Source organism: Hippopotamus amphibius, chromosome 9, assembly GCF_030028045.1.
Source record: "Hippopotamus amphibius kiboko isolate mHipAmp2 chromosome 9, mHipAmp2.hap2, whole genome shotgun sequence".
NCBI classification, from domain to species: Eukaryota; Metazoa; Chordata; class Mammalia; order Artiodactyla; family Hippopotamidae; genus Hippopotamus; species Hippopotamus amphibius.
Genome location: NC_080194.1, coordinates 12,640,478 through 12,712,566, shown reverse-complemented (window position 1 = coordinate 12,712,566; position 72,089 = coordinate 12,640,478). Strand labels below are relative to the sequence as shown.

General features: G+C 40.6%; 2 protein-coding genes and 1 long non-coding RNA gene across 4 annotated transcripts in view; 1 reads left to right on the top strand and 2 right to left on the bottom strand.

The window, feature by feature from the left end:
* The window catches only part of CD59 (CD59 molecule (CD59 blood group)), a 21,158-nt gene extending 11,615 nt beyond the window's left edge, over window positions 1-9,543 (bottom strand). Inside the window, exon 1 of one of the 2 annotated variants that reach the window (XM_057749591.1) lies at window positions 9,454-9,543. The gene's annotated coding sequence lies outside the window, so the exon portion shown is untranslated. Of the gene's footprint in view, window positions 1-36; window positions 97-9,453 lie in introns of those variants that run through there. The other variant, XM_057749592.1, reaches the window with a different exon arrangement.
* Window positions 9,544-13,941: 4,398 nt separating this feature from the next.
* On the bottom strand, window positions 13,942-46,308 carry FBXO3 (F-box protein 3). The gene is made up of 11 exons (XM_057748763.1): window positions 46,176-46,308; window positions 41,714-41,803; window positions 39,641-39,804; window positions 30,603-30,717; window positions 28,859-29,063; window positions 27,278-27,323; window positions 23,994-24,078; window positions 23,056-23,178; window positions 21,611-21,726; window positions 20,196-20,386; window positions 13,942-15,084 (listed from the first exon to the last, which is right to left on the bottom strand). The coding sequence occupies exons 1-11, from the start codon at window positions 46,277-46,279 to the stop codon at window positions 14,911-14,913; spliced, it is 1,413 nt and encodes a 470-aa protein (XP_057604746.1). The 5' UTR covers window positions 46,280-46,308; the 3' UTR covers window positions 13,942-14,910.
* On the top strand, window positions 45,398-67,992 carry LOC130860482 (uncharacterized). Its single transcript, XR_009055446.1, has 3 exons — window positions 45,398-45,665; window positions 67,577-67,644; window positions 67,732-67,992. It is a non-coding gene; the product is annotated as an uncharacterized LOC130860482 (long non-coding RNA).
* The last annotated feature ends 4,097 nt before the right edge of the window (window positions 67,993-72,089 follow it).

Genomic DNA, 72,089 nt, shown 5'->3' with positions numbered 1-72,089 from the left:
GGGGTCCAAGCACAGCAGGCCCAGCCCGGCTCTCACCCACAGCAGCCGTGCACCCCTGGGTAAACTCAGTGCCTCTGAGCCTCAGCGCTCACGCCTGAGCCGCAGGACTGCACTATCTTCCCCATCAGGGTCGCGGACTCAAATGACACTGTGAACAAAGTACATAACGGAGCAGCTGCAATTTCAGCTCTGCAGGCCCCACCCCCAGCTGCTGGCTGAGCGCAGCCTGAGCCCAGCAAGGGCCACGTCTCCGGGCCACGCCCCTAAGTGCATCAGACCGAAGGGGTGACTCTGGAGGGCACCAGCCTGTGCAGGTTCAGTGGCAGAACAGGAGGCAAGGGCTCTGGCCGCCCACCTCAGCAAGCGCGACGGGGACACCTCCTGATCCACGCTGGAAAAGTAAGGAGGGGTCCCAGGGAACTCTGACGGCTGGTCCCCATTACATGACTGCCTAGATGTGGGACGGTGAGCATCAGGGGAGGAGAGAGGAGAGCTGGAATGCCTCGGATCCTCCTTTCATCTGAGGAGGAGGCCAAGACACAGTGAGGTGTTTTTTTTTTCTTCAGACTTTATTATTTAAAAAATATTTTTTTTTCCAATGTGGGCCGAATTTTTAAAGTCTTTATTGAATTTGTTACAATATTGCTTCTGTTGAGATGCAAATCAAAACTACAGTGAGGTATCACCTCACACGGGCAAGAATGGGCATCATCAGAAAATCTACAGACAGTAACTGCTGGAGAGGGTGTGGAGAAAAGGGAACTCTCTTGCACTGCTGGTGGGAATGCAAATTGATACAGCCACTATGGAGAACAGTTCCTTGCAAAACTAAAAATAGAGTTGCCATATGACCCAGCAATCCCACTGCTGGGCATACACCCAGAGAACACTATAATTCAAAAAGACACATGCACTCCAATGTTCACTGCAGCACTATTTACAATAGCCAGGACATGGAAGCAACCTAAATGTCCATCAACAGAGGAATGGATAAAGAAGATGTGGTACATATATACAATGGGATATTACTCAGCTGTAAAAAGGCACGAAATTGGGACATTTGTAGAGACATGGATGGACCCAGAGACTGTCATACAGAGTGAAGTGAGTCAGAAAGAGACAAACAAATATCGCATATTAACACATATATGCAGACTACAGAAAAATGGTACAAATCAATCCGTTTGCAAGGCAGAAATAGAGACACAGACGTAGAGAACAAACATATGGACACCAAGTGGGGAAAGTGGGGGTGGGGGGTTGAGGTGGGATGAATTGGGAGATTGGGATTGCCATATACACATTACTAATAAGAAAAAAAAATATCAAATTGTACACTCTAAATATATGCAGTTTATTGTATGTTAACTGTATCTCAATAAAAGTTCTTAAAGAAAAAAAACAATACATCAATAAATAAATCTTAGTAATAATCATCAAAAAAAAAATATTGCTTCTGTTTTATGTTTTGGGTTTTTTTGACCGCGAGGTATGTGGGATCTTAGTTCCCCCACCAGGGATCGAATCCACATCCCCTGCACTGGAAGGTGAAGGTTTAACCACTGGACCACCAGGGAAGTCCCCACAGGGAGGTTTTTAACTTCCTTAGGTCCAAATAATGAGCAGCAGATCTAAAGAGTCTCCCGACCCCACCCCAACTTCCCTGAACCCATCCTCCAGCAAGGAGGCGGTAGCTGCTCCAAACAGGGCTGGCTCCACATTCTATCCTCCTGGGCCTCACCCGCCAGGGCTTCTGCCTGGCAGACAGATGGGGTTCTTGGTGGGTGGGCCCCACCCTGCCCTCCCCTGGGTTGGAAATGGCATCTCTCACACCTTTGAAGATCATGTGATGCTCAGGAGTTGGCTGAGGAGGGCCAGGGGAGAACTGGGAAATGAAAAGGGCAGGGCCTGGTGTTGCCCAAAGACGTCATTGAGTAGGCCACGCCTGGGAGAGAGACGGGCTGCTTTCTGACGTATGGGAAATCAGCAAGAAAGTCTCACTGGGCCTGGCCTTTCTTTACCGGTTGAATAACCCCCGCTTCCCTCAGGCACCTTCAGAAATCTATCACCGCTTACTAACGCCACCCCCCTACCAGGCTGACCCTGCTGGGGCGGTAGCTTCCCTGAGCACCCCTGTGCGGTGAGGGTCCGAGGCTGCCCGAGGCTAGGGGTCACGAGCTCAGACTCTGGGCTGGCAGAGGCCTGGACGTGAGGTCTGGCTCTGCCACGGCTAGAGACTCATTTTCCTCACCCATAACAAGGGGCAAGCACATGGGTGGTTCCCCACGTGCCTGACACAGTCACACGTCCTACCTCACCCTGGACTCCCTCCCTAAGCATCCCCAGAGGGTGCTCTCCATCAGGCGTGTCCAAAAAAAATAAAAAGTAAAAATAAGTGAAAAAAATAATAAATCAGGCATGTCCACACCTCCTGGGCAGACTATCGGCCTCTCTAGGGAGTTCTGTTCCTGTTCCCTGAGACCAAGAGACAGAGGCACTGAGGTCTCTGCAACTTAATAGATCAAGAGGCCCCAGCCCCTCCTGCTGGCACGTGATGCCCCTGCAGTGCCCTCTGCCTGGAGCCAGATGAGTCAATCAGAGCGTCCCACCGCCCCCACCAGCCAGGGACCCAGGCCCAGCACACCCCAGCTCCCTGCCTGGATCCTCACGCGCGGGGGTGTCTGGGTAGAAAGGATGATGTACACACTCAGCTTAGACAGGCCCGGGGCTGGGAAGAAGTGCTGCAAGAGAAGAGGAGAGGAAGGCACCCATCTGAGGTCCCCAAACAGGGAGGCAGGGAGCGTCGGACTCGTCCTAGAAGTTAAGAACAGCTGCTTCATCTGGCAGCCCCACTGGAGGAGGAGGAAGGGAGCTCCCTGTCTGACAGGGGTCGGCGCTGGAAGGGTGTTGGGCTGGCACGCGCCACAGGCTCCCGGAGACTTCCCTCAGGACGGTCCTCGGCATGAATAACACCATATCAATAAACAGGGTGCGGTGCAGAGAACTCCGCCCTTGGTGACTCATATCAGAAAGAACGTGAGCTACTAAGGAAGGCCCATCTCTTAACAAAAGCAGCAGGAAGGGCACAGTGAACTGGCCCAGGGACAGACTGTCTCCTAGACGGGTGAACAAAGCCTTGACTATTTCTGGCCCTGCCACTTACTGCCCTGTGTGACTCAACCTCTGATCATCCCTTCTTCACCCAGGAAACACAGGGATAATGAGGTGTACTGCAGAGCACGGTGCCTGGCCAGAGAAGGACCTCAAAAAGCAGTCAGACGAACTTCCCTGGTGGCACAGTGGTTAAGACTCTGGACTGGATGAGCAGGGGAGATGGCAGCTGCCAGCCATCAGGGTTGGAAGGCGGACGTCAGACGGAGCTTGAAGTCCACAGGACTGGCTGGTGGTCACAGCGCTGTTTCCATGACTTGGCCGTGGGAAGGCAAAGATGGCAAAGAGAGGAAGTGGTCACTGTGCAAATGCCAAGGTTGAGCTGTTCGGGTCAGAAGACCAGGTCTTCATTAACGACTCAAAGACTGGGCTGGCCAAAAAGTTCATTTGGTTTTAGGTAAAAATAAAAGACACATTTTTCATGTTCACCAAGAGTTTTATTGAACAATGTAGTCCCTAACCGAATGAACTTTTTGGCCAATCCAATATGAATTTCCAAGAGCAGTAGGTTGTTATGAAATCGTGGGGGTGGAGGGTGGGGTGGGGAACAGAAAACAGCTGGTTGTTGTAAAGCTATTTAAATGCCCCCAAAATGCTGACAGCAGTTAACAGTAACAGGATTATTTATAATCTCTTACTTCTCTTCCTGACCTTTTACTTTTTGCCATACTTACCAAATGTTCTATAATGAGGCAAGCATTATTTTTATAACTAGAAACAGGAGAATCCACACATTATCAAGCTTTCCCTTTTAGTAGTCATAGATCGCCTATCTTCTGGCACGTCTCTTTCAGAATTAAAAAAGAGAACTGAACTTCATGGCTTGAAACGCTTCCCCTTAGTCTAAAACATCCTCCATTTTAAATTTTAAAATGATGCCCCTAAGTTAAGTGTTGATCAGATGGTGCACGAACCAAGAGAACAGCCGTGACTTTTCCAATCCATTCAACCAAACACTGAGAGGTAAGATGCATCCAGAAGACCTCATCACTCTCTTCTAAACATATCAGGACTCACTTAGACAGTGGATTTAATCACTGGACACAGCCCAAAGTCATTCTGAAAAAGGTCTACAGAATAAGATGGGTGAGCCTATTGGAAAACACCATTTTGGAGTCACAGAACACGTTTGGCGCCAGCCTTAGCAAGTTTATTTTCCTAGGTGGCTCTGAAGTTGACTCTAAAGGAAATTCCTTCAGGGGCACACCAAATAGGCTTTTACCAGAGGAATAAGTAATAGTCAAGGATATCTAAGCATTGTTTAAAACAGTAAAAATTTGGTAACAAACATGTTCAACAAAAGATGAGTGAATTATGGTACAATTCCTTGGTGGGGAACTGCACAGCCAATGAAGAGTAACAGACATGGAAGGCTACTCCCAATGCATTAAGAAAAAAAGCCAGTTTAAAAATAGCTATAATTACTATTACTTTTTCTTAAAAAAATAGAATATATATATATATATATATATATACACATACATACACACACACACATATAAAAAATTGCTTGGAACACCGTATCCACTTTTCTGAACATTTTGGAACATGTGATAAACAGCATGGTAGAATTATGAGCAGATTATTTATGCTTAAATATATTTTCTTAACAATGAACATTTTTATAGAAAGAGCTCTCAACATGAGTGAAGAATATTTTAATGTACTTATGTGTCATTTCACTTGCAGCTTAAGTTTTTAGTTTTCTACTACTCCACCTGATTAAGTGTGAAACATATACGCCACCTTTCAAAATTTGCTACGTTGAGGTAAAAAATATTTCATGTATATGTCTGAAAACAGTTATTTTAGTCACGCCCTATATTTGTAAAAAAAAAAAATGAGGATGAGGCTTGGGTGATTTTCTAGTAGTCCTGAAAGAGAGACCTATATTCTAATCCCACTTTGCTGTCAATTTATATAACCTTAAAGCAGTCAACTCCTTTACTTCAGTCCCTAAGTTGTGAAGTGGTAATAATGATTTTATAGAATAATAAAATATAAAAATAAGACTTAAGGGTTTTAAAGCTCCATATGGGCTAAAATGTTACATGGCACGTCAAGGAACAAACCGACAAATGCACACACAATTCTGGGGTTACTCTGTCCTGGACTTACACCTGACCTGGAGATGATATTTTTACTACTAGGTGCCACATTTCTGAATTTCTTCCAGTTTATCAGGACAGCAAAATAAACACATAAAAAAGCTAGTAGAAATGGTTGGGAGAAACCAGGGCTGTTCTATTTGGAAAAGTATAGTCATAGACAGTTACCATCTTCAAATATGGTAACGCCCACCAAGGAAGAGAGGAAGAGGTTATTCTGTGTGATTTCCAAAGACAGCATTGGGATCAACTAGGCAGGCATTCTGGGCTTCCTAAGAACAACTGCTTGTTATCACCCTACCCCCGCCTCCCTTCCTTTCATGTACCTGGCACTAGGCAAAGTGTGAGCACATACCGAAATCAATTCCCTTGGTGAAATGTGAAAAAAACCCTCCCCATCACTTGGAAATGTTCACACACAGCGCAGAGATCACATATCAGAGACGAAGCAGAAAGCTGCCAGCAGAAAGCAGCAAGGGGTTAAAACAAAAGATCTCTGAAGTACTAGAGATTCTCATCCTACAATAAGAACCAACCTGATCATTATTTATTCATCCCCATCCACCTGAGACGTAAGGGGAAGCTTAAAGTTGCAAGGTGATTTACAAATACAGGCATCCCTAATCAAGTGCCTGAAAATGTTTTGGGTAGCCAATTTATGGATAGTGCAAGCCTATATTCCATTATTTTAAATAGGAAAGCAAAGACATGTCGTTGTCCATCCAAGAATCCCAGCCAATCCCCCCCAAATCAATCTATCTATCTATCTAAACAATCCAAATAAATGTGAACATAAAACATCTATGTTTTATGTGGGTATATTTACAAAGTAAGTTGTCTCGACACCTACCCCTCAGTCATCTCCACAATGATTGTTTATGAGCCCACTGTGAGCTGAGCAGGTGCCATGCTAGGCATTGGGCTACAGTGACTGCGGAACCAGGCAAAGCCCCACTCTCAAGAACCTTACAATCTAGTGGAGGTGGACACCAACTAATGCTAAAGACTAGGAAGAAAATAAAATAGGGTGACAGTAGTGGTTCTCTAGCTTCAGTGGGCATCAGAATCACCTGCAGGGCTGTCAAACACAGATGGCTGGGCCCTGCCCCTAAAAGTTCTGATTCTGTAGGTCTTGGGTGGGGCTCAGGAATTAGCATTTCTAACTGGGGACCACACTGAGAACTGAAGATTTGAAGAGTGAGATGGACTTTGCCCACCCAAGGGGATTTTGAAGACAGAGCAAGGGGGTCACAGCCGAAGCATACAGGTGGCCTCTGGAAGTGAAGAATGGTCCTCAACTGACACTCAGCCAGGAAATGGCACCTCAGTCCTACAATCACAAGGACTGTATTGTGCCAACAGCTTGAATGATCAAGGGGACAGATTCTCTCACAGAGCCACCAAAAAGGAACACAGCCCTGCTGACACCTTGATTTGAGCCCAGCGAGGCCCAGGTCAGACTTCTGATGGATGGAACTGTAAGATTAATAAACTTGTGTTGTGTTAAGCCACTAGGTTTGTGGTGATTTGTTTCAAGAGTAATAGAAAATGAATACACCAATCTCAAAACTAGTACGTGGCGGAGCAGCATTTAAACCCAGGTCTGCACTCTTAACCACAGTTACACTCTCTGGTGGGGAAACTTCTCGTGAATTCAGCTTCTGAAATAAGTTGGTTAAACAGAGGCCACCAGAGAGGAGATTTTACATCGGCAATGTTGCCACAAGATTCACAGATGCCCAAGAGTATAGTTCCTGTTCCTGGGAGGCTGAAGCCTTAGAGGCTGATAAACTTTAAGGCTAGACGTAGTCTCAAAAATTAAACCCAACGTTCCTATTTTACCGGAAATTAATGGAGGCCCGGGGGATGAAATGACCAGTCCCAAGGCAACAGGTTCGTTGCAAAGCCACTTTGGGTGGATCTTGTTTTTATTTACCAGGGGCCAGTAACTCACAAGTAGCTTAACATTACCTGAGGCTAGCAGTGTCAGGGGCTTGGGACCTTTGCCTCCTTATCACCTTGGACACACACAGCCAGGCAAGCTGAGACGCCTGCACAGAGATCACTCAGCTCAGAGAAGTAATTACATCAGTAAGTAGAGACAAGCAGAAAGCCACCATCACAATGAACAGCCCCTCCCAGCTACTTTGAGGTCACGCGGTCAGTGACAACCAACTCAGAACTCACTAAATCACACAAACCTGCAGTTCCCTCCACAAGAAAGGGCTTTCCTTGCAATTTGTTCCAAGACCTCAAGTCTCTAGTTCTCCAAAGAGGGCCCTCATCAGACAGCCTCCTCACAGCCCTGCCCTTTGAGATTGTACATGCAGAGCCAACTGTGTAGTGAAGATATTTCACAAAGATATGGGGCATACGTAATAACATGTCCTGTGCTTTGGAAAATCTCAGGCACCTCTGGGCTTGGTTTTGTTTGTGGCAGTCTGGGTGAGGTTCTTTTGGAGCTGGCCCAGGATTTTTAATGCATTTCTTTTCAAGAGCTTGTACCTGCAGCTGTCAATGCTGAATTCTATTAGACACCCACTCTCCTCACTCTAACCTCCATTTTTATTTGGACTATTATCTTACAAGCTACTCTACTAAGGTGTTTTCCTTACAGCTTTCCGTTTGAAACTACAGAAGCCACAGCTTCACATATTTGGTCCGCAGTCAGGCACCTCCCTCAATTAGCATTCTGAGCTCTGTGTGCTATCCTTAGATAACTGGGGGTAAGTTGCCCCCAGTGGGGAACATCGGTACCTGAAATGTTAACAGTCACATTTGTTCTCCACTTATCAGGTGCCATGCAGAGCCTTTCCCACGAATTATCTCATTTAGTCCTTATAACACCCTAAGAAGTAAGGCCTGTTATTTTACCAATAGGAACATGAGGTTAAAAAGCATTACCAGGATTATCCAGCCAGTAAAGAGCAGAGTCAAGACTCAAACCCTGGCCTGGGGTCAAGCCCAGGCCCTTGACCACTACACAGTGACACAAGCACCTCATCACCTCTCTGTAAGCAAACCATGTGTCAAATTGTACTCATTTAAAATGGGTTTCAGAGCCATCATCCCCGAGAGATGAAGCTGGACAAGGCAGAGCAAGGTGATAGGAAAGCTGTTTCCCTGATCTGTAATTCTCAGAATTGTGCACAAAGTAATCTTGGGATTATCTCACCTGTATCTGAGGTCTCTCCCTCCTTTTCAAGAAACGTGTCATCACACGCTACCTTGATATGGTGTGGGCTATGTCTCTAGGTCTGTAAAATGTATGGGCTGGTTTGTTTAGAATGAAATAGAATTACTGCAGTTGAGAGTGGTGGGCAGGTCTCAGCTGGGGCCCCCGATGTCTTTAAAAACTTGGCCAAGTACAGGAGTTTTAGAAGAATCAGCTGGAGGCACTTTCAAAGGAAGGAAGGAAGGAAAACACTGGTCAAAAGGAAAACTGGAGGAAGCCAGTCGACAAGGTGACAACCAGGCCAAACCGCTTTTTCCCAAAGAGGCCCGAGTCTCAGGAGTCACACAACCACGGCCAGGGTGAATCACAAACTCCAGCTCTTCTCCGTGTGGGTACGGGACTGAAGGGGAGAAGCCACACACATACGTCACGATCGATGGAGAAAACCACTACTTAAAAGTCAGCCGTTAGACTCTATGAAGGGTGCGGCCCAAGCCGGCCTAAGAAAACCAAAATGGGACTTAAAACGTCTAAGTCACAACCCCACCCTGCCCTGCTGTTTATATTCAAAATTTCAACCTCCAGGGGAACAGAAGAACGCCCAGGACCCTCAGGGACAGCGTTAACCTCCTTCCAAGGTGCGATTTCTTTCCCCTAAACCGCAGGAGCTTCCCTTCGGATTCAAAGTTCCCAACAAATACTCCCGGGGGAAGGGAGGGCAGGGCCGGGGTGTTCGGAAAGCGCGGCCGCTCCCCCCCTCCTCGTCGGCTGTATACGAAGGGGGCCGGGAAGCTTAACGTGCGCCAGGGGCCTGCGGCGCGGGGATGCTGCGGGCCGGGCGCGGAGGCCGGCGCCAGCTGGACACAGCCCGCTCGGACCCTCCCACCCCACCCCCCATCCCCGCCCCCGGTCCCGCGCTCCAGGGGCCCCGGGCCCGGCTACCCCCGCGCGCCGGGCCGCGAGAGCGGCTGCGCTCAACCTCCCGACCTCCCGCCTTACCTAACGGGGCCCGCCGTCCGCTTCAGCACCGCGAAGCCTGCGAGGGCCGCCCAGCCCCTCTTTATTGCTTGGGCTGGGGCGGGCTCCGCCCCCTCGCTGCGGCCCCACCCCGCCCAGGCTGCGACGTAGCCCTGCGCGCCGCAGCGGGTCCGCCCAAGGTCAGCAGACCTGGCTCAAGGGCGCGCTCCAGGGGCGGGTGCGGGAAGAGACGTGCGGCCAGGGCTGGCTGTTAAAACCTGTGGGGGAAAACCCTGAAGACGGAGAGTTGATGACGCTCTTCCTCCGATTTGTTATCGAAAACAAAAACAATGTGAGACTCTAAGTTCCATAATAACAATATGCAGTTCATAATTTTCCTCCTTTGTTTAAAAAAATACAAACATGTTTTTCAAAATGTTTGTGTGCCCGTGCCAAGCTCCCCATTGGCCCGGCTGTCGGGTTATCCAGCCCGGCTCCTTTCTGCTCTCCGGCGCTGGTAGGCTCCAAGTATCCTTCAGCCATAGTCACATCCGTGTCCTGTGACTTGTTTGGAACCCAGAGGAAACTCTGTTGTGGTGGTTTGTTGTTTTTCGTTTGTTTGTTTGTTTTGTGTATTTGCTGTGCTGTGCAGCTTATGGGCTCTTATTTCCCTAACCAAGGGACAAAGGATGGAACCCTGGCCCCTGGCAGTGAGAGCACAGAGTCCTAACCACTGGCCCGCTGGAGAATTGGAGGATTCCTCGCTGTTGTGGTTTTAGAAGCTTATATTATTCGGTCATGTAGTTCTGTTTTTAGTTTTTTGAGAAACCTCCATACTGTTTTGCATAGTGGCTGCATCAATTTACATTCGCACCTACAGCTGAGGAGGGTTCCCTTTTCTCCACACCCTTTCCAGCATTTATTGTTTCTAGAGTTTTTAATGGCCATTCCGACCCATGTGAGGTGACACCTCATTGTAGTTTGGATTTCCATTTCTCTGATAATTAGTGATGTTGAGCATCTTTTCATGTGTTTGTTGGCTGTCTGTATGTCTTCTTTGGAGAAATGTTTTTCGGTCTTCCTCCATTTTTTGATTGGGTTGCTTATTTTTTTGATATTGAACTGTATGAGCTGCTTGTATATTTTGGAGATTAATCCTTTATCGGTTGCTTCATTTGCAAGTATTTTCTCCCATTCCGAGGGTTGTCTTTTTGTCTTGTTTATGGTCTCCTTTGCTGTGCAAAGCTTTTGAATTTAATTAGGTTCCATTTGTTTATTATTTTTCATTACTCTAGGAGGTGGGTCAAAAAATATGTTGCTGTGATTTATGTCAAAGAGTGTTCTGCCTGTGTTTTCCTCTAAGAGTTTTATAGTGTCTAGTCTTACATTTAGGTCTGTAATCCATTTTGAGCTTTTGTGTATGGTGTTAGGGAGTGCTTTAATTTCATTCTTTTGCAGGTAGCTGTCCAGTTTTCCCAGCACCACTTGTATAGGAATGCAAGAGATTTCTGTGTATTCATTTTGTATCCTGCAACTTTACCAAATTCATTGATTACCTCTAGTAGTTGGTGGCATCTTTAGGATTTTCTATGTGTAGTGTCATGTCACCTGCAAACAGTGACAGTTTTACTTCTTTTCCAATTTGGATTCCTTTCATTTCTTTTTCTTCTCTTATTTGCAAAACAGAAATAGAGACATAGACATAGAGAAGAAATGTACAGATACCAAGAGGGAAAGGGGTGGGGAGGGAGGAATTGGGAGATGGGGATTGACACATATACATTATTGATGCTATGTATAACATAGACAACTAATGGGAACATGCTGTATATAGCACAGGGAACTCTACCTTATGCCCTATGGTAACCTAAATGGGAGGGAAGTCCAAAAGGGAGGGGATATCTGTGTATATACGGCTGATTCATTTTGTTGTGCAGTGGAGGCTAGCACAGCATTGTAAAGCAACCATACTCCAATAATAATTAATTTTAAAAAAAAAGCTCGTATTAGCCAGTCTGGGACTAGAACCACCATTTAGAATGCTATTTTTATGTGAAGATATAATCTGAAATTTCCCTTTATCACTTTGTCACCACCCACTGCAGAACAGGCTTAAAGAGCACCATACAAAGGAGAGTGGGAAAAGCAGGGCAAAAGTACAAGTCTTTCTCCAAGAGGTTGACCTCTACTGGGGACTATGAGACTCTCTGAGGATCAGGGTAAGAAGGTATTGCTTCTCAGGACTGCTTATGTTGAATCGGGAGGGGAGGAACACATGACAGGAAGTTCAAGCAGGGGAAATCATATGGCAATTGATCATGACATGTGCCTTATACCATGATCCTCTGATGGCTTTGGAATGTCAGGGAATGAATTTCGTTTGGTGGTGGCTTAATCTTGGGTTTTCTCTATACAAACAGGAGTCTTAGATCAGAAGGATTTGCTTTGATATTTAAAGTGTGTCTGCTTAAAGCAGCTAATACATGTATTTCCTATGAAAGCTTGTTTACAAAGCTCTTCTACATGCATTTTCTATGCATCCTATAAGCTCTTCCCTCCTTGAAACTCTCTTGGATTCTGAGATGACAGTCTCTCCTGCTTTTGTGTCCAGTTCCTTGAACTCTTAGTCTTGAGATTCTCTTCCATTACCCACTCATAATGTGGTGTTGCCAGGGTTGGACTGAGAACCATGGCTGTTTTCCCTGGGAGACTATAGTGCACCCACTTTGTTTTACCTTGGGAATACAGTTGGCCCTCCATATCTGTAGGTTTGGCATTGGTGGATTCAACCAACTGCAGAATCCGCATTTACCAAGGCCTGCCTGTATTACACCATTTTACAAAGGACTTGAGCATTCACTGATTATGGTATCTATAGAGGTGCTGGAACCAATGCCCTGCAGATACCAAGGGATGACTGTATATATGTTTGCAGATGATTTGCAAATCTTTATTCTCCAGTCCTGACCACTCCTTGGATCTTCATACCCAACTGATTACTGGACAACTCCATCTATGTGTCCCACAGACACCCTGAACTCAAAACATGTCCAAATCTGAATTCATCTCCAATGTTCCACTGCTTTTCCTGCATTTTTTTTTTGTCAGTGAAGCCCTGTACCTGGAATCAACTTCAGTTTCTTCCACTCCCACACATGTAACCACCAACTCCTGCCTATTTTATCATTTAGCTACTTTGATTTCATCTTCTTTTCACTCTACTCCTACTGCCCTAATTCAGGCCTGTGGCTGTCTTACTTGGGTCATTACACTTTCTCCATACAAGGTTTCCAGACTGCCCATGTTAATACCTGCCATCTCTTGCCCCCTCTCTACTTATCCTCCTGCTGGACACCTGGCTAGTTTACCTCTCCAGCCTTGTATTTGTTTGACTTTTTACTTTCCATTTAATTTTCCTCTTTTCTCATCATCCTCCCTGGAATACAATATGACTGCAGTTGCCATCTTGCAGTCATGAGATGACCTTAAAGATTAAAGTCGGCTACAAATGGCAGAACAGGAAGATGGAAGAAATCTGGAATGTTCACACCACTGGGCCACTTTACTAGCCCTTAGCTAGTTACCTCTGACTTTTCACAAGAGGGGAAAAAAAAAAAAAACCTAAGCTATTTAAGCTACTGTTTATTTATGTATAGGCCACATCCTGATATATCAAGCTTCAGATAAATGCGTAAAAGCTGGTGGTGTTCCGAAGGGACCTCAGAGCCAGAAATGGGCTTCACTCCGCCAAAAGCATGGTCTGACCAACTGTTAGATCCCTTTTCTGTGTGAATATACATTCTCGCCAATGAAATAAAACATTTGAGGTTGTTATCAGCTAATCAATCACACCTTAGTGTGAACTAGAGACCATTCATTCAACGTATTAAGAGAATATGAACTCTGATGAGAGGATAAGCAAGCCTGAAGCATTCTGAGGAGCAAGGATTAGATGGGGTGACAGGAAGATCTGGGACATTATGAGTACTCTGGGAACTCAGAGAATAGAGAAAGCGAAAAGAGAAAGATGCAAAGAATGGCAAGGTATCCTGGGGCCGGCTTTAACTTCCAACATTAACTAGTTTTAATTAAATTACTGCTTTATTGGGAAAGTTTATTTTTCAAAAAAACCAATGGGTTGATTAAAAAAAAAACAACTATAGGCATAGAAAGATTTGGTAGCCTAATACTCTATTTAAAAAGAAAAAAAAGGCCAGAAAAATTACTTACTCCACTTCAGAACATTTTGACATGTGCCAATATGAAAGGCTAAGTTTGCCTTCATGGTCCCTGATGGCAGCCAGTTAATCCTGTATATACTTCCCTCTTCCTACAGTTTTCCCTACAAAAGAACTGTTCCTGGGGGAACTGCAAGGTGGAGTACAGGACAGTGTATAATCAAAGCCAGGAAATGACTGTGAATGGGCCTCTGGCAATAAGCCATCAGGTTCTGATCTCATCTTCCATTTTAAGAGCAAACGCTTATTAATGTTAGTTTATGGGAAATAGGCAATTACACAAAATACAGGATCGGAATCAAAATTTGTTTTCAAAATGTGAGTTTTTGACACCTGGAGGATTTCATTCCAAACTCTCAATTATATAATTACAAAAAAATCCACATTTCAGGAAAACATAATCTTAACATAAAATCCATGTCACTTATCACAAAGTTAGACAGTCAAGTATATAAAGGGGAAACAAAACAGAAGCAGTATTTACAAATTTAGACTACATGAGACATTGTGAAGAATTTTTTGTTAATAAACAACACAATACATACTTTCACACACTACACTTCAAAAATGATGCATCTGTGAACAATATGGTAAGGGTCATAGTGTTGAAGACTTTAAATTAAATTCAAGGTTGGCAGAGTTGAAGACTAAATTCAAGGTCAAAGTCATACTGGTAAGACTTTAAATTCTAGGTTGTTGTGATGAAAACTCTAAGGCTAGGTTGTCTAAGAAAGGACAAACAATTAGCATTCAAGCTATTTAGTCAATTAGTTCCCTGTGAGTACAAAATATATAGGCATCACTAAATGGACTAGCCTAATTACAAATTCTGTTCATTTCTAAATAACTTACAAGTCTTTTCACAGAAGCGTTCAGTCACATAGCTTCTCTCTATCCCTGTGTAGCTGTTTCTGCTTCATTTTAAATCCTTATTCAAAACAATTCCCTCCCATTTCCATATTTTTATAAGTATAAAATATTTTTTAACAAAGAAACGTCTGTTCCTCAGCTAGAGAACTATTCTCCCATTGACTTCTAGACGAGGAAAAGAGATTCCCATTTCCTTCTCTATCTCAAAAACGCTAAGCAAACCCAAACACTCCAGTTCCGAAAGTAGCGCTGCCTAGAACCCAGGGCCTGGCACAATATTTCATGCTAGTTTTCCTGCTATAAGCTGAGAACAATTTAGTTATTTACATTATTGAGAAATCTATTTAACAGGCTGGATTCTCATCCCAGGGCTCCCATCAGCAGAGGCTTGCTAAAAAAGGCGAGAGCAGCGGCGTCTTCGGATGGGAACATCAAAGACTCTTCTCCGTCTCTCCTCTTCGTCGTCATCAGATTCATCCGTATCTGCCGAGTCATCATCTTCTTCTTCCTCCTCCTCCTCCTCTTCTTCCTCCTCCATCTCTTCATATTCATCAGGACCCATTTCCTTGAAAGAGAAAACAATCTTTTGATAAGAACTTCCATCAGTTTTTTTACTCTCATTTAATACAAATTCTCATTTACCTAGACTCTAAACCGGGCACGCCAAATATGAATTTTTATGGACGTCTCATAGAATGCTTATAGACTTTTTTCTAGAATTTTATAGACTTTTATACATTTTCATAATGCACATGCTGGCACAAGATTCTCGAGCATAGATTCTATGACAAGTTTTAAAATGTTCAATGTGGTTTTAATGGTAAATATATTTCATCAATACAGCACTTATTTTTTACATGGTGGTTGGTAATTCACACAAGGTAGCAAACAGACCACTCCTAACAACCCAAAATAAAATTTTCCTGAATTTATTAATGTAGTGAGTGACAATCTTTTATTAACCTACGTGCTTACAGAAAAGAGGATATGAAAGTATTACTAAGCTATGACCTCTACTGGTAAGTTTTACGTACTGTCAATGAGAGGTCTAATAGATTTCTATTGAGCTCCTAGCATAAAAAGACAACCACCATCTGTAGCCTCTACTTTTAAAGTAACTCACTGAAGGCTCTCAGAATAAGAGAGCAGTGATGTTGAATAGCCAGTATCTGAACATCTCTTGGAAACTTCGATTCCTTTTAAGCAGTGTCTCTAATCGCGTCTTGACTGATACTCTGCTGTTGTTTTTCTTTCTCATACACTTGAAGCTACGGCATGGGACAGAATTCTGAACAGCGAGGATGACCTAGCTGGTAATATGGGAAGTAGTGGGAAACCTGGGATGTGATGGCAGCAAGAGTCCGTCCACCAAGGCTTTCATGGCATTGCATATGCAGCACCCCACTACCCCACGATCACGTCTCTTCACCACTCTCCCCTGCTCACTGCCCTCCAGCTACACTGGCCTCCGTTCAGTTCTTCAGACATACCAAGCACATGAGTGCTTCAGCACCTCTGCATTTGCTGTTCTTCTGCTTGGAACATCCTTCGACCACACATCCACCCGGCTCCCTCCACTTCTTTCAAGTCTGAACTCAAAGGTCACCAAAGCCTTCCCTGACACATCTTTATATGAGAACAACCCAACAGCACACTTCTTAACCCCCTTACTCTTATTTTTCTCCAGAGCACTTATTACTACTTGACATAAGTGAGGCATGTGCATTTGCTACACTTTGTCTCTTCCAACTAGAATGTAAATTCCAAGCCAGAGATTTTTTTTTAATCTCCTCAACTTTCTTCTTCTTTTATTTTTTATTTTTATTGAGACATAATTGACATACAACATTATATTAGTTTCATATGTACAACATAATGATTCCATATTTGTATACATTACAAAATGATCACCACAATAAATCTAGTTAACATCCGTCACCATACACAGTTACAGAGCTTTTTTCTTATGATGAGAACTTCTAGGATTTACTCTATTAGCAACTTCCAAATATGCAATACAGTGTTATTAACCAGTCGCCATGCTGTACATTACACCCCTGGAGGCAGAGATTTTGACTATATTGTTCACTGCATTTTCCCCAGCACCTAGTAGGTACTCAATAGATATCTGTTGAGCGAGCAAATTAATTAATGTGGGAGAAAGGAAATGTCCTTTAGAATTTGTCAAAGGAATTGTCACTTAGGATTTATTATAACACTAACAACAACAGAGATAATATACATAAATGTAACATATTTCATCACTTTTATCTTTTGATTTTTTAATCTGAGAAATAAAGACTTTAAAATTCAGTAGAAGGTCCAAAAGGGGGAGAGGATTAAAGTTTAGAAAATTCTGAAATATTAAATCCAGGTAGTATGATTATTAATTATCTTAAGAAAAAAAACAGAAAAACTGTTAAATCAATGTAGCTAAAGAGGGAGACAGCTGATGATCTCAGACAAAAGGGTACATACACAAACAGCAGACGGAAAGAGAAACACAGACAAGAATGGAAATAAATAAGCAGCAGGAGCCTCTAAAGTGTCCAAAAACAAACAACAAACTACCTAGACCAAGAAAAGGCTTAAGACTAACCAAAAAAATATTTTATAGCATCATTCAAGTATAAAGCAAAAGGAAGTACTGAGTATGATAATATACGGTTAGAGGACAAATAAGGGGAACAATTCAACTTCCATATCAAGAAAACTAATTTTTAAACAGGAAAGGTACAATACAAACATAACACAACACAAATACAATCCCCACTGCCTCTTTCACGTTGATTAGAAATAAGTCCAGAATTCTCATTTCATTTTATTGAGTTCTCATCCTTGAGAAAGAGAAAACATTTTCCACAAGGCAGATCAAGATTTTATATACTTCTTTGTAGCTGAGAGGGAACTAAAACTCTAAATAAGTAACAACATAGTTAAGAGAGGGTTGAACATGTAATGAGTTTATTATTGTAATGTGAAATTATAAATTTAAAAATTTAAAACTTTAAAAAAGAAGTAATATTATAGAACTGCTCAGTTTTAATTTCTAACATGATAAATGTCATATAACCACATAAGCAAGAGTTCTTTGGAATCCTCAATAAGTTTTAAGAGCTTAAGGGGATCATGAGACTGAAAAGACTGAGAACTACTGTCCTTAAGTAAGGACTACTCTGTCCCCACCCTAAAAAACGTAAAAAACAAGCCTCAACAGGATCAACTGATCCAATAGTAACTTAACTGTGCAAGCTGCCTGTGCAAACAAATGTCAACACTCTTTACACTTTAGCTCAGGAATACATAGCAACTTTAGGGCAAGGAATATTGCCACAGATAGAGATTTCATAACAATAAGAGAAGCACTTCATTAAAAACACATAACAATCCTAAACATATCTGCATATAATTAAAATACATGAAGCAAATTAAAAAGAGAATAAAAATTCACAATTAAAAAAACAGACAAAACTGTAATTAGAGTTGGAGATTACAACAATCATCTCTCAGAGAACAAACACACACACAAAAGATCAGTAAATATATAGAGGACTTGAAAAATCGTCAACCAATTTGACTTGCCGTTTATAGAATAATATCCCCCCAAATATCAGAATATACATTCTTTTCAAGTACACAAGGATCATTTACCAAGACTGACCATAATGCTGCACCATGAAACATTTAAACAGACTGAACTTATACACAGCGAGTTCTCTAACCATAGCAAAACTAGAACTCAAAACCCAAAAGGTAACTGGAAAAGCTCCAAATGTTTGGAAATTAATACATTTCTAGAAAAGACATAGATCAAAATTAAATTACAAGGGAAATCTGAGAATATTTTTAATTAAATGTTAATGAAAACAACACCTCAAAGTTTGTTAAATGCAGCTAAAATAGGGCTCAGAACGTCTAAAATCAATAATCTAAACTTCTACCTTAAGAAGTAAAAAAAAAAAGCAAATTAAACCCAAAGTAAGTGGGAGAGAAATAAAGATAACTACAGAGATCAATGAAATAGAAAATGAGCAAATACAGAAAAACAGTGAAACCACAAATTGTTCCTTTAAATTGATCGATAAAAGTGATAACCCCGTAGCTAACGTGATGAACAAAAGAGATGTAAATTACCAATATTAAGTACAAAACACTACATATAACTATCGCTCTTACAGCCATTAAAAGGATATCAAGGGGATATTGCAAACAACTTTATGGAAATAAATTCAACATTCAGACCAAATGGACAAATTCCTTGAAAGACACAAATTATCAAATTGTGAAACAAGAAACAGAAAATATGAATGTTAAAGAAATACAATTTGTATTTCAAAATGTTCCCACAAAGAGAACTCCAGCCCCAGATGACTTCACTGCTAAATGGTATCAGATGTTTAAGGATAAGATGATACCAATCTCATACAGAAATGGGGCTAGTCAAAAATGGAAGACTGTTACAGGAATTAGCACATTCACAGTACTGGAAATATACCACTGGGAGGGAAGCTAAATTCCACTTCCAAACCCAGACTACAGATTCTTTTCACCAGAAATACCACAAGTATAACGGCCTAAAGTCTCATCATCATCCTTCTCTTTCCAAACTGGAGTTGGGAATGTATCCATTCTAAGTCAGATTAATAGCATGTCTATCTTTCCAGACTCTTCTTCCCCGCCCCAGACTTATTTTAAACCCACCCATCAGGGTCATTCCAGGAGCTAGAGGGCTTTTTTTTTTTTTTTAACATTTGACACCTATGATGTGATTACATTCTGGTATGCAATTCATATTTTATTCCTATTGTATAACTGGAGCTTCATAATTTTCTTTAATCATTTTATAGCCTGTAAGACTGGGGTAACTGCTATACCTGTCATAACCCTAGAAATGATCCCAAAGAGAGACTACTAAAAGTACAAGTCTACCCATTAAATCTTCTTTGTAATGATTTTACAGGATATTTGTATTTTTTTAAAAATTGAGAGTTTCAGCAAAAACATTATAAGAAATTGTTTCCTCACTCTTAATGAAATAAAATAAAGGTGGTTCTAACTGGTCTGGTGTGGTGATTCTCATTAGGCAACAAAACTGTTTTTGGAAACTAGAAAAGACACTGAACCTTTAAAACCAGTAACTACTTTATATGATACTGTAATAGCAGACACTATACATTCATTCAAACCCACAGAATATGCAACACCAAGAGTGAACCCTAATGTAGACTTTGGGTGATAATGATGGGCTAATGTAGGTTCATCAGTTGTAACAAAGGTACCGCTCTGGTGGGAGATATTGATAACGGGGGAGTCTATGCAAGTGTGGAAGCAGGGGGTATATGGGAAATCTCTGTACCTTCTACTCAATTTTCCTGTGAATCTGAAACTGCTTTAAAAAAATAAAGTCTATTTAAAACAAACAAACAAACAAAAACATAACAATAGAGTTACCCCGACTGAAGAATATGGAGCCTACTTTACTTACTGTCCACCCTCCCCCCTACAACATATTCACACATTCCCTTCCTCCCTCCCCCCAAAGATACTTCCCTCAAAATCTCTAGGGTTCTCTGAAATACCATTTACAAACTATCTTCTGGGTAATCAACAAAGACCCTCTGTGGAGTTCATTCTACAAAGTCATGTAAATCAGCACCAGAGGAAAATTTAACCTACCAATCGAGCTATAGACACCCTGAATGTCGGACATGCCATATGGAATCGGGGAATGGCGACATTAAAGATCTTGTCTTTAAAGTAAAGAAAATGGAAGGTATAATATCCTTCCATATAGCCTGATGTTGTAGAGAATGTGGTACAACTTGTGTATTCATATACCCGGCCTGGGCTGATGATTGGAAATTCACCTGTAGAGAAAACAGTCACAATAAATTAAAGTATAAAATTTAGTTGTTCATTATAGCAAGTAAGATATGTCCTCTTTAAACTATATTAAAGTAAATGCATAATTAGAAAAAAATCTAAAAGGAAATATAACAAAATGTTAACAGTGATGGGATTATGAGTATTTTGGCATTGTTTGGTACTCTGCTGATTCTCTATGGTATGTTGGGGGGTGGGGGGTGATATCCAGTAGAACGAAAATTTCAAAAGCAGAGGCACTGAAGACACAGTCTTTAAGATATGGGTAATAAAAAGGATCACAGACTCTGGTTCAAACAGAGATAAGGATAATCTAAATGTTTAAAAGTAGCAAGAGACTAAAACATAAAACTCTGAATATGCATCTTAAGCATTTAGCCCAGACAAAATGGCAGTCACAAGGGAGAGGTCTCACACCAACAGACAAAATAAAAGAAAAAGAATTACAGCTTTAATAAAATTCTTTAGCACTAGACCCTTAATAAATCCAGGGAAAATTCCTTAAAAAGGCACGCAGAATATGAATCTATTTTGTGGCAATTAAAACAACTTTAAACTGAATTCTACATATGCTTAGGACCAATAATGGAAGTGCATAGCTTAAATAATATTATTTTCCTGAGGTACACATACAAAATGTGAAGAATCTGAGGGCTCAGAAACTTATGATAATCATAATTTTTTTAAAAGCCAAACATAATCAGAGGCTAGAGATGATTGAAATCGACAAATAAAATCTATGCTATTAATTTTAACATTTCTCCTGAAATTTCAAAAAGATGACCAATATGAAATTTATTTTCTCTTTCTTCCTATAACTTGCAACCCTAGAGAATATGATAAAGAATAATTACCCAGCTAAAGAAATAAAGACATTAAGAAGGAAAAGCAAGAAACTTATGTGACCTACAGAATGGAAATTCAATCCCTGAATAATTGAGTTTGCTATAATTTTAGAAAAGTTCATGTTTAAGGTACTAAACCGATAAAATAATGACCTTTACACATAACATTTATGAAGCAAAATACTGTAGTTAGGAGAAAAATCCAGAATCTATTATATCTTTCACACTGAAACACAGCTATTAAAAAGATGCATTCCTATCCACTAACTACATCATGCATTTGCCAAGCTATGTATCACATACATACTCTCCAAGATGTCTTAGAAGCAACTGATGTATAAAGCCAAATCTTGGGTTACATACCAACTACTCCAGGTCCTTGAACTTCTTCCACATCACCTTTAGCATTTGTTATTCTCCAGTAGCGACTGTCTAACTGACAAGCCTTCTCAGGAAGTGCATCTTTTGACATTTCAATCCTGGAGAAGAGAATGGAGTGGTAGAGACACGTTGGTTTTTCTGTTTAAGAGCTAGAGTATTTGAGCTAAGCCTATGAAAGGGATTTCCAAAGGAAATTAAGAAACCCAACCCAAACTTTGTGTAAATCATCTATTCCCGTAAGTTCTCAAAGATTCTGGCCTGATTAGCTGGACTCCCCCACAGAAATGCTTTCATTCCGTTTACACACTTGACTTTCAAGCAGTATTAACAATAGAAAGGGCAACAGAAAAATTTAAAACAACAATCTTTTGCTGTTCAAATAAAGACCAATGTGGGAAACACTTTCTAGAATATAGTGCCAAGAAAAACTTCTGTTCTAAAACACAGAATCTTTTTTTCACTACAAGGCTATGCAGCCCATTTCACTTTTCTCCATTAGCTTCTAAAAAGCTCAGAGCAAAATGTCACTATGTCGTGCATCTGCTATTAAGTTACTGGGGTTACACCTTGACTCCGTTTTCCAATACTATTATTTCCCTCCTTTTTCTGAGAATCTGCTGACTCATTTTCATTTAGAATACCCTATAAGCACGTGGAGGTATTATTATTTTAAGCATATCTCAATCCTAGGCAGGATCTAAATTAAACAATTAAGACAACATTCATCTGAATATGTGTAACTAGACATATCAAAGGCTGCACATAATACCGAAATCCTAGAATACTTCCTGGTTAAGTATACATTACTATTATTTCTAGCATGTATTTATGCATGTATATGTATTTTTAAAATATATATACCATAAAGTATTTAAAAATACATCTAAAAACAAAGCATTCTTAATCCCTTAGGGCAATGAGTTATCTTTACCTCATAGTGCAGAGTACTTTTAATTACAGTGATTTTAATATTTGTTTTTTATTTAACCAAATCCAGGGCTTGCTCAGCACTATGTCTAACATACAGGCTGTCCTCAATAAATATTTATTACACTTTTAATTAAACATAGACAGGCAAGATAAAACTTAAATGTATGGTTTTATCTTGGGCAATTTCATAGCTTTTAGAACGCATTATAACTCTAATACTGAACTTTCACGATGATTACAACTTAGTGGTCCACCTCTCAAAGTACCTGGCCCAATAACTTATATTTGAAGAAATAACTTAAAGTTTGATGTAAACTCAAAGTGCTTTATAAACATTATATTGTAGAGAGCTTGTCTGTTATCCACCTACCTCCACACTTTCGCAAGAAGCTGCCTTCCAAAGGTGTTTTTATACCATGTCAAGTGGGGCGATAACAACACATCCACACGATATACCCCACACGTCACTGAAAGTTGACCCCATTTAAAATCCTCACCTGATTCGGTATGTGAAGAAATAGTGCGGAGGATGTACAGAGCTAAGTTCTGGCAGAAACGATGTGGAAACTGAAACTGTGATATCCCCAGTCGTTGCTACACACTCTGGATCATGAACATATCTAGGTAGTTTTAAAAAATTAAACATTTTTTAATCAACAAACATCAATTCTGTAAGACAAAAAATTTAAAGACACAATGCACAATAGTTTATATTTTACTTTAGAATAAAACAATTTAAATCATATTTGGGACCCTAAAGGTATAGTTATTAGCCTTAAAAGAAAACAAACTAGAAAACCTTGAAAACTTAAGAGTCGGTAATGACAGCAGTCAAGGTTCAACTATCAGTGAATGGATTAGTAACTAACTTGGAAACTAAAAAGAGCTTATCTCAGTTTCAGAGCTAAGGAAACTTTTGGGACATCTGAAAACCCAGCTATGCCCTATACACAGTGACTGTGACAATAAAAATGTTAGTATTTTTATTTCAGAGCTCTCTAATGTGTAATTCATCTATCATTTCTGCCAACCAGGCTACTGTGAACCAATATTACCTCTAATACCATCTAAAATACCTGAATGTTCCATTTAGAGATAATAAATAATATTTTCCAGGAGTTAATAGTTACTGACTTGCTATTCACAATAAATCTGTTATTGGCAATGGCCCCACCCCTCCCCCCCCAACGACATAACTATTATAAAGCCACAGCTTCTAAATCAAAATCAGTTTTTTCTCTTGATTCTTCAAGATAAAAAAAATAATGGGTGTTTGATTGTTTGGATGTTTTAGCTTTAAAGTAAGAATAAAATACAGAGATTTAAGATGAGAGATTGTTATTAACCTTTTTGGGAAACTTCATGTTATGATCTGTAACTGATGGTTTTTTCTGATTTATAATCATTCCAATCCAAAAAGCCCCAAGTGAAATACCTGAAAATTTGGTCTCTGATGATAGGGAAGCCACCTGATACAACATTGTTGACATAAGAAGTAAACCAGTCAGTAAAAGTAGCACCTATAAACAAGGAAGGGGGCAAAAAAAGAGAAAAGGACAAAGAGTTTTTTAAATCTATACAGGAAACAAGGGAAAAAATTATAATTTCTCTATGCTTAAGAGTCATACTTAGTGTTATCAAAACTAAAAACATTTATAGATATCATTCTACTAATCCTTTATTAGGTAAATTTCGATCCTCAATTCTATCACTCTTATTCCCACTACCTTGCTAGGGAATCTTCCTCCAACTACCTTCAAACTACTTTTTACACTTAAAACTAAGTAGTTGACTTTTAAACTAATTTGTTCTGGTACAAGAATGAAAAGCCCTCTATCTATAATTTCTAGAACATATAGAACAAAGGCGATACAGCTATGTCTAGGAAGAAACTACAGAAAAAAATATCAGCACCTATCCTCAGATGATCATGGTACATCCCTGGTCCAGGCACATCCTGACTCATGCACAAAATTCTGGCCGAAGCCAGGCTCAGTCTGGACATCTAACCGGGGTATAGCAATGTGGAGTTCTGGGCATCAGGCCAATCCCAAAGTTGGCTAGTTGCATTACTACAGATTCAAATGCACAGTGGTCCGCCACATTCTCAGTGACCAGCTTCAAGCAGAGAAGAGTGACTGGGATCGTCCAGTCCAGACCATATATCTGTGACCTAGTGACTGGATCAATAACAAGTATTTACATGAATTATGTTTCCTCTTCTAGGTAATATAACATAACTTTCTCAGATCCCCATCATTTACTGTTAATACATCGCAGTGCCTAGCACATATCAGTCCCTTCATCCATGTTGTTCAATGAATTTCTTCATAATCTTCTTTCTATTAACCTAGTTCCTGCACTCTGCCACACTGAAAGTCAGATGCTAATTTACAGTATGTATTTACTTATAATTCTATTTAGGGAATGAATGAAGATACAATTTAAGTTTGAGTCTGAGACTTCCCTAGTGGCACAGTGGTTAAGAATCCTCCTGCCAATGCAAGGGACACAGGTTCAAGCCCTGGTCCAGGAAGTTCCCACATGCCGTGGAGCAACTAAGTCTGTGCACCACAACTACTGAGCCTGTGCTCTAGAGCCTGAGAGCCACAACTACTGAGCCTGTGTGCTGCAACTACTGAAGTCCGCATGCTCTAGGGCCCACGTGCCACAACTACTGAAGACTGCAGGCCTACAGCCCACGCTCTGCAACAAGAGAAGCCACTGCAATGAGAAGCCCACGCACCGCAATGAAGAGCAGCCCCTGCTTGCCACAACTAGAGAAAGCCCGCGCACAGCAACGAAGATCCAATGCAGCCAGAAAAAAAAAAAGAAGAAGCTTGAGTCTGAGAGTATATAGCTTTAAAATTTTAGAGGTATCAATTGAAAGAAGGTAAACTACAATAGTTTACTCTTTCCTCAATGTCTATTAATGGCCCACTCTCACCCATTATTTATTAAATGCTACTTTATTCACTGATCATCTATCCACTTTGAACTAGATACTAAGGGGCCACATGAATGTTATTAAAATTCACAGAAGGTACAAGTTTCTGTTTTGAGAATAGTTTCCCTGTAGAGTTTAAAAAATCATTTTGTAAATTTCATGAAACAAAATGTTATGTAAGAAAAAATAAATTTCTTATGATTTACATTAAAAAAGAAATTGGCATGGTGCATTTTAACATGCCTTAATTTATTACAACACATACCAGTGTGTTCTTTAAAATAAGGATAAAATTTTCCACGCAGCCTTCACCACTAAACTTATCTGCACATAGACTCCAGTTTTCTTAAATATGTATTAATAATGCACTGAACATCAGGAAATTCCATCCTATGTTTTACCAAAAATTCCAAGAAAGTCAAACTTAGTTAAATTAAGATGTAATTTATATGTTCTACAGTCATTTACCTTTTAAAGTAAGCCCATATCTTGCAGTTCCTTTGATAGAAGTATTGGGGTTTTATCCAAGTAGCGTAAAGGCACATCAGCTGCTTTCTCATCTTTCCTCCCAGAACTAACTTCTCACCTCATTTCTTCCAGTGCATCTCTCATTCTAGGAGAAACTCCAACTCCCAGAAGAGTATTCTCAGACCTTAGTACTCTGCTGCAGTGGGGGGATCTTCCACACCATGTCAGACCAGCAGCAAACTAGGAGTAGGAAACTCACAGGGCCTAGCTGGCAGCTTACTTTAGAGCTCAGGCAGCCTTTAGTGCATAAACTGAGCAGCACTACTGGACTGGAGCCAGGATGATCATCTTCTCAAAGTATGTGCCACCCAGAGAAGCCAAAGAGGGTAACAAGCAGGGGCATGTAACCCCCACAGGATGCTTAACTTAGATACCACAGACCAGAGGCATCACGGTGAGCTCAAGGCTAGGAACTAAGTTTAAAAGTGTTTTATAGCTGACTACACAGGGGTGAGAACGTCTCCATATTGTAAAGTATGCCACAAACCTAGCATATGCCATAGGCTGAACACAGAGAGACTTATACTCCATTCAAGGTTCCAATTAGGAGAGAAACTTAAATACAGATGCCTTGGCCTGCAAAGTCCCTTTACTATTAATATATAAGGATGTTTACTATGTGCTAGAAATGCCTTTAAAAAGCAGAGTGCATAGTGAGCAAAATCTAAGCAAAACAAGAACGATGAACAGTGAGGGGCGAGCTGCTCTGCACACAAGCTGAATAATTCTCAAAATCCTATGAGAAATACCCTCTTAAGGCCAAGAAAAACCGGGTGTGCCAAGCAGTTTACAAGGCCCAGTTTATACTGGTCTCTGAAGTCTGCTGGGCTGAGTTCTCTGGTGTGACTTACCAGTATTTTACTGTAATTGGCACCAGAAGAGAAAAAGTATAGTTAATTTATGTATCTATATCTCTAATTAGGTATGAATATGATCAATGGAAAATGCATGTGTGTATAAGGGAACTATATACACATTCATAGCAATTCTATACATTTCACTGTTCTACAGCAGAATCCTAAGTGCACAAGGCTGTATATAGCATGGCTTTTTTCCAAATAGAAACCCAAGGTAAATAAAGTACAAGGGCTATTCCACTGAGAACCTAGGTATAGTACTTTATGAACCAGCAAGCTTTAAGAAATACAAATATAAAATTGTCAGTTAATCAAGTAACAGAAAAGTTTTTACCAACTTAATTTTTTTTGACCAGAAAGAAGGGAAAAATAAGACTTTTCTCTTACCTATGATAAACATGTCAATAGCAGCTGGATTCCGAGCCATTTGGTCCTGGGTGAGAAAAAGAATACTGTAAAATCAAGGAAAATACACTTTACTTAATTCCCCATTGTTTGCTATCTGTATCCTTCCCTGGGGACAAGGCAAAACAGGTAAAAATAACTTAAGTGCTCTCACTAATACTCAGACATTCCTCACACTTTTCAGTTCCTGATCTTATGATTTTATATTTAGGCTCTTCCTATCAAGTCCTTAGAAGAATACCAGGCACTTCTCAACAACAGTTAAAATGCTTATATACCACTATCACTGTTATAATGAAGTAATAAATTATTCTTCAAGAAAACAATTAGGGACTTCCCAGGTGGCGCGGTGGTAAAGAATCCGCCTGCCAATGCAGGGGACATGGGTTCGAGCCCTGCTCTGGGAAGATTCCACATGCCACGGAGCAACTAAGCCCGTGCACCACAACTATTGAGCCTGTGCTCTAGAGCCCGTGAGCCACAGCTATTGAGCCCATGTGCCACAACTACTGAAGCCCATGCGCCTAGGGCCTGTGCTCCACAACAAGAGAAGCTACTACAATGAGGAGCCTGTGCACCACAATGAAGAGTGGCCCCCGCTCGCAGCAACTAGAGAAAGCCTGTGTGCAGCAACGAAGACCCAACGCAGCCAATAAATAAATAAAATAAATAAATAAATTTATTAAAACACACACACACACACACACAATTAGGATGTTAAAACCGTGAGAAGATACATGCCTATGAACCCAGAAGACAGGGCTTTGGATTCAGTCAAGGGACCTGAACAATTCTAGCTGAGTTGCTTCTCTCAGTAAATGGAGAGACCAAGTCATTATTCTACAACCTTACAGAGCTGTCAAGTCAAAAATGACATAAAAGATGTGAAAATGCTTAGAAAAAAAATTAAAAGGTATGCAAGCTCTTTAAATAATTTAAATGTTATTATGGAGTCACATGCCCAGATAACTATGAAAAAGGTTTTCTATTTAAATCCCTCTTTTAAGTTAAAAGTTCACATCTAGGCAAAAATGAAAGCAGAAGGTCTGCAACTGAGGAATGACTGAGAACTAAAGAAATAAGAATGAAACCAAATGCCATATTTTCTGTGCTTACATTAAAATCATAAGAAAAGCATTCTTTAAAAAGATCTACATTTTTCAATAACTCAAATACCTACAGAAGAGTTTAGAAAGTTTCTATTGCACTCAGAAATTGAATCAAATGATGTCCAAAAGCTAAATTTTTAAAGTTAGAAATTTATATTACAATTAATCATTTCAACAAAAAGCTCATTAGTTTTTCTTAAACTTAAATGCCTTAACACGAATCACAGCTTCCGCTCTGTACATATAATTGTTTGCATTGTTTGTCCATTGGTGAAATTTTCTTTTAGCATTCCATGCCATTATATCAGAATGTTAGCCCTCTAGTTAGATAGGTCTATAATCGAATTGCATAATGCTCTATACTCATTCTACAATCCTGAAAATTCCTAATGCACATTTTATACATTCATCAGAACACATCTTAAAGCCACATTTAAACACACTTCCTACTTACTGGACATTGGTAGAAGACTTCATTTTTGTTTCGGCCCTCTGCAGCTTCCACTGCTATGTACTGACTCAAACCAGTATGTATGCAAAAAGTTAAAGGGAGACAGTATTTCAGCCCCTGTCTCTGCTGGAAGCCTCCAGCAGCCGTGTCGACGTCTAACAAATCCTCAGAACGATAGTGATTAGACAGCGCCATGCTTCCCAACAACCTGAGAACACAGACTCAAAAATTTAGTCAAGTGCAATCTTTTTGACAAATAATAATTTCACATTGATAACTTTATAAGAACTGATTAACATGTCAATTCTAAACTGAGAATACCCAAAACACTACAATTTCTATATATATTAAATTCAAACTCTTGAGTGGAAAGAATCTGATTTAAATTAAAAGCCTACATGTCTAAACTGCCTAAATGTCAACCTTTTAAAAAGAAAAATGGTTTTCGTTTTCAAAAATCTATCTTGCCATAATCTGCCAGTATTTTGCTATATATGTATGTATGACTAATTTAATGTTTAAAGGGGTATATTACCTCTGCTACTTTTATCTTGATACAACCTTTAGCTTACCCTATTCTATCAGGCAGTATAAATGGAAAGCAGCTTAATCCTTGTCCACATTTTCATAAACTTGGGATGTACGGGGTCTAAACTCATCTCATAGTATATGTATGAGAACAACACAGGTGTCGGCCCTCGATGAGCGTCTCATCCTAAGTCTCACTGTTTGGGCTGAGGGTAGATAAAAATCCCTGTTTTGAAATCACGACCTGTTTGTCATGTCAATTCAGAACAACTCTTAGTAAAGTTCTCTCCTGTCCGTTCATGAAATATGACAATTTTACATTTTATCAAGTTTCAGTTTGATGGGAAAACAGAATAGAAAAAAAAGCCAGTGATTTAGGCTTATCTAGTCCTAGCTGCCCAATATTTGACTTCTGAATACTACCTTGTAACCTCAGTATGATCACCTCCTAGATTCCCTGTACTCACTCAACTCTGATCTGAAATGGTAACAGTGCCTCATATGATTCTTCACACACACAAAAATACCAAGCTGTAATAAGAATAACGCAATTTCTCCCTAAATTCCTATTAGCACGTCACAAGTGCAATGTCTCTGAAATACCTTAATTTCATAAGGGAACAAAAGGGATAGAACCATTCATATCATGTGGCTTTTAAAACTGTGAGTGAATTTGACAGCTACTGCATGGTCTGCTTTTAGCAAAAGGTTCCACAGTGAATACTTCATATCTTTTAGAAGTAAGATTAAAATAGGCCATTCAATCATAGACTATGCTTGAGTAGGACAAAACCATATTTTTAGTTAAGTGTATGTAGCTCTGAACAAATTACTTTTTACATGTATGATTCACAGAATTTATATCAAGCTCTCCAAAATACTTCACTTGGCCTGTAAAACAGTATAACATTTCAAGGATTCAGAGCAGCTTTAAATTACACTCACATACACATGTACTCTCATGTCCTGTAACCCCCACCTCCAACCACACTTGATTTTAACTATAAAGATGTGTTGATAGAAATGATGTTTTTGAGACATTATCTATTTTGGTAAAATCAAATTCAAGCTATAGATTTTGTCTTTTGGATTGTTACAAGCAACAAGAGGAAATTCTTACACTCCTTTGATCTGTTAAGAGTAACTACAAATACAATTTGTTTATATTCTAGAAATTAACTTGTATCATTAAAAATAACCCAAGTAGTGAACATCTTACCCAGGAACCACTAACTTCTGCCCATTGTGGATACGATACGAACATCGATAATCATTAGGAAGCTTGCAGCCGATCTGAGCTTCCACAGCATCTAGGTCTTCCTCTCGAGCACCCTCTGCAGATACACAAAAAAAGCAAATTATGAAGAAACTATAAGCCTTAAATCTAAGAAGAAGTGCAATCTATCTGCTAGCCCATTTAACAATCTTAGCATGAGTGAATTCTGTCCAAGATGTACTTGCTGAAATATAGGGAAATGAATTGAAAATTCAGAGAAACATTACATCACTTTAGATTGGCTCTGACATTTGAAGCATTGAGCAAGGAAAGTGCTCAGTTTCCTTTCCATGGGGAAAACACTGGCACTAAGTAAAATATGGAATTGCAAGAACCATTGAAATCCACAATAATTTTTTCACAGTGCAATGCAAACTTTAGATCATATCTCATTTTTCTTAATCTAATCAAATTTCTCTATTTAAAAAACTCTCCAGAGTAGCATTGACATATATACACTACCAAATGTAAAACAGCTAGTGGGAAGCTGCTGAATAACACAGGGAGATCAACTTGATGATGGGTAATGACTTAGAGGGCTGGGATAGGGAAGGTGGGAAGGAGTCATGGGAGGGAGGGGATATGGGGATATATGTATAAATACAGCTGATTCACTTTGTTGTACAGCAGAAACTGGCACAACAGTGTAAAGCAATTATATTCCAATAAAGAACTTAAATAAATAAAATAAAATAAAATACTCTCCAGAAGTTCTCTAAATGGACGTTGCTCAAGAGTTTTAACCTTCTCTCTTAATGGGAAATACAGTGAGGAGGCCATTACCTTGAATTTAATTTTCATGTTTGTAAGCTCGCCATATATTCTAGCTTTTAAAAAGCAGTAATTACATATACTAAGGGAAGAGATTCACTCCCAGCAATGGCCCACCAGGCTGCTGGACTAAAGGTTTTGCTGAGAACTAGAAAAACTGGACAACAAAATTGCTTTCAAGGCTTCTGGAGAACCCCAAAGACAGTGAGAACTGGCAGGGTTGGGTGGGGGTAGATTGGTCCAGCGGAACAGGGAAACTGAGAGTTTAGCTGGGCCTTTGGAGCCACCTTATCTTTGAGGCAACTGCCACTTCTGAAAGCAAACATGAAGCTGAGAGGTTGAGAAGCTGAGCAAAGCTTTCAACAGTACCATAGGCTTGAGAAAATTTTCCAAAGTTGATGAAAACATCAAACCATAGATTTAAGAAGCACTATAAACCCCATGGAGAATAATTACAAAGAAAAATCATCATCTAGACACATTACTGGAAAACTGCTGAAAATCAAAGACAAAGAGAAATCTTAAAAGCAGCCAGAGGAGGGGAAAAGCCACGGTCATCTTCAGAAGAGCAACAGTAAGACAGCTTCTTAACAGAACAACAGAAGCTGGAAGAATGGTATCTTCAAGTGCTGACTAGAATTCTATACCCAGTGAATATATACTTCAAAAGTAAAGATGAAATAAATATATTTTTGACAAAAAAAATCTTAAAATATTCAGCATTAGCAGTCCTTCACTAAAAACAACAACAACAACAGCAACAAACTAAAAGGAATTCTTCATGCAGAAGAAAACTTATCCCAGATGGAAGCATGAAGATTCAGGAAGAAATAAAGTGCAACCAGAAAAGGTAAATATGGAGGTAAATCTAAAATAATATCAAACATGTAAAATAATGATGTTTTCAAGGATACAAAATATGTTGAAAACTAAAATCACAAAACTATAATACAAAAGACAGCAGGGGGATAATTGAAATTAAAGTATTATAAGGCTCTTTCATTGTTCAGGAAGTGGCAAAAATACTAATTTACAATATACTTTAAGTCAGAGATACATGTTTTAATCTCTAGGCCAGCCACTAAAAATGCTAGGTAAATAAGAAAGGAAAGGGACTATGGAATAAAAGATAATCAAGAAGAATGCAAAAAAGGAACACCAGCTCAGGTGGCACTGATAAAAAACAGAAACATGATATATTTACACTCTAATATATTAGTAATTATATTAAATATAAACAGACTAAATAATCTAATTAAAAGACAGACTAACAGACCAGATGAAAAACAAAACACAATCATATGCAAGAGGCACATCTTAAAGATGTAGATATAGAAAAGAAAGCTAAAATAGCTCTACTAAAATCATACAAAACAGACTTTAAGGCAAATAGCACTATTCGAGGTAATGGAGGACTTTTTGTAACGGCAAAAGGTTAAATTCACTACACAGGTATTATAACTATAATTTTGTGCATCTAATAACACAGCTTCAAAATGTATTTTTTTAAATGACAGAATTAAAATGGAAAAAAAAATATATATATATAAAATCATAATGGGTGTATTAGTTTTCTACTGCCACAATATTAGCAGCTTAAAACAATACTCATTTATATTTCAGTTTCTGTAGGTCAGAATTCTGGGCATGACTGAATTGGATCTTCTGCTCAGGTCCCACAAGGCTGAAATCATGGTATTAACTGGGGCTGCAAGCTCATCTTATGCATCTTTTGCTTGGGGTTCTCTTCCAAACTCACTGGTTGTTGGCAGAATTCAGTTCTTTGCAGTTGTAGGACTGTGGATCTTTGCTCTTAGAAGCCACCTGCCATTCCTTATCACCCAGTCCTCTCCATAACATGGCAGTTTGGTTATTCATGGTCAATAGGAGAGACACCCAGGCTTTGAATCTCTCTGACCTCTAGAAGGGTCCTGCCTAATTATATATATAGTACTAAATGGCAACAATGACAGAATATACATTCTTTTCAAGTATACATGGAACATTTGCCAAGATAAATTATATGCTGGACCACAAACCAAATCACAATAGATTTCAAAGGACTGAACTCATATGGAGTATGTTATCCAATTATAGTGGAATTAAAATATAAATTACATTAAAAAGATTGCTAAAAAGCCCCCAATTTTTAGAAATCAAGTGATACATTTCTATATAATCCATGGGTCAAAGAAGAAATCACAAAATACTTTGAACTGCATGTTAACGAAAATACAGCATAATAAAACTTGTGGGATGAAGTTAAAGCTATGTTTAAAGGGAAATTTATACCCCTAAATGCATTTGAAGAAAACAAGAAAGGCTGAAAAATCCATGATCTAAGTAATCATCTCAAGTCAGGAAAAAAGTAACAGTAAACTCCAAGAGAAGTAATCACAGAAATTAATGAAATAAGAAATAAGATATTAATATACAGAGGACTGACAAAGGCAAAAGCCAGTTCTTTGAAAAGACTAATAAAATTGATTAGCCCCTACCTAGCAAAACTGATCAAAAATAACAGAGAGAAAGCACCAATAATATAAGAAATGGAAAGGTGAAATCACTACAGATCCAACAAGCATTACAAAGATAAGAGGATATTATGAAAAACTTTATGGCAATAAATCGGAAAATGTAGATGAAGTAGACAACTTCCTAGAAAAACACAACTTATCAAAACTGACATGGGACTAAGTAGAAAATCTGAGGAGTCTTAACCTGATAAAGAAATTGAATCCTTAATTTAAAACCTTCCCACAGTGAAAACTCCAGGATTGAATGGTTTCACTGGTATACTCTACTAATCATTTAAACAAGAAATAAGACCAAGCTTACATAAACTCTTCCAGGGAACAGAAAAAGAGGCAACACTTCCCGACTCATTTACAAGGCCAGCATCATCTTGATACCAATACCTGACAAGAACATTGCAAGAAAGGAAAATTACAGGCCAAACTCTCTCATGAGCATAGATGTAAAAACCTCAAATACTAGCAAATCAAATCCAACAATACATAAAAAAGATAATACATTTCAACCAAAGTCAGTTTATTCCAAGAATGCAAAATTGGTTTAACATTCAGAAAACCAATCAATGTAATTCTGAGCATTAACAGAATGAAGTAGAAAAATCATATGATAATGACAAGGCTGGAAAGTCATTTGATAAAATTCAATTATCCATTTAAAACACGAAAACAAAAAACCCTTTTCCCAAAGTAGGATCAGAAGGGACTTTCTTCAACATGCTAAAGAGTATTCACTAAAAACCTAGAGCAAACATCACCTGCAAAGGAGAAATGTTGAAAGCTTTCCCTCCGCAGTCAGAAACATAAGGATACTCACTATTATAATTTCTATCCAACACTGCACTGAAGGCCCTAGCCAGTTCAATAAAGCAAGAAAAATAAAGAAATGACATATAGGGATTAGAAAGCTAGAGATAAAACTATCATTCTACATCCTCAAAGAAATGCAAATTAAAATCACTACTACACACCCACTAGAAATGCTAAAATAAAAAGAATGACAACATTAAAGTGTTAGTAGGAACGTAAAGTGGTAAAACCACTTTGGAAAATTAACAGTATCTTTTGAAGTTTAATATAAGCACACTATACACCCAACAAATGCAATCCTAGATATTTACCTGATAGAAATATGTTCATATGTACATCAAAAATGATTTACAGCATTATTTGTAACAGTCAAAGACTAGAAACAACCCAAGTATCCATCGACAGTGGAATGACTGTATAAACTGTGGTCTAATCATATAATGGATTATTTATACTGTAAGAAAACGAACAAAATACTGTTACACACAACACTGCTGAATCTCACAAATGAAACAGAAATAATTCATATGAAGAACATACTTAATCATGCCAATTATATGAAGTTCAAAAAGAGAGAAAACTACTCAGTGGCATTAGCAATCAGGATAGTGGTTACCCCTGAGAAACACGGAGGGTTCTAGGTACACATAATTATTCTACTTCTTGACCCAAAGGGTGTTACAATGGGCATGTTCACATTGTGACAACTGACTGAGTTGTACACTTATGATCTGTGCACATTTTTATAGGGTGGTTAACATCACTAGTGATAGCCTGTGGATATCACATACCCCAGTTATGTGATGAGACACTTCACCTCAGTGGTAACCTGAAAACACATTACTCCAATCTAATCCTGAGTAAGCCTTTAGACAAAGTCAGTTTGAGGGACATTTGGAAAAATACCTGAGCAGTACTCCTTCAAACTGTCAAGGTTGGGAAAGACAAGGAAAGACTGGGAAACTTCCACAGACCAGAGGACACTAAGGAGACATGACAACTAAATGCAATGTGATATTCCGGATTGGATGCAGGAATCAAAAAAGGATTCCATTGATGGAAAATCTGGTGAATTCTGAATATAGTCTAGAATTTAGTTAGTTGTAATGTGCCAGTGAAGACTTTAGTTTGACAAATGTCCCATGATGGGTTGGTACCTGAAGGGAAACTGAAACTGGGTGAGGGGTGTACAGGAACTCTCTGTACTATCTTTGCAACCATCTTGTAATCTAAAAGTACTATAAAATGAAAGTTTATTTTTTAAAAAGTCAGTACAAAAGAAACAAGCTGGGGAGCTGCTTGAACCAGAAGTTGAATGAGAAAACAAACAACTAATATTTATATAGTGAGTGCTACATATTGGACATTTAACATGTAACATTAAGAAACCAAGAATTTCTTGAAAAGACATAGCAAGACAGAAAAAAATTAAAATAACAACAAGCAAACATCACAAAAGATAAATATAAGGAAATATATTTAGAGGGGCACCCTACTATAATAGAATTTGGGAGCCAGACCGACCAGGGTCAAATCTCAGCTCTACCAATTACAGCCGGCTTTCTGTATCCACGGATGTTTGAACTCAAGGATACAAAGGGTCAACTATGGGACTTGAGCATCTGCAGATTTTGATATCCTCGGTAGGTCCTGAAACCAATCTCCTGTGGATACCAAGGGATGACTAGACTGACTGTGATCTCTGGCAAGTTATTTCACCTCTTTAATCCAGTTTCCTCATCTACAAAATAGAAGATAATACCACCTACCTGAGAGAATCACAGTGAGGATTAAACAAGCTTCACGTGCTTAATAAAGTGCTTTCACATGCATTCAATAAGTGTTCATTTACTTTCCTTGCCCCCAGCCTACCTGTATGTGAAGCAGTGAAAAGATTACTAGGAGCCAAGAAACCTATATTAGAGTGCTGTTACTCACTAGCTATGGGACCCTGCACAAGTCACCTAAACTCTCTGAGCCAGTTCCTTCATCTGTAAAATGAAAGGGCTGGTATAAATCAGGGGTCCACAAACTACAGCCTGCAGTTCAAATCCTGGCCTGCTGTCTATTTCTGTAAATAAAGTTTTCTTGGAACGTTGCCATACCCATTCATTGTTGTATTGTCTATGGCTGCTTGCCTGCAATAGCAGAGTTAAATAGTTGTGACAGAGGCCATCTGTCCCTCAAAGCCTAAAATATTTACTATCTTGTCATTTAAAGAAAAAGTTCGCTAATCCCTGGTCTAAATGATCTCTAAAAGTCCCTTTCGGGCTTCCCTCATGGCACAGTGGTTAAGAATCCACCTGCCAATGCAGGGCAACAGGTTCGAACCTGGTCTGGGAAGATCCTACATGCCTCAGAGCAACTAAGCCCATGTGCCGCAACTACTGAGCCTGTGCTCTAGAGCCCGCAAGTCACAACTATTGAGCCCACATGCCACAACTACTGGAGCCTGCATGTCTAGAGCCTGGCCTCTGCAACAACAGAAGCCATCGCACTGAGAAGCCCACGCACTGCAGTGAAGAGTAGCCCCCGCCTGCCACAACTAGAGAAAGCCCTCACGCAGCAATGAAGACCCAATGCAGCCAATTAATAAAAAAAAATAAATAAATTTTATTAAAAACAAAACAAAAAAACAAACAAAAAAATAAAAGTCCCTTCTGACTCTAAAATTTTAAGCCAACACTTAAGGTTAATATGAAAGTCAAAGATGCATGATATATACTATTAGATAGACTGTAGAACATACACCAATGTACTATAATTTCAAGATACTTCATAAAAATTTTCCCAAGCCCAATGCCTATTTGCTTTCCAAGTTTCCTTCCTATCTGTGATCTCTATACCATTGAAACTGAGTCTGGAACTATGGCTCCCGAGATAAGTAGCTAGGTTCCTGGCTCGGTCCTAAAACTCACAGGTCTACATTAACAGAATCCCCAGCTTTGTAGATATCAGCGCCTTTGTCCTATTTCAACTCATGGCAAAGACCTCAGAACTGGCACCTGGGAGTAAAACAGGTGCTGTCAAGGAATTCTCTGACAACCTCGCCTCCAACCACTAAGTACAGAGCAGTGAGCCTGGGAATACCAATTGAGTGCCTTCCTCTCAAAAAAAATTAAAAAATAAAAAAAAAGAAAGAAAAAGAAAAAAGGAAGAAGCTGCTTTGTATCCTTAGTTTCTTCCTTTCCTGGTAGCTCTGTGCCTCAAAGGAGAACCATATCTATATCCTCATGTTCCAAATATCCTAATATTAGACTAGCTCGCTAAGAGTCCTAAGACATTCTAAACAGAATAGGATGGGTCCTCTCTCTCTTCAACAGCTGTTCAGACCACAGCTCTGGAGTCAGCCCCATATTCAAATCCTGGCTCTGCCTTTGCGTTGTGATGGCAAACACGAAGGGGAAGCCTTCACGTACACTGGTGTACAATGGTGTGTGTTCTACCAATCGGTCTAATGTCATAGATCATGTATCTTTGATTTTCATATCAACCTTAAGTGTTGGCTTAAAACTTCAGAGCTGGAAGGGACTTTAGTTTATTTTTGTTTTGTTTTTAATAAAATTTATTTATTATTTATTAATTGGCTGCATTGGGTCTTAGTCTTAGTTTTACTTAGCCTTTTATGCCTCAGGTAACTAACCTATAAAATGAGAATAGTAACTACCTACCTCATAGGATTTTAGCAACTTAAGTGGAATAATATACAGTACTTAGCTTAGTACCTAGCTTTGTGCTGAATAAATAATAGCTATTGCAAACCTTTACCTAGTTTACTCATCATTACCAAATACCTATTTTCTGAATTATTTTCTTCTTAAAATTATTTAACCCCACATACCAAGTAGATAATATTTTTCTTTTCTTCCAAGAAAAAAAGCTATTAAAAATATTAATCAAGGGTACTTTCCTTCAAAGCTCTACTCTCTCTGCCAAATCATTCTTTCTTCTACCTCCTAGCAATTCAGTTTTAAGTACCTGGTCATGCAATCATGACTTGTATGAAATTCATATTTGCATGGAAAGGTATAGCAGAAATATGAAATGTAAAAGGAATACTGTTTCAAAAGAGACCTTAGTTCAAAAGGAATACATTTGAGAAGAAGTGATCCCAATTTCAGCTTAGCAAAGCCAAACCACATAAAATGCCTTTTAGTGGAGAAATTTGAAAAAAACTTGGAGGCTAAAGCAGATAAGTAGCAATATATCTGCAATCCATTTATGTATTTCTTGGGCATAAATTTAAAAATCAAAAGTAATGGGAAACAGCTTGTTAATATTTCTTCCCCAAACTGGACAATAATAGTATAGTAGAGAGAGCAGATTCTGGGCTCAAATATACCTCAGTTCAAATCTTAGCTTTCATTATTCTGTAAATGTCAAAACAAGGATGAAAGTTTTCCTTACTCTATTATGCTGCTCTTACATGCTTAAAGGCCCGGTCCGTAATATTTGGTCTTTCCAAATACTAGACTGTCAAACACTTGTACTGAAAATAGGGAAGAGGGTGATAAAGCAGGCAATTTTTCAATTTAAAAAAAAGGTCTTTTAAAAGAAATTACAAGTTATCCTTAAGCAATAACATTACTAGTTTCTTTATGTAAAACAAATGTAAGGATAAAAAGAGTTCAGCTTTCCCTTCTAATAAAGAATCATGTGGGTACTGAGGTACGCAAAAATAGGGCAAGCATTACAGCCAGGGTCCTTTTAGAAAATTAGGCTTTCTATTTCCTTGACTAAATGTGAATGGTGAATTACAGATAATGTTGGATTAGCACAGAGTAGCATAGATGAGAGAAATCCAAAGTTATTTAACCTATTTATACTATGTAACTAAAAGGGGGAAGGGAGACCCTGTATTCCCAATACCTTTCAGAGATAAAACCATCCGAGGACATCTGGGTTCCAAATATTTCTTGAGATCATCCCAGGCCTTTTTAATAGCAGCATAATGGTCAATATATCTTCCTACATCAGAGTATGTATCAATGAAGAGGGATTTCCAACACTGGTTCTTCTGTGTTTTCTCTTCCCTAAATAGATTTAAAAAATAAAATTAAAATTCTTTTGAAATGAAATTAGCATATATTTTAGACACTTACCAACATACTTTATTGGGAATTTGTGGTAATGTCTGTCTTCATTTATTTTAGCTACAAATGAAGACTAGATAACAAAAAGTGACACACATCAAAAATTTAATAAGTTATTGCTGGCATGGTAGGATTATGAGTCACCTATTTTCTTACTTTCTACTTATTTTTTTCTAAGTTTTCTAATCCTTAACAAGATACAATGTGAATCGTATATGGGTTATGAATTTCAACTTACTCCTAAAAACATACCAATTATAGAATTTTTAAACATGTATTTAGTTTTTCTATTTTGATACAATAATATTAATCTAATTTATCTACATTGGATTAGCCAGAGAATCATATAGCATATCAAAGGAATCACACGATTCATCATTTCTATTTGGTACAATTCCACAAACATTTAGTCTCTACTTAACCACTGAAGACATTAAAAATAAGGCATATTTTTTGCCTTCAAAAAATGTATAATCTAACTAGGGAGAAAGAATGAAATATAAATTTAAGAGTCAGAGTGGTACAGGATAAGGCAGCCAGAAAGGGCCTTAAGGTAACATACTAATGAGCTTGGACCTCATCCTGTAGGGAATGGAAAGCCACTGAAGAGTTTTAACAGGGGAATTAAAAGAGCAGAACTGTGGTTTTGGTTTGGGAGAGGTGTACACTAGAGAACAGAGATGGGTTGGGAGGGTTTTGCAGCAGTCCTGGGGAGAGATGACGAACTGAACTAAAACTGTGGTGGCTAGAGGAAATGAGAAGAGAGAGTCAAGAAGTACACAGGGGCTAAAAATCAGAAGAGCTTGGTAACTGAATGAATGTAGGGAGAGAAGGAGAGAAGAGATATAAAATGATTCCCACTTCTGGCTTGGATGCCGGGATGGATGGTACTGCTATGAAGATACAAATGCAGGAGGACCAGGTTTAGGAATGGGGAAAAGAACAATTCAGGGTGTTGTATATACGTGTGTGTGTTTTTCAGGGTGGTGGTGGGGGGGTGGAAGAGAAGTATCTTTTTATTAATCTAATTAATATATATATTATTAAAACCAAAACATACCAAAGAACTTATGATGAAAAACTAGGCAGTCTCCTATTCTAAGTCCAACCTCTCAAAGGAAAGTTATATCTTTAGTTATATCTGGAAGTTATCTCTATAATTCTAAATTTTTATGCCTCTAGTTCTTGATTTATCAACTTTATATCTATCTACTGATACTCCACAGTAAAAGATCAGGATACAGCAATACTTAAAATTCTCTCTTCCCCATTCTTCCCCTCCGAATGTTTGGAGACTCTGTTATTAATTTTTAGTACTACTGAGTAGCTTGCAGTTTTAAATAATATATTTAAACCTCTTTCTTGCTTTACCAACTTCAGTCACTACCTGACTCCCCTCAACCTAAGAAAAAGACATTAGCAATCCTACCCTCTCTTTCACCTTTCCCAACTCCCACCTTCTGTCAGCCACACTTTTATTCTATCATATTTATTAAAATTTACTGAATTCAGTGAACACTGTGAGTCATCCGATGGAAAGGCCCAGCAGACGCTTGTCTAAACAAATTTGGAGCTCAGTGGGAACGTCAGGGTGGACACTCAGGTCTGGGAGTTAGAAGCATATGAGTAGTCTCTACAAACTGCAAGAGTGCATGCAGGAGACTTCACAGAGAGAGAAGAGCAGTGAGACAAGGACAGCAGGTTGGAGAACACCTGCATTTATTGGCAGGCACAAGAAGAGCCAGCAAAGGAGTTAAAGAGACAAGGGTTAGAGAAGAGAATCAGGATTGACTAGCATTAATGGAAGCAAAGGCCAAATTTCAAGAATACATGTTTCCCAAATACTCACTCAGATATCAGCCAGTATTTTTTGCAATGTCTTCTCCACAGCGGATCATGACTTGATAGCTGGCTAAGTCTTCGACTGACATAGCAACAACTGGCAGTAACCAAATTCACGGTTAGTATAAAAGAAAACCAGAAAACAATTTAAAAATAAAGATGAAAATATTCAATGTTAAGTTTCGTTTTATTCCTTTTGCTTTCCTTCCACTATCTAGCTTTATAACTGCAAAACAATCTTTTCTAAAACCTGTTTGACATGTTAGCTAGTACAATTACCTTGTGAATAGTGAACTCAACTATCTGAGTTCACAAATAAACCATAAAATGTTTACAACTGTAATTTTCATACGAAAGTCTATAAAACATATAAACCATTTGAGTTAATTTCAAATCCGTTTCCTATACATACTATTGGGGCAGTAATCATTTCTACATATAGAAATGTTATTCAGGTGTAAACTAAGTGCTTTTTCTTTTTAAGATCTGTGAGACACCTGATATTAAATACACAGGCCTTTTGTTTGTTCTAAATTTTTCTTAACGGAAAGAAATATTATAGCCAAAACCACTTTTTAATTATAGCAACTACTTGGAAAAGCCCAGTATAAAAGGTGTCAGAGTCACAACAGTTCTGATTCAACATCCATAGCTATTCAAGTTAGTATCAGTTGCTCAAAAATATGGCGTTAGAAACAAATAATTTTCTTATTATACAAAGATTTCTAATACAATAGCGCTCGAATCCTGTAAATCCTATCCTACTAATTAATTTGCAAAAAGAATGAACTTAAGATTTTTTTTAATTAATTTATTTTATTGGCTATGTTGGGTCTTTTTTGCTGTGTGCGGGCTTTCTTTTTAGTTGCGGTGAGTGGGGGCTGGTCTTCCTTGTGGTGTGTGATGCACGGGCTCCTCATTGCCGTGGCTTCTCTTCTTGCAGAGCACGGGCTCTAGCTTCAGTAGTTGCAGCACACGGGCTCTAAAGCGCAGGCTCAATAGTTCTGGCACATCGGCTTAGTTGCTCCGCGGCAGGTGGGATCTTCCTGGAGCAGGGATTGAACCTGTGTCCCCTGCATTGGCAGGTGGATTCTCAACCACTGCGCCACCTAGGAAGCCCTGAACTTAAGATTTTAAAAAACGGATTTCTATCCTTTCAGAAGAGAAATCACAAGTCATAGAAAATAGGTATTAAAAGATTTCACTTGGGCAATAGCTAATCTATTAAGGAAATCTTAAATCACATGGGATTTGTCAAGGCCATGAGTGGAGCATATTAAAAAGCAATTGATGGTAATTGATTAGCCTTTGTTCTTTTTTCAGATTTTACAGAAACATTATTCTCATCCTTTTCTGCCAAGCTCAGGAGATGCCCAAACTAACACTTGCAAACATTGGAATCCTTCCAGTTTTGTGAATTCAGAGTTCACTCCCTCTTTTTCAGGTCCTTTTCCCCTCACTGTCCCAAGAGTTAAACAACATAAAATAATCTCTGGAATATGCACCAAAGGTGACTTCTGATTCACATTAAGGATGAAAACTACTGTTCTAGAGCTTCTGACTCAGTTGGCTTGGGGTTAGATCTGTACCTCAGGCACATGTATATTTAAAAAGTGCCCCGTGTAATTCTGATACACAGTGAGATTCAAACCATGCAGTTTATATTACATAATGATCCCAATGGACTAATTCAATCCAACCCAATCCAGTTCAGCAAATATGAATCCAAACCTTCAGAACTTAGTATTGGGCAGGACATTTGACAAATTTGGGCTATATACTACCGGAAAGAAGTTGCAGTACACTGGAAACTTTTCTGTGGATAAAATTCGATGGCATTTGTGTCAGCTTGCCTGGGCTAAGGGATACCCAGATAGCTGGTTAAACATTATTTCTTGGTGTGTCTGTTAGATGTTGCCAGAAAAGATTAGCATTCAAATTGGTGGACTAAGTTAGCCAGCTGGCCCTCCCCAATGTAGGTGGGCACCATCCAATCCCTTAAGGGCCTGAATTGAACAAAAAGGCAGAGAAAGGTTAAATTTGCTCTCTGCCTGACTGCTAAGTTGAGACACTGATCTTTTCCTGCCCTTGGCACTCCTGGTTCTCAGGCCTTCAGAAACCCAGACTGGAATCTACATCATCAGCTCTCCAGCTCTTAGCCCTTCAAACTATACTACCAGCTTTCTTGGGTCTGCAGCTTGCATGTGCCAGACTGTAGGACTTCTCAGCCTCCATAATTCATGAGCAAATATAATAAACCACACACACATTATTGGTTCTGCTTCTCTCAAAAACCCTGAGTAATACAGTATTCAACTCAGTTCACTTCCACAAACATTTATGGAGGGATCATGTCACTTCTGTTTAAAATGTTGATTACTACCAAGCATTTAAAACAAAATTGGATCTCTTCACCTTGTTTTACAAGGTCCTGCATGATCTCACCAGTCTGTTTTCAAGCCTCTCTGCCTGTGAATCACTCCCTAACTCCTGCAACACCAGTCTTCCAGCTCCTCCAACACGCTATGCTATTGTCCAATCAGCTTCTGAAAACACTGTTCCTTCTGCCAGGACTGCTCTATGCTGTCTGTCATATATGGCAGCTCCTTCCAGTTTGAATCAATTCCTTAACAGACCAACTGGTTAATTTCCTTCACAGCACACAGCAGCTCTTGTAATGATGCATTTGTTTGTTTCCCATTTTGCCAGCTAGACTGCAAGCTTATGAGAGGGGCCTTATCTGTCTTGTTCACTATTGTTTCCTCAACATTTAATAGGTTGGCACACAGCAGGCACTCAAAAAAAATGCTGAATAAATGGTGACTGGAAACATAAACCAGACAGTCTTTACATTTAAGAAATGCATAATCTACCTGATATGGTAAATAAACTCTTCAGAGGAAGGAGAAAGGTACCGATCGGACTCAGGAGAGGGGGTCTTAACGGAACCCCATCTTACCAGGTTGAGAAGGGGGGGGCATGGCATTTCAGGCAGGGTCAAGAGTTTAAGCCACAGAACAAAAAAACACAAGTGGTATGCTTGCAGAGGTCTATTTGGCTAGAGTGGACTATGTCAAATAACAAAGGCCTTAAACACTCCCATAAGTTTAGGTTATAATCTGTAAACAACAAGAGGCATTATAGGTTTTTAAGGAGGATGACAGCCAGATCTGTCATAGAAAAATCACTCTGGGAGCAATGTAGCCCACAGATCAAAAAGTGTGTGTGTATGTGTTAGATTTCTAAAAGGCTACAGCAACAGAATATTTCAGATGAAAATAATTTGCAACTGGAACAGCCTTTTCCAAAGAAAAGATAAACTTTATTAAAAGCCTGAGTAGAGAAAAATTTGTTTTCTGGAAAAATAAAAGTGTTACAGGTACTAATACAGATAGCAGCCAGAAACTGGAAGTATCCATCTGTCACCACTTAGCTAGACCAACCAACAGCTACCAGTAACTTCAGGAAGGCTGTATTTCTAAAAAATTCCTTGACAACACAGGGTACAATCATCAAACGACTAGAATCCAATGGTTAATACAAAAAAACAACAACAACAACAACAACAACCCAAAAGACCCAAAAAAGCAAAACAAAACGAATCTCGCCTACCTATCCTTAAGAGGGCGACTTTGCCTCCTCTGCAAATATACATGGTGGCACAAGAAAGACAGAGCCATGCCACCAGCTGTCAAGAGTGTAAACAGCGCCATTTCTTCCACCATCCCAAACAGTCCCAAGCGCTGAAGGAACTGGTGGGAATTTCACCACCCCTAACCAGCAACCGGCGTTTATTTTTGGAATAGATGCTGGTACCGTGAGAAACCCAAAGCATAGAGGAGGGAAGATGGTCACCTGTATCGCACCACCGGAAGTCAGTACCCAAACACAAAATCCAACATGCAACCGCGGGGAGGAAGGCTGGATGCGAAACAACCATCTCGCACAGAGGTCCGAAGGTGAGCCCTGCCAGGTGTTGTTACGCTGCCGCGTGAGTCGCACCAGGGGTCAGGGGGTCGCCTGGCTCCTCTCGGGCGTCCCACCTGCCCACTTCGGCGTCCGATTCCGCTGCCTCCCGGCCCGCACAGAGGCTGTTCCAAAGCGGCCAGGGCCGCCCTGGCCCCGCAGAGACGCCGGGGGCCGGGAGATGCGGGGCGCTGGGGTCCGCCGGGAGGCGGCGGGGCGCCATCGGCCCCCCTTCCAGCTGGGCCTCGCCGAGGCCTGGGAGAGACGGCCCTGGTCGCCCCTCAGGCCTGGGCCCTGGACAGAAGCCCGCAAGGCGGGGCCCTTGCCGCCCCGGCCTCTCCCCGGCCCCCGGGTGGCTCTGCGGGACCGGGGGTCCCTGCCGTCACCTTCTGGCTGACACAGGGGTCCGGGTCCTGTCGGCGAGCCGGGCCTCCGTCCCTCTTGCCTTCCCGCCTCCTCCCCCACCCGTGCCCCCACCCCTGCCATGCGCGTCGTCCCATTACTTGATTAGGTCCCGGTAGTCCAAGAAGGACAAGATGAGGAGCAGGGGATCTGTGGGCAGCGACTCTAGGGTCAGGGGCGCCGACTCGGGTTCCGTGGCCGCCATCTTGCCTGGCCCGGTGCAGGCCTGGCCCCGCCCCGGCCCCGCCCCCGCCGGCCCCGCCCCCTCCGCCGGCGCCCGCGCCGCTACCCAGCCGCTCGGACAGGTTTGTTATGTAACCGACAGCCCCGCCCATGGGGAGGCCGATGGGCGGCTCCCTGAAGGGCTCCGCCCACCGCCCTGCGGGTCTAGGGCCGGAGCGGCGGCTTCGCTGTGTGTCTGCGATACCTGCTCAGCCTGCCTGCGCGGGCTCTGCACGCTGCCCACATGCTCACTCTTAGATTTACCGGGCTTTCTCCTCCCATTTTGGTCCGTAAACTTGCCCATCCCTTTTAGCCTTTATTACTAAATCTGCTTGGGTCACTCCAGCCGCTTATGCGAAATTTTACATCCGGTATCCTCGAAGCGTGGCCCCAGATCTCACAGCAAGTTCTCTCTCTGCCTTTGGCCCCCAAATCCATCGCTTCTCTTCCTTTTCAGACCTAGAAATCCTTCGTTTCTCCTTTCAGCCTCCCCCGCCCGGCGTGTGCCTTGTACACAGCGGGAGCCTTGTCCACTCTGTAGTGGACAGAGTTGGGAATCAATTAGAGGCTCTTCTTCCAAACTAGGGAAATGATCTTGGAAAAACGGTGCACAAGGTCTTGAATCTAAGGGTCAGCCACTCTCTATTTGGTCGTCACGGTTATTTTTCAGCCTATTAGGGAAATGCAAAGCGTGGATTAAATGGATACGCACACGTACACACCCCCATATATATATGTGTGTGTGTGTGTGTGTATATATATATATATATATATATATATTTTTTTTTTTTTTTTTTTTTTTGCCAAGATTTAATCTTGGAGAGTTAAATACTCCGGGTGTGAAAGGATGTGTTGAGGCCCCTCTGGGCCTGATTGAGGCACGTGATGGCCACTCCAGCTTAGACAAGATGGTATTAAAAATGGGAGTGAGAGACATGTCACGGATTGTGAGCTAAGGAACACATCACTTACCAGATTTCTTCTTTTCTGTTTCTTTCCAAAGGCAATATGGTGTAAGGAGCTTTGGGGAGTCCAGTCAGATCTGAACTTCACACATCTGTTATTTACTAGACGTGAGATAGTGCACTAGTTAACTATGCCTAATTTCTATGAGCCTGTTTACTCTAAAAACCACCTGTTCCCTAAAATGGTTTATGGATGCCAATAAAGGTTTGTGTAAAGTGCCTGGCTAGATCTTCAATAAATGTTAACTACCCAAACCTGTATATACATCCATCACTAAGTTTTCCAAACTCTTCCACATCCTGGAGAAAGTTTCCTCCTAACTATTTGGAAAAGTGGAAATGATTCCACCCCTGCCATCCCACCTACCCCAACAATAAAACACTCCATTTCCTCAGCTCACCATACCACTAACATTTTATACTTATGGTTTTGTCTAATACTTATAACTCCTCTCATCCCCCACCCCCACTGTATTAATTATGTTTTTTGTTTTCTGTGTCTTATGATGTTTTGACATCCTAAAAATCTTGCTGGCTGTGGAGAGGGCTAGCTAGTTCTTAAAATAGCAAACAACTTACTTGGACACACCACTTGTATGCAAGCCAACCACCCCTTTTATCTAACTCTCACACATGGAGCCACTATCTCCCCTGCCCTAAATCATCCCAGGGCCAGGTACCAGGCAACGAGAGAACACCCCTATGGCCCAAATCCGACCATTTATTGTTCAAATTAGCCAATCCCAAGCTGTTTACTCTGCCCTGTCCAGTGCAAACTCCAGAAGGCTCTGGCTTAAATTCGCCTCTTACTCTTGCTTCTGCCTCCTGACCCAAACCTGATGCTTCCACTGGGACCCTTCATGGTGTGGTGTGCCCCTTTCTCTAAGGAAATGTGATCAAACTCTTTCAATGGCATTAACCTTGCCATGTCATCACTCAGTCACCTCTATAAACTAAAATCCCGCAGGTACAAATGAGAGCCGCCCAGCAAAAAACAAAATAAATACACACACACGCAAAAGAACAACAACAACCCTCTGCTTACATCTATTTCCAAACTGTGGACATATTTAGAGCATTTATTGAACTGGATTCAGGTCAGTTGTTCCCTGTTTGTCTGTCTCACCAGGCTGTAAACTCTGTCTTTTTCATCCTTGTAACCACAGGGTCCCTAGCATGGCATTCAACAATTAGAAAGTTTAAATTCAGGCTGAATGGATGAAGACAGAACTGTCATTTCGGTTTACAAGGGAAAGATACCCGTTGATACTATAAGTAAATGCTTTATAAAGTCATTTGATCCTCATTCATGTTTATCTGTATTTCTCCCTCAAACGGGCTACTTTACTTGTTTTAAATCCAAACGCTGGTAGGAGTTTCAGGACTGCTTCTGCCGTCCTATCGCATTTTCCTTGCCTTTGGACTTAGTCCAGTTATGACCTTTAAGAAGACCAGATGTGTGAAGTTCATCTGTCATGCCAGGATTAAGGTGAAGCGAAAGACATGCTCACCTGGGGCACAAAATGTAAGGGAGAGCCAAAAAACCCCTTCAATAATCAAGATCGATTATTTAAAAAAATTAAATTCATGCAAGAAAACCCATGATAAGCAAAATAACAAAATCTTTTTTTTAAATCAGAATCTGTCCAGCACTAACATTAGGTTCTTTTATTTTTTTATTTATTTTTACTTTTTAAAATAAATTTATTTATTTATTTTTTGGCTGTGTTGGGTCTTCGTTGCTGCTTGCAGGCTTTCTCTAGTTTCAGCGAGTCGGGGCTGCTCTTCGTTATGGTGCGCGGGCTCCTCATTGTGGTGGCTTCTCTGGTTGTGGAGCACGGGCTCTAGGTGCGTGGGCTTTGATAGTTGCGGTGCGTGGGCTTCAGTAGTTCTGGCACACAGGCTCAGTAGATGTGGCTAATGGGCTCTAGAGCACAGGCTCAGTAGTTGTGGCGCATGGGCTTAGTTGCCCCGCGGCATGTGGGATCTTCCTGGAGCAGGGACTGAACCCGTGTTCCCTGAATTGGCAGGTGGATTCTTAACCAGTGCGCCACCAGGGAAGTCCCCCAGATAACAAAATCTTAAACAAATATGGGCTCCCACAGGTCTGTGCAAGCCATATTGGAGCCTAAGGCAAAAGAAAAAATGTACACTTAAATACGTTTTTATGTCTTTGCAAATGGTTATTTCTTTTTCCTAGAAGGCCAGAAGGGGGTGCTCAGGCAGAGGACTTGCTTCTCCCATATGGCAGGGCTCAGAGCTCCTGCCGGTCGCTGGGGAGTGCCATCAGGTTGCTGACCCCTGCTGTGCCAGCCTATACCTCCCTGAGGAAGTGGTCTTAGCCCAGGATCCATTGTTCTCCCCATCGTGGTAGGAAGTAGGTAGAGGAGGTTGGAGGAGCAGTGCAGGTGTGCAAGACCCAGGACGGCCCTTTCCAGGGCCCCCCGATCGTGGCTGGAAAGATGAGGAAGAGGGAGCCACGACTTGGCTATTTGGGTCCCCTGGACTAAGGTTGAGGAGGGTGAGGGCTCCAGAGCCTTTGTGCCTGAGTGGGAGAAAGAGTCCCTCCGAGTCCACTAATTGTTTTGGAAGCGCGTCTCTAAAGGGCATGGAAGGTTTTCACCAAAATAGCATTCGTTTGCCATTAATGTTCCTATAGTAGATCAGAAAGCACAAGGTTCTGAAGGAAGAGTTCATGTGTGACATAAAAAAAGATTTCTCTGTTCTCTCAGGAGTAGAGATAGATAATGCCTGAGAAATAAATGTACTTACATGTTCTCTTGAGAAGCCCAGTGTCATCTTGGTCAGTGCCAAGTAGTTCTTAGTGCACAATGCCCTACCTCCTTGCACATAATTACACCTCAGCTTCAAGGTTCCCATTGGCTGTCTTGGTAAATCCCTCAGACATTCATTCCTACCTTATCTCATGCAAGGGTCTGGGCTCAGGACTGTTATGGGATCAAGACACCATGCTGTTCCTTCTTTGTTGCAATTACCCTTTAGAAGGTGAGAGAGACACCTGTTTGCCTGGGGAGAGACCCCAGAGTCTCATTTTCTCCCTTGTTTTCATGGTTTAGCAACTAGCTGCATCCGCAGATCTGAGTTTGCCGGGAGGCAGGGCAGGCAGTTACCAGATAACGAGCTTTAGAGGCTCATTACCTTTAGAGGCTCATTACCGGGATGTTACCATGGTGTAAATGGTGGCCTAGTTGTGCCAGGGGCGGGGCGGGGGGACCCCCATATGTAAAACACCACAGTTTAGGGTCCCTCTCTATTGACCACTCTCTGGGGTGTGTATAGTCTTCTCCTGTCGAGCCCAGATGCACCTCCCAGTGGGACAATGAAAACTGTAAATGGGGATGAGGAGGGAGACGGGAGTGGGTGTGGGGGTGGGGAGTTTGTGTGGATTCTCCTTCTCTGCTTGCAGACCTGCCCCAGCATTTTGTACTTATATTGCATGGCGGGGGTGGCGTTCGTCCTGGGCCCACCAACAGTAGCTGCACAAAGGTGAGACTCTGCTTTGCCTCATGCTAAGTGTTTTGGGAAATGGCCTTGACCAGTTGGGCCTCTCAGGGGCAGGAAACATTCTCTGGAGATTCTCAGGGGTTCCTGTCAGGTCTTAGGACTGGCCTGGGGCTGGACCATGCAAGCCTTGGTGTCAGCTCTCCTAGTTGTGGTGAGGCAGCCCCGACATCTGGGAGCCCAGGAGATGAGGGAGTGGGAGGACCAGGATGGAACTGCCAGACACCGGCTCCCCCAGTCAAGTGCGTCATCCAGAAGAAAAACTGGGCTGAAAGGCTGCTGGTGATTGGTCAAAAGGAGGCCTGCCTCTGCAAGGCCCAGGAAAATTCAAGAGTAGGCTTCTGCTCCATGGCTGAAAGCAGGGAGAAGAATAAAATTACAGGGTGGTAGGGAGATTAGGGGCTGCCACTGCAGCTCAGAAAGGCATCCAGCCTGATGGGTTGATGCAAAAATCTGGAATGGATTTCTCTGTCCCTGTAGAACAAAAACACAGACAAACCCATGACTAATGAGAAGCCTAGAATGAATGTAAGATTTAAATGCATAGTTCCAGCAGTCATACAAATGAGGTTCTGGGACTTGGTCCCCTGCTCCTCCCTTAGGCAAGACTTTAAATATTCCTAAATTTGCTAAGCATATGTCTGTTGTTTTGTTTTGTCTGGAACATGCTTCTTGTTTTCTTGCAGCCTGTATAATTAATATGAACTTTCTGGATGCTTGGTGAATGGACCTGCCTATTGCACACATTTAAAGTATCCGCTATTGGTGGCCTCTAAAATGGTGAATGCTGAGGGTGTGGCCAAGAATTGCTTGTAATCCCAAAGTTTACCAAGATTGCATCATTGAAGCAATAGCTTCTCCCAGGGACAGAGAAAATGCTGTATTCTCGTACAAGATGTTGTACAGGCCAGGGTACCAGATAACGCCATCCACCAATTCAATAACCTTTAGGGCTGGGGAAGCCACTAGTATTTGGAGTCTTACTGTGTTCTTTTGAGGCTTATGCAGTTCAGTTTGTCCACTGTTGTTCCTGTATTGCCTGACAGACATCATAAGAATGGCTGAACCAGTGACACTTGGTGTGAAGGCTTGGATGGGCCATTGCTTTTTTTTGGGGGGGGGAGGGGTTGGGGGGGGAGGGGATACTCTCCAGAAAGAAGGGAAAAGTCAGTCTCTGTCTATTCTCATCTCTATGCCCTGGGAGGCTGATCTCTATGAACTCCTTCACCTGGGTTCCCTTGTCATCTGGCTTCTGGTGGGGTTCAGCCAATGGGAAGCATTGGTCAGCAACTGGGGAAGGGGGAGAAAAGAGAAATTAGGATACTTAATCTCCCCCAGCTGGAGTTTTGACCTCAGCTGTGTTTCTCTGTGTAGATAAAACTTTTTTGTGCTCTCCTGGAAGTCTTCAGCTTGTCCAGCTATGGTACCAGTGTTCCCTCCCATTGCTTTTTCAGGCTTGGAAAGAGCTCCCCTCTGCTACTAATCCCTGGACACCTCACCATCCCTTATGGGTTCCCTCATCCTGCTCATACCTCTTAAAAGGACCTCCTTACTGAATTCTGTTCAGTAATGTCCCTTTGAAAGTTTTGTCTGTTTCGTTGTAAGACCCTGACTGATATCATTTGCCTTCACCGACCCAGGCAAGCAGTACTGTAAGAAACTGCCCAGTACGTCATCAGTGGGTTGAACTCAGGCTAAAACAGTGAGAACTGCTGCTTGGGGCCAAACATTCCACTATAGTGATGACCCAAGCACTGAGTGCACTGCATGCATTCCATCGTGTCCCATCTTGGAAAAGTTGATCAAAGATGGTGGGCTCAGAAACTCTTGGAGGTGATGGATATGTTTATTGCCTTGATTGTGGTGATGGTATCACAGGAGTATGTATATGTCCACACTCTTCAAAGTGTTTACAGTAACTATGTGAAACTTTTGGTATATATCAACTATACCTCAATAAAGCTGTAAAAGAAAAAAAAAAGAAGAAATGATTCTGCCACTCATGGGACCTTCTTGGGGGCTTCCTGTGTGGCTACCAGCCATAGGCATGGAGGCCCAACCTCTGATTGGCCTATTTGGGAAACAACACTTTCCATACCTAGGAATTTCTCTATGGCCTTTATATACCAGATAAGCAACCACACTTGGGGAGGGGGCACCTGTGGCAAGAAGCCTGGAAAGTGATTGTCATCAGTAGAGCAAACCTGGTGCTGGAGGCCTCCTCTCCTATCTCTTTTAGACCTGTGGAACCACAGATATCAGTGTTCAGTCTCGCAGCACATTGTAGACTCTGGAAATGGGACTCTACTTTCTCACCAGCCAAGTCCACAAGGACTTCCTTCTGTTGCCAAGCCTGAAACTAGGCCATTCTGGAAAAAGAGACTGTCACTGAAAGGAAAATGATTCCGCCACCTGACATTCTCACCTTGCATTGAGTCCTGAACCATCTGAACTGGAATACCCAGAAAGTTCTATAGTGATATAGAAATGGTCCCTCCAGTCAAGGCCCAAGCCTGATTCCTGATACCTCAGCCAACTTCAGGAACAGATGGCTGCCCACCTGTTAGAGAGACCCACCTACTGTTAAACCTAAGCAGTTGGCTCAATGGGGACTTCTTCGACAAGCCTTCCATATGACAGAAAAGCATGGTTCACTGATGAAATAGCTTGCTTCTGAGATGGGCAAACCCCATGGAATGCCACAGCCATAAAATGCGGAGGCCCATGGTACTAGACATGCTAAATAATGGGTTAAACTTCAGATGCTGTTATTGGCTGTAGGGCACACTGCCCCAAGAGGGACGGAAACAAACATTTATGCAGTGAGTCCATTAGGGTCCTCCAAGAAACAAATGCTGGGATAGGATTAGATTCAGGAGAGATGCACTGGGGTTGTGAGTAGGGATTGTGAGGGATAAAGAATAGGGGGTGAAACAGGCAAACAGGCCAAAAGAACCTCAGACCAGGATGCTTGGGAAAAGAGAAGATGGAGGGAAGAGGACTGGGCAGGAAGAATCTCAGACTGGACTGCAGCTCTGAGAATGTCTTAGCCAGGCTGATGGAGAGTCCTTGAGGCAAAGTTGCCCACTAGAGAAGTCCAGAGACCCACAGGATTGGCCTGTGCTAACACCCCATCATGGTCAATCCTGGACTGGGAGCAACCCAGAGGAAGCATTACCTTGATGCAAAAGCATCGTGGGTGGCAAACTGGAGTTGTCAGTTAATGATGCTACCTGCAGCAGGAGACTTGAGCTATTTCCATGGCTGTCACACACAGAAACATCCCTAATGGCCCAGCAAATGGTCAGGCCATTGGGCCACCCAAAGACTGAATTAATAAACGCATACCCATATGGGGCACCCCCTGTGGGAATAGTTATGAAGGGACAAAATCTAGAGGAAAACGACTTACTTAAAAAGATGTATGAGACATATACAGGCCTTGTGTCTATCTGCGGCAGCCCATTGAGTCTATGCTACACCACTGGAACCACTGGAACTACACCACTGGAACCACCAAAAGGACAGGGATACCCGACTGGAAATTCTTTTGACACAAATAGAAGCTATTGTTACTGAAAAAGCTTGTGTTCTTGGCCTGCACTGCCTGTCTGTCCAGTGATAACCTGGTGGTCTCCACAAGCCTGGCCGCTTCTGCTGTCTTGGGCCATTTGCAAGTTGCACAGTCATACTACCCTCTGCCTTGGCTGAGCACCTGGCCACCTGGGAGTCAAGGAGCAGGCACAGAGGACAATGTAAGTGGGAAGAGGACACTCTTCTCTCCACCCCACCCCCTTATTATGAAATAACACACAGTTGAGGAATGTATCAGGCTACTTCTGGGAAAAAGAATTCATGCGCCATATTGCAAAAGAGGAAATTTAATACAGAGAATTGTTAGACGATGTGGGAAGGCTGAAAGAGAAAGGAAAGCATACTGAGGGGATCCAGAAATTAGGACTGCCAGAAGCAGCTACCACCCCAGGGCTCTGGAAACAAAGTGGAAAAGAGGTTATAGAACAGAGGAGCTGGAACGAGGGGCCCCCGCTGCCTGGTGCCCTGATGCCTCCTGAGGGTCGAATGATCAGATGTCTAAGGAGGGATTCCACGCGGCTGGTGTCAAGGTCTCTGAGAGGGGATACCTCACAGCTGGTGCTAATGAAACTGCTGGGTGGCGTTTTGGGGGCTTCGAGGAGCTCTAGTTTTTTATGTTTTAGCGCAGAAAGAATTTAGTGAGAGGCAAAGTGATAGATAAGAAGTGATCTATTAGGATAGGATGCTCGCGAGGCTTACAAGCGGGCGGTGAGAGGGTGCCACGCCTCGAGAACTTAGTGGGCTACAGTTTTATAATTAAAGGAAAAATGGAGAGGGGGAAAAGACCACATTTTTCTTTTTTTTTGAGTAGATGTTAACCCTCCCTTATTGGCTCTTCCTCCATGGTTTTTCTTGTCCCTACTTGGTTAAGCTGGGACTGTCATGGCATTATGGAAACATTATTTCAGGTTTTAGTACAATGAGGTACTTTCACTTTGAAATGTCACCTTTCCATAAATTATTTTTATGTGTGCAGAGATCATGTTCTAGGGATTAGTAACGTACTAAGCTTACTAGGCAGGATGTGGGTTTCATGCCACCATTGTTTTATTGTTTTGGGGCATGTCTCATGCATCTGTTGCATAGTTTTGTTGCTAAGCAAGCCTGCTTGGTTTTGTGGTTAAGCAAACCTGCTTTCTTGAGTGATCATTAACGTACAGGGGTTTGCCATATTTTTCTTTTAACTTACAATCTTTTTGTGGGATTAACTATTTAATCATCTGCGGTGTCCTTTTACTCTGTTCCTATCACTAAGATATTAGAGCAGGTAACTCACAGCAGATACACGGAGTCTCGAAGGTAGGGTTGCCAGATTTAGCTCATACACACACATACCACCACTACCACCACCATCACCAACTTCAACAACAACAACGAAAAAAAAAAGGCCACCAGCAAACCCAGTGAAATTTGAATGACTTCTAATTGCTTATGTGCATATACATTGAAATAAAAGAAAAATATCACGAGACATATTTATACTAAAAAATTTTTCATTCTCTATCTGAAATTTATATATATATAAATTATAACTGCATAAGTTACCTACCTGTTTCTTTAATTATCCTTTCCTGCTGATTCAGGTCTCCCTAATGTTTCCTTGTTTTGCAGAATTTGCTTGTGTAAGTCCTTGCATTTACAATCTGTTTCATTTACATTGTTGCAGTGGGAACTCTAGGAACTTAAGGACCCAGAGGCCATAATTCAACTGGAGAGAAACAAAGCTGGGTCCAGTTGTTATCTATATGTTCCTGCTTACTCCACAACTCCTCATGCATGTTTTCTGCATATCTCTGTTACTATGTAGCCCTTGTAACTCTGAAGCTGCCCCAGAGACCATGAGATAAGAGTATCCAATCAAGTCACATGCTACCTCCTGTGTTACCTTATTTGGGGGACAAAGAAAGCCTAAGGTATAGAAAGTTAACAAAATGTATAAAAGAAATGGCCCTGCTTTGTTCAGGGCTCAGACTCTGGATACGAATCCCCTGGGCCTGTGCCAGCATAAATATAATGCTGCTTCCTACATATAGCCTCGGTGTCTTGCTTCACTCTGTAAAATCCTACAACATTGTAACATAGTTTCTACAGCGATCACATCCAGCTAATTTTGCTCTTTTGTCCACCTAACATCCATTAATGGGAAAACACGCTCAACAATTGCATTGTGAGCTGGTGTGCTGACATGTACTGGCTGTCACTGATTGGCTCAATTTCAGAAGCTTGGGGGCTATGATTTGCTAACTTTCAGAAGTGCGGGTTATTGGAGTGAGGCTGTCACTGATTGGCTGATTTTCAGAACACAATTTATCTCTAATTAATGGTTCATGACTCAGCACTTTGACCAAAGGACAATCTTTTTCTTTCTTGATGATAAGAAGAATCAGTACTTTATTCTCAAACCTCCTTTTTGGTCTTATCCTAAGTCAAACCTGCAGGACAGACCATGTAGGATTGTCCATAACTATATTTGTAGAGGTATGGTTTTCAGCTGTGTTGCATTTACGTGACTGAAGCTTCAATTACTATGGCAGAAAAATACTCTAATTGCTGATACTTAGTAATTTATTGGAAAAGAAAAGCTGTCTAGAGGATATTGAGGGCATTGTGGCAAAGTCAGTACAAAATACAGGGCACAATCATTAAACACAAGACATGTCACAGAGAGGAGTCCTGGGAACCCTACTTGAAGGGGTGCCACTTGATTGGTATTGGACCTATGATATGGACAACTTCACAGCAGCGATTTGGATCCTGAAAGGGCACCCTGGGGCTGGGGATCAGAGTGCCTAAAGACCTCCAGGGGGAGACTTGCAGGGGCTGGAAAACAGCAAGAAACTCCCTCTCCCCTCCTTCCTTCCATTCTCCTGCCAGGGCTTCCAAATAAGCAGTGCCTGACAGGAACGCAGCTTGCAGAAGCCTCAGGGAAGTGTGATTTTCAGTCTTCCAGGCCCAGCATCACTGAACAGAATATATAAGGGCAGACACAAGCTAAAAAACAAGAGGTAAATAATTAACACAAGGAAGAATTAGTCAAGAAAAAAAAAAAAAGGCATCCAAATCAGAAAAGAAGTAAAATTATCTCTGTTTGCTGATGACATGGTATTATATATAGAAAATGCTATAAACTCCACCAAAAACCTGTTAGAACTAACAAGTAAATTCAGTTAAGTTTCAGGATACAAAATCAGTTAAGTTTCAGGATACAAAATCAACATACAAAATATCAGTTGCATTTCCATACACTAACAATGAACTATCAGAAAGAGAAATTAAGAAAATAATCTCATTCACAAATAGCATCAAAAAAGATGAGCTACTTAAGAATAAACTTAACCAAGGAAGTGAAAGACCTGTACACTGAAAACTATAAAACACTGATGAAGAAAATTGAAAAAGACATAAATAAATGGAAAGATAGTCCATGTTCATGGATTGAAAGAATTAATATTGTTAAAATATCCATACTACCCAAAGTGATCTACAGATTCAATGCAATCCCTATTCAAATTTCAATGGCATTTTTCACAAAAATAGAACAATCCTAAAATTTGTATGAAACCATAAAAGGACCTGAATAGCCAAAGCAAACTTGAGAAAGAACAAAACTGGAGGCATCACACTTTCTGATTTCAAATTATATTACAAAGCTATATTAATCAAGACATTATAGTATTGGCATAGAAACAGGCACACATAAATGGAACAGAATAGAGAGTGCAGAAATAAACTAATGCATGTATGGTCAGTTAATTTTAACAAATGCACTAAGAATATATAATAAAGGATAGTCTCTTAAAATGGTTTTGGGAAAAGTAGATATCCACATTCAAAAGAATGAAACTGGAACACTATCTTACACCATACATAAACGTCAACTGAAAATGGATTAAAGACTTAAAGGTGAAGCTGTGAAACTCCTGGAAGAAAAACATAGGGGTAAGCTTTTTGACACTGGACATGACAATGATTTTTTTGCAATCAAAGGCAACAAAAGCAAAAATAAACCTGCGGGACTACATCAAACTTAAAAGCTTCTGCACAGCGAAGGAAACCGACCAAAAAAATGAAAAGGCAACATATGGAATAGGAGAAAACATTTGCAAGTCACATATCCAATAAGGGATTAATAGCCAAAATATACAAGGGACTCATACAACTCAGTAGCAAAAAACCAAATGATCCCACTAAAAAATGGACAAAGGACCTCAATAGACATTTTCCCAAAGAAGGCATACAAATGGCCAACAGGTACATGAAAAAGTGCTCCACATCACTATCACCAGGGAAATGCAAATCAAAACCACAATATAATATTCCTTCACACTTGTTAGGGATTATCAAAAAGACAAGCAATAACAAGTGCTGTCATGGATGTGGAGAAAGGAGAACCCTTGCTCACAGCTGGTAGGAATGTAAAGTGGTGCAGCCACTTGGAAAACAGTATGGTGGTTCCTTAAGAAATTGATGATAGAACTATTCAGCTATCCCACTTTTCATAAAAATCCAAAGGAAATAAAATCATTATCTCAAAGAAATATCTGTACTCCTATATTCACTGTGGCATTATTCATAAGAGCCAAGATATGGAAACAACCTAAGTGTCTATAGCTGGGTGAATAGGTTAAAAAAAATGTAGTGTATATAATGCAATGGACTATTATTCAGCCTTAAAAAAAGGAAATCCTGCCATTTGTGACAACATTGATTAACCCTGAGGGCATTACGCTAAGTGAACTATGCTGGACGGAGAAAGACATACTGCATGGTGTGACTTATGTGTGAAATCTAAAAGAAAACCTTGAATTCATAGAAACAGAGAGTAGAATGGTGGTTATCGGGGGCTGAGAAATGGGGAAAGTGGGAAGAGGCTGGTAAAAGTGTACACATTTTCAATTATAAAATGAATAAGGTCTGAGAATCTAATGTATAATATGTTCACTATAGTTGATAACACTGTATTATATAATTGAAAGTTGCTGAGAGAGTAGCACTTGTGTTCTCACCAAAAGAAAAAAAATTTAAAAAGATGCATTTGTAAGGTAATAGATGTGTTAATTAACTTGATGGTGGGACTCCTTTCGCAGTGTATGAGTGTATCAGATCGTCATGTTGTAAACTTAAAATAACTACAGTGTTATCAGTTATATCTCAATAAAGCTGAAGAAAGAAAATATGAAAGATTAAAAAATAAAATACAAATATAATAAAGAAGAAATGCATACATAGTTTTAAAGGATTGTGCTTATTGTACAGCTTGTATTTTTTGAACGGATTGTAAACGTTTTTCCTTCTTAGGAAATACTCATCTACATGGTCATTACTAGTGACGAAGCGTAGATCCCTTAACATGAATGCACCTTATTTTACTAAGTCTCCTGTCATTAGAGATTTAGAAGATTTCCAATCGTGTTACCATCAACACCATGGTGATAAATATCCTTGTACATACGTTTTTGTGAATTGTTACAGTTACGTTCCTAGAGTAAATCTTAGGTTTGGAATTGCTGGGTCAAATTCACAAACTTTTTAAGTTTGTCACCTATTTCTAACGGGCTCTCAAAATAGGCTACAGACAGAACGTTGAGTTCCAGGTATAGAAGTACTACAGACCCACATTCTCTGACCCAAATATAGTAAAATCAGAAATGAATAATAAGTGTATATTCTCAAAGCCCCACCAGTTTGAACTCAAAAAGCAAATGAATAAAACTATCCTCTAAACACATCTTTGGTCAAAGAAGAAATTAAAGCAGATAATATAGAATTATTTGACAGTAAAGACAACCAGAATGGCATATAATATACATATTTTTATTTTTTCTGCCAAAACTTTACCTAGAACCAAATTTAAAGCCTTAAGTATTTTCTGTGTTAGATAAGGAAGAAAAATAGACATATAAATCATTTCCCTCAAGTTACAAAAGAACAAATACTCTGGGGGAGCCAGATATAGATATAAATTAAGTAAAAGTATAATGGAAGGAATTGGGAATAGAAAATAGTGGAATTGACATAGAGTTTCCATATCTTGCTCTATGTGTGTGTTAAGTGTTGGTGCATTTCTCTGTGTGTGTTTGTGTGTGTGTATTCACATGTGCTAAAAGGAGCAGGGACCACCATGGAAACTTCCCACGTTTTGCTGACAGTTCAAGAGACAATAGGAAACTAACCCTAACTGACACTCAAGTGGGATTAATTGGGATTATGTCAGTGTCAGCAGAGTGTCATGAAGGCACAAATGTGGAAGTGACTAATTTAGCGGTGGGCAGGTCAGTGAAGGAAAGTGGACTAAAGAATGTGACAGCTGAGTTGAACATCCTGGGATGGTTCGGATTTTGCCAAGTGAAATGCTTGTAGAGAGAAAGTGAAGCCTAGGTGTGGAATTCTTTTCAAGGCTCTAGAATTTTTTTCCATGCCTAATCAGTCAGAGACATTCATGGGATTATTAACTATGCAGCCTTATCACTTTTAATTATATGCTTTCTTTTAAAACTGAGATTCTTTTGATTCAGGCAATCTATTTTTAGAGCCTGCTTTATATTATTAGTAATTAAGGCAGAAAATGAACTTCATAGAAATTAAATGTCTTTTTATTTCTTATCTGTACTTAGTTGATGATGTTAGCATGCAAAGATATATTGAAAACCTACTTTATCCTAAGGAAAAGATAAAGGATCTAAATGTGGTCAAGGAATGGAGAGTCTGTTAAACCATATGAAAATCTTCTCATTAATTTTAAATTTCTAGGAGTTTATCTGTTGGATATCCCATGACTAAGTTACAATATGTTCTATACTAAGTATGTAATGGGAAAAATGAGGTATGTAGAACTTCTTTTTCCAGAAAGATATACTTTTTATTGTCCTTGTTGTTACAAGTGTTTTCAAAGCTCAAACTTATAAATTCAGTTGAGACCTTTTTGAGGGAAAAGAAATAATGTTATCATCGATGTGTGAGTGGAAAATCAAGGAGAAAGGTGTAAAAAGATATATTTTTTAAAGTGGCTGTTAACACTGCTTTCCTGGGGATGGAGATGGGGATGTTGTGGTAAAGGTGAGTGAGGAAAATAATAGGGCATGAAGGGAGATGATTATTTTATTTCTTTTTATACATTTGAATTGTTTTATTGTTACAATGATAACTGGTGTGATGTTAGTTTTATGTAGCTACTCCACTGGACAATGGTGTGCTCAGACATTTGGTCCAACGTTATTCTGGATGTGTCTGTGAGGGTGTTTCTGGATGAGATTAACAACTGAATCAGTAGACTGAGGCATCTATAAAATCCCCACAGCTAATATCACACTTAACAGGGAACGACTGAAAGCTTTTACCCATAGGATCAGGAGTAAGACAAAGATGTCTGCTCTCATCACTTCTATTTAATATTATACTAGGGATTCCAGTCAGGGCAATTAAACAAGAAAAGGAATAGAAGGCATCTAGATTGGAAAGGAAGAAGTAAAACTGTATTTGCTTTTGACATGATCTTGTTTGTAGAAAATCCTAAGGAATACACACACACACACACACACACACACACACTACTATAGCTAATAAATAAGTTCAACAAAGTGGCAGGATACAGGATCAGCATACAGAAATTAATTGTATTCCTATATATTAGCAGTGGACACTCCAAAATGAAAAATAAAACAGTTCCATTTACAATAGCATCAAAAATAATCAAATACTTAGGAATAAACTTAACAAAATTGCAAGACTTGTACACTGAAAACTCTAAAACAACATGGAAAGATATTAGAGAAGACCTTAATAAGCGGAAACATTGTTAAGATGGCAATTCTTCCCAAACTTATCTATAGAGTCAGTTCAATCTCTATCAAAATCCTAGATGGTTTCTTTGGAGAAACTGATAAGCTGATCCTACAATTCATATGAAAATGCAAGGGACTCAGAATACCAACATAATCTAGAAAAAGAAGAATAGAGTTGGAGGACTCACATATCCTGATTTCAACACTCGCTAGAAAGCTACAGCAGTCATGAAAATGTAGTGTTGGCATAAGGAGAATTATATAGATCAATGGAATAAAATTGCATGTCTAGAAACAAAGCTGTACATTTAAGTCAATTTTCAACATGGATATTAAGACAATTCAGAGAAGAGAGAATAATATTTTCAACAAATAGGGCTAGAACAACTGGATAGTCACATACAAAAGAATAAGTTTGGATCCTTATACAAAAATTAATTCCAAATGGGTCAATGACCTAAATTATAGCTAAAACCATAAAACTCTTAGAAGATAGCATATAGGTAAATATTCATGACCTTGGCAATGGATTCTTAGATATGACACCAAAACTATGAACAACAAAAGAAAAAACAGATAAATTGGACTTCATCAAAATGAAAAACTTTTGTGTTTTGATGGACCCTATCAAGAAAGTGAAAAGACAGCCCATATAATGGGAGAAAATATTTGCAACATATATATGTGATAAGGGACTTGTATACTATTTACATATAATATATATATAAAGAACACCTAAACTCAACAATAAAGAGACAACCCAATTAAAAACTTGGTAAAGGATTTACATAGGCATTGCTCCAAAGAAGATATGCAAATGGCCAATAAGCATATGGAAAAACAGTCAACATCATTAGTCATTGGGAAAATGCAAATCCAAAACACAATAAGATATCACTTCACATCCACTAGGATGGCTATAATAGAAAAGATAATAACAAGTGTTGATGAGGGTGTGGAGAAACTGGAAACCCCATATATTGCTGGTGGGAACGTAAAATTGTTGTCAACTTTTTTTGATAAAAAATTCTTTCATCAAAATAAGTTTAATGTTGACACATGATGTGACTAGAATAAATCTATCAAAATTAAAATTGTATTAAGGACCAAACAGATAATGACTGGTTTATATAATATAATAGTAAGAGTTCCCTCAAAATAGTGGGTCCTTCTAGCATAAGACCTCTCAGTTTGGCAGTTCCTCAAAAAGTTAAATACAGAGTTATCATATGGTCTAGCAATCTCACGCCTAAGTGTGTACCCAAAAGAATTACAAATATTTGTTCACACAAAAACTTATACGTGAATATTCATAACAGCATATTCACAGCGGCCCAAAAGTGGAAACAACCATATGTCCATCAACTGATGAACAGATAAATGAAATGTGGTACATCCACACAATGGAATATTTGGCAAAAAAAAAAAGAGAGAAATGAAACAAAACGAAGAACAGTGGTACACTGTAGATGAACCTTGAAAACATTATACTAAATGAAAGATGCCAATCACAAAAGACCACATATTGTATGATTACTTTCACATGAAATGTCCAGTACAGGCAAATCCAAAGAGGCAGAAGGTGGATTAGTGGTTGCCAGAGGATGTGCAGAGGAGGGAGTGGGAACTGATTGGGAACAGGTACAGCGTTTCTTCGGGGGTGATAAAAATATCTGAACTTAGGCAGTGGCTATGATTACATAATTCTGTGACTATACTAAAAACCACTGAACTGTGCATTTTAAAAACAAAGTTCATCATTTTCTCATATACTACATGTTCTCAGGAAAACAGTTGGATAATGCTACAGAAATGAATATACTCAGTATAATGAAAACTGCCCACCTCTATATGATTACACCGTATCTTCATCTATTTCATAGTCCCTGTTGACTGTTCCATGAACCCATCAGAAGTACCTCCCATTACCTGTGAGTCTCTGTGCTTGTTACTGTCAGAGCCCAAGCAGCCTAAGACCACCAGGGACGAACCTGCGGTTTGACAAAGTCAGGTTTATTGGCTTATTGCGATGAGAAAAACCACACAGGAGTCACTATGGAGCTTCTCAACAAACAAAGGGAAAAGTAGAGTTATTATAGAATCGGGGAAGGATGGAATCTGGGTAAAATTCAGATAAAGTAGTGTTTTAATGCATTTAAAGCAATGCAGGGTGAATGTAAAAGGGCCACAGCACGTCTAGACTGTGAAATGGACCCAGGGTCATACTTCCTTGGAAACCACTAAGTTAAGAGAAATGTGGACTCTTGTGTGCAGACACCTTTATCTGAATGTCTGCACCTGGACTGTAAATCAAGGTCGCGTCTCTGTGTCAGTGTCTTAGTTATTCCAGGCAAGACTGGAGGGGATTTCATTCTTACGGAAATAATTTCAAACAGCAACGTTTCTGATAGTCTGATTTTAGAGCACAGGTTTTCTAGTGAGTAAGACAGCAGTAGTCACTCTAAGAAGGGGTCCTATGGCACTTTTCAGCGTTTCCTTGGGAGCAATACTGTTTATGGTGAACTTGGCAGCTGCCTCTATCTGTGTCTGTTATTCCAGCCTGACGAATGGCAGGGCTGGTTTTCACTTCCTCAGTATTGAGGGGGTTACAAAGATTAATGTGCTGTTGTTTGTGCTCTTAAGACCTAGAAGAAAGAAAGGCACTACTTTGATTAAGGAGGGTCCCAGGCCGGTTGGCCGTGCTTTTTGGTGTTTTCAAGGAGCTGGTTCAGCAGGTCTGAGTTAGCTCAGAGGAAGGACAGTCTGGACTCCAGAGGCACCTCCTTTGTAACAAAGCCGTTTCCTCAACTAGGAAGACCTGCTGTTCTGTGGACTCCCCCATGACCCCCTTCTCCTTTCCCCTTAGGGAAAGAGCAACACTCGGCCAAGACCTCCCTGCGGTGCCCAGGCCAGCCCTGCGGGGCCCCACGCACCTTGTGTGCTGAGCTGAGGGCGGGGAGGAGGTTCTGCCTCCCCTGCTCCTAGGTGTCGCGTGAACTCTCTTTGTACTTGTGCGCGACCTCAGTGGGCTGTGCACCCTTGTATTCCCTCACGGGGGTTCCGACCACGAAGGCACGCCTCCACTCTGTCTTTAGTTTTTGCAAGTGGTCCTTTGAAAGCCGGGCCACCTTAGGGATGGCAAACATTTCTTCTCAGGGGTCATGTCAGGTCTCAGGAAGGGCTGGGCACGGGGTGAGGATCTCAGACGTCGGCAAGCCCCGGAGTGGGTGAGGCGCCTCAGAGTTTGGGAATCCAGCTGCTTGGGGAGGGGGGCGCTCTGAGATCTGGGAGGGGAACGGAGGGGTAGCAGGGGCTCTGCCAGGCCCTAGAGCCCCAAAGCGAGTACGCCATTTGAAAACGAAGTAGATTCGCTACAGAAGGAAAAACCTGGCAGCGGGGCTGCCAAAGGGAGGCGGGTGGCGGAAGCAAAGAGGATGCAAAGGCAACAGCAGGTCCCGAAGACTGGCTGCAGCCGCTGCCTGACTCGCAGCCAGGCAGGTGGGCTGACGGGAAAACCTGGCGTGGATTTCACTACTCCTGGAGGCGAAAACCCTGAGAGGCTCAGAGTCCAGAGGGAAAACCAGGGATGCCTCCAGGAAAATTACAGACCCTGGACCAGCAGGAACCAGGACTAGGTCTGGGATTTAGTTCCAAACTCCTCCCTCTCCCGCGAGCGGAGGCTCCAAATTTCCTGTATCTGCTGGAGACCAGCGCTCACGCGGCCGGGTTGCAGTAGTCAGTTCTTTTGTTTGTAGAGACGAAATTGTTATGCACGATCTTGGGTCCTTGATTAGATACGTTCAGAGCGACCCCTGCTGGTGACTTCTATAAACACTGGGCCAAGGGCACTGCCCAGGATCATTATTTTTTTTCCTCTTACCAAGAAAAGGGGAAAAAAAGCCCCCTCGATTTGTAGGCATCTTGCGTTAGGGAGGTTCTGTAGCTCCTGGCGGCTCCGTGTTGTGTTAGTGGCAGTGTACCTTCCTCCTTCCCCAGGGGACATCTGGCTTCCCATCTTGTACTGCACCTGTCCTCACCTCAGGGCAGAGTTTGGTCTTGTTCTTTGTAGTCCGGGGATTCCCTTGTCTTCCTCTTTTCCCCTGTGAGACCGAATGTCCACTTTTGTCTGCTTATTGTCAAAGATATGGGGCTAATCCTAGCCAAGGCTTTTTCATTTTTTTAAGATTTTTTTTTTTGATGTAAACCACTTTTTAAAAAGTCTTTATTGAATTTGTTACAATATTGCTTCTGTTTTATGTTTTGGTTTTTTGACCGCAAGGCATGTGGGACCTTAGCTCCTTGACCAGGGTTGGAACACGCACCCGCTGCATTGGAAAGCGAAGTCTTAACCACTGAACTGCCAGGCAAGTCCCTAGGCTTTATTAAAATGGGCTTCAGGGAACCAAATAAGGTCCAGTTATCCTCAAGGGTCAACCAGTAGTATTTATTCAATATTCAGTGTACATGTGAATGTTTCTGTGTGAAGAATGTTGATAACTTTCAAAGATGACCCCAAAATAGTCAAAAGGCACAGACTCAATAACTGAGGATATTCCTCAGAAAAAGTTGGCTTTGCTGTTAAGTCCCTACTGGGGTCAGGGTCAATTGAGCTTTCTTTGGTATCCTACACTCAGATGTACTCATTCTCTCCATCTACGTCTGTCTCTTGCCCTTACCTCCAACATACATGTTGATTTATTAGTACTCTATTATTAATAGTAATACTTAGTATTGCATTAGTATTAGTGTTAGGTGTCACATGCTGTAGATATTTTTTTAACATTTCATATTCATCTTAGAAGAAAAACCTGAAAATTGTTCTTGGCAATTTGACTAGACAGGAAAAGATGGAGCAGGTACTTTTTTAACCTCGATGAAAAAATTCAGTGCAGAATGCCTTAGAGGGCCAGGACAGGGAGAGTGGGAGGGAGTCGCGGGAGGGAGGGGATGTGGGGATATATGTATAAATACAGCTGATTCATTTTGGTGTACCTCAAAAGTTGGTACAAGAGTGTAAAGCAATTATATTCCAATAAAGAGCTTAAAAAAATTCAGTGCAGAAGCTCAGAAACGACTTCTTTGTCCGCTCGGGAGAAGCAGTGGAGATGGTAGATCCAGGAGGATCCACGCAGATGCAGGGAAGATCATCACAGATGGAGCAGGAGGTGTGGCGATGTGGAGATAAAAGCCCTGGTGATGGCCATTGCTATCACAGACCCAGCAGGCACCACGTGCCAGGGTCCACTTGAAGAAACAGTCAAGGGGTGGGGTCAGAGTTGTAACTGAATTCTGTCTTGATCCATGTTATATTCTCTTTCACTTAAGGTTTTAGCAGGTAGAAGTCTTCAACAGTAAAAAATGAAATTTAACTAAATCAAGAGACATATGGTATGAGTTTTGTCTGTATTTCTTCCCTAGGACAGGCCTGAGCTACAGTGAAAGACCGTGTTCTCCTGAAGAGGCTATTTTGGAAGAATGTTGATCAGGTAGCTTTGGTATGGATTTTTAGACATAACCGCCATTCTTTTTTTATGTCTACTAAGTCATTTCTTCCTATGTTCACATATCTCTAGATTGTTGAATGCCAAAAGAGGGGAAAAGGGAGCTGATGCGCACCAGTTCCTGGGGAAGACTGAAAACTCTAACCCTCGAAACACCCGTGGACCATGCCCCTTCACTTTTTGCTTTTAATGGTAACATTTTAACATTCCTCTGGGAATTGCATCAACTGGGCAAAATTCAAGAATCACAGTTTATCCTCTGAAACTATACCTGGTGGAAAAAAACAGTTGTTTATAAACTACAGAAGTTGCCAATTTTCAAATTAGGTCTGAATAAATCTTAAAAAAAAAAAAAATGAAGCTAATAATGTAAATGTGTCCCATACACTGCTTAACCAATAGAAACTCAGAAACTCTCAGAAAACATTTCTTGAATTATAATCTGTTGCAAGTCATTCAGCAAATACTTATTAAGCGCTAGTGCACACGATTTTAGGCTACACCAGATAAAGCGATAAACAGATGTGGTCCCTGCCTTTCTGTGCTTTTTTGCTTTCTGCTTTGTTGTTCTTGTTCTCCTTCCATAAGGAGGGGCATTATGTTTCACATGTGCGGTGGTATAGGTGATAATAACACCCAATTCCACATCAGAAGACCCAGATGCTAGTTTCAGTTTGATAGGAACAGGCAGTGTGATCTTGGATAAGTCATTTAATGTCCTAGCATCACCTGAGCCAATAAGATGGTTAAACTAGATTTTTACATTTTTAAGACCCTATCAACTGTAACAGGTCCTTATTTAGCTTAGAGTTTGTAACATGCGGTGTTGGGAAGACAATTAGTTGACTGGTTACGAAACAGTAGCTTCTACGTTTTGCTTGTGAGTCTAAGTTGCCAGATTTGGTCTACAAAATCTTCTTCATCTTCATTAATGGTAGTCAGATCATCAGAAACCTGGCTTTTGATACCTAAACTCATATGAAAGTGATAATGATAAGAAACCCAGTTTAGCAGGTGATCTTTTTTTTCTAGGAGGGGAAACCATCAGCAGCAACCACAAAATATTCACACGGTTTCTTGCTTAGGGAAGAATCAGAGCTTCAAAAGTAGGCTGATTCCAGCCACCAGCTGTCATCACATGAGAAGCTCTTGTGAGTTGGTCCACCGTTTAAGAGATGAGTTATCTTTTGTTTTCACTAACCTACATCTGTAGAGTCTGTTAGTCTTACCTGTCCTTAAATGCTTCCTCACCCTTTATCTGGTTTTCCACAGTCTCATGTGATGTGTTAGCCATACAGGTCAAGGTTTAAATGCATTTTTTGCTGTGAAAGTTAATTGTTAATTGAAAGTTGATTGATTTTTCTAAGAATGAGCCTCTAAATGTGGCCAAAGCCCAGTGATACTGACCAACGCATCCCCCCATTGCCAATGTGAACATGAAACAGGTAAAGAGAGATGAGTATGGAGCAGTCATGGGAGAGAGAAGGCCCGTGCAGATTTTGTAAGCAGTATTTATTAGTCCTAATGACTTGGAAAATACCCGTGTTGTCTATCTTCGAACTGTATTTGAGTAGCACCAACCTGCTAGAGTTACCCCAGCCTGTGGAAGGGAAATGAGTATAATTGTTACTCATGAGCTTCTGACCAGGACTGTCTCTGGCCAGGCATGGAATTTTATGGAGCTAAACATGACCCTTGGCTCATACAGTGAGTGCAGTACCATTCAAGTGGTGGGGTGTGTGCATGTATTTTCTCTTAGAGACGAAGCTGAAAGACCAGTGGGCACATGGGCAGCAAGGGGAAGGATGTTAGAATAAAGTATTTCTGGAAAAAGGTGGAGATCAATAATGTGCTAAGATATTAATTTTATTGCCATTTCTAACGTGTGGATAATCTGTTCTCAATTTAACCTAAGAAGTCAATGATTTCTTTTTGATATAATTAAAAAGTAGCTGTGCCAACCACATTGAAATGAACTACTTTTACTTGAATGAATGGTAGTAAAAATTAGGGATGACAAATAAATGTGGTGCAATGAGAAAAGACAGAGTGTGTATTTTCAGGATGCGATTCATTTGTTCAAAAACGTATTGAGCCCATGTGATGGGTCAGGCTCTGTGCTGGGTTCTGGAATCCCTCCATCAAAGCCTCCCAGTCATTTGGGGGATACTGAGCCATAACAGTTCTTCTTAAAATGGATTAAAACTGTGATCCCTGGAGAAGAAATGGAGCATGCTTTGAGAGCATTTAAACTGGGACAATTGACTTGATCGAGGTGTGAAAGAAGGCCTCTCTAAGAAAGTGACATTAGAGGTGAGACCTGAAAGATGTGCTGGAATTAACTAGATGCAGGTGTTGGAAGACACCAAAGGTGGGAAGGAGTTTGGCCCACATGCGATGTCATGCAGGTGTGAGGTCATCCAGGTGTACAATACATAATCTCCCCTGATCTGGAGCCTGATGCAGTGGGATTTGGCACAATTAATGCCAATGCTGAAGATTCCAAGGGCTTTCATACATATGCCCAGCCTGGTCTCACCCACTCCTGTGTGACCCTGTGGCTGCTACGTCCTAGGGGCTGCTCAGCCCACCTCTTTATCACCCCCACCCCAGCCTGGTCATTAAGCTGGAGCCTCCAAGGCACCAGCTTTTAAAATTTCTTTTTCTTGTTAAGAATATGCTACATAGATTGCTTTGTGATGATAAAGTAATACTTTTTAAACACTCCTTTTATGTTTAAAAAAAAAGATTTCCCCCCCTTTCTTTTCAGACTCACAACCAGGTTTGAGAAGCCCTAGCCCATGTCAGATGGGCCTGGACTTTGCACAATCTGGAGTCTGTTAAAGTTCTGAGGCCCTCAACAGAATATCGTGTTCACAAATGTTTGGTGTTCAGAATAATGCTGGGAGATGGAATACTACTCAGCCATAAAAAAGAATGAAATTTTGCCATTTGCAGCGACATGGATGTACTTGGAGGGCATTATGCTAAGTGAAATAAGTCAGACAGAGAAAGACAAACACTGTATGATATCACTTATGTGTGGAATCTGAAAATACAACAAATTAGTGAATTTAACAAAAAAAGGAGACTCACAGATATAGAGAACAACCTAGCAGTTACCACTGGGGAGGGGCAGTATAGGGGTGTGGAAGTGAGAGGTACAAACTCTGGGGTATAAGGCTCAAGGATGTATTGCACAATATGGGGAATATATCTAATATTTTGTAATAACTGTAAATGGAAAGTATCCTTTAAAAATTGTATAAATTTTTTTTAAAAAATTAAAGGAAAAACTGAGAGGTTTATTTTAATTGACTACAAAGTGATTTTTAAAAATCTAAATATCATACTTTTTTTTTTCAAAAATGCTATCAGAGTTCAAAACTTAGCTCATTTTGAGCATTTTGAATCCCAAAGCCCTATACCCTGGAGATGAATTCATTGCATAGAAAGAATAATGTGACATGGAAAGAAAGAAAGACCAAGCTCAGAGAAATGATCTTTCCCAAAGTTGCAGTGATGGATAAGTAATGACAAAGCTCACACTTAGCACTCATTTCCCAGGCACTTTGCAAGTATTATCGCATCATCTAAAGTCTCCTGCTTGGCTTTGCTGTCTCACGTTCTCCTCTGAACCTTTATCCTTCTGAATTCCCCTTACATCCAGCGGGGAGATCCAGAGGGCTGGTCCTGGGGGCACCTTATTTGTTGTGGGGGGAAAACAGTAAGGGAAATGCCTGCGAACCCGTGGGTCATGGAGAAGCTCAGTCTTCTCTTTCTCCTCCTCCCCCTTCCTCTTCTTTTTGATTCTTCCTTTTCCTCTTCTCCTTAATTACATTTTTCCTGACCCAGGTTGAAACACTTGGATGCGAAAATCTGCCTGTAGTGAGCAAGCTGACCACCAGAGGGAAGCATGAGACCATGGCGCTGTCTGAACATTAAACAGGTCCTTTAATGAGCGGCTTCCCCACCAAACGTGAGGCTCTCAGGTTGCCAATCCTGTCTGCACATTGGAATCATCCAATGAACTTTTATAAAATCATGAGTGCCCGGGCTCCATCACAAGCCAGTTGCATCTCACATCCCTGGGAATAGGGCACAGGCGTTGCTAGTCTTTTAAGTTTCTCAGGTGATTCTGATATCTATATTAGACTAAGTATCACTGATGGAGAACACTGAATCCTGAAAACTGTAAAAGCTTTTAGGAATCACCCAGCTCAGCCCATCTGCTCCCATTTCACAGCTTCAGCACCTGAGGCCCGGAGGTAGAAACTATAGGCTTAGGGATCACCGGCGGACAGAGCCAAGGACCCTGATGCTCAGCCTGTAATCATTTCTCCATAGCACGTGTTCTTCCATGTTTATGCCAGGCCTGGGCATCAGAGGGCAGCAAGGAGCAGCTCGTCCATCCCCTCTAATTTCACTGG

What these genes read in the sequence shown, in the direction of transcription:
- FBXO3 (XM_057748763.1), bottom strand. Translation starts at nt 46,279, where the DNA reads ATGGCGGCCACGGAACCCGAGTCGGCGCCCCTGACCCTAGAGTCGCTG. An exon ending in AAATACTGGCTGATATCTGA is followed by an intron (nt 39,805 to 41,713) that starts GTGAGTATTTGG and finishes AAATCTATTTAG; the next exon opens with GGAAGAGAAAACACAGAAGA. An exon ending in TTCTTCACATACCGAATCAG is followed by an intron (nt 21,727 to 23,055) that starts GTGAGGATTTTA and finishes TCTCTTCTCCAG; the next exon opens with GATTGAAATGTCAAAAGATG.